This window comes from Sceloporus occidentalis, unplaced genomic scaffold (genome assembly GCF_023333645.1).
Source record: "Sceloporus occidentalis isolate IW3139 unplaced genomic scaffold, rSceOcc1.0.p SCAF_43, whole genome shotgun sequence".
In the NCBI taxonomy this organism is placed as follows: Eukaryota; Metazoa; Chordata; class Lepidosauria; order Squamata; family Phrynosomatidae; genus Sceloporus; species Sceloporus occidentalis.
In genome coordinates this window covers 4,477,819-4,549,907 of record NW_028317023.1, presented here as the reverse complement: position 1 = coordinate 4,549,907, position 72,089 = coordinate 4,477,819, and the positions used below count along the sequence as shown (strand labels likewise).

General features: G+C 41.9%; 5 protein-coding genes across 5 annotated transcripts; all 5 read left to right on the top strand.

The window, feature by feature from the left end:
* Positions 1-17,235: 17,235 nt before the first annotated feature.
* Positions 17,236-20,449, top strand: LOC149289745 (solute carrier family 46 member 2-like). Its single transcript, XM_089490261.1, has 3 exons — positions 17,236-18,262; positions 20,045-20,201; positions 20,362-20,449. The coding sequence occupies exons 1-3, from the start codon at positions 17,236-17,238 to the stop codon at positions 20,447-20,449; spliced, it is 1,272 nt and encodes a 423-aa protein (XP_089346387.1).
* A 6,312-nt stretch (positions 20,450-26,761) lies between these two features.
* LOC149289744 (solute carrier family 46 member 2-like) lies at positions 26,762-29,975 on the top strand. Its single transcript, XM_089490259.1, has 3 exons — positions 26,762-27,788; positions 29,571-29,727; positions 29,888-29,975. Exons 1-3 carry the CDS (start codon positions 26,762-26,764, stop codon positions 29,973-29,975), a joined length of 1,272 nt encoding a protein of 423 aa, XP_089346385.1.
* A 6,313-nt stretch (positions 29,976-36,288) lies between these two features.
* Positions 36,289-39,506, top strand: LOC149289743 (solute carrier family 46 member 2-like). Its single transcript, XM_089490258.1, has 3 exons — positions 36,289-37,315; positions 39,102-39,258; positions 39,419-39,506. Exons 1-3 carry the CDS (start codon positions 36,289-36,291, stop codon positions 39,504-39,506), a joined length of 1,272 nt encoding a protein of 423 aa, XP_089346384.1.
* Positions 39,507-45,818: 6,312 nt separating this feature from the next.
* Positions 45,819-49,032, top strand: LOC149289742 (solute carrier family 46 member 2-like). Its single transcript, XM_089490257.1, has 3 exons — positions 45,819-46,845; positions 48,628-48,784; positions 48,945-49,032. Exons 1-3 carry the CDS (start codon positions 45,819-45,821, stop codon positions 49,030-49,032), a joined length of 1,272 nt encoding a protein of 423 aa, XP_089346383.1.
* Positions 49,033-55,344: 6,312 nt separating this feature from the next.
* Positions 55,345-58,556, top strand: LOC149289741 (solute carrier family 46 member 2-like). The gene is made up of 3 exons (XM_089490256.1): positions 55,345-56,371; positions 58,152-58,308; positions 58,469-58,556. The coding sequence occupies exons 1-3, from the start codon at positions 55,345-55,347 to the stop codon at positions 58,554-58,556; spliced, it is 1,272 nt and encodes a 423-aa protein (XP_089346382.1).
* The last annotated feature ends 13,533 nt before the right edge of the window (positions 58,557-72,089 follow it).

The following is a 72,089-nucleotide window of genomic DNA, read 5'->3' as shown; positions in this document are numbered from 1 at the left end:
GCAAGAGGAAGAATTAACCTTTGAAAAAGCTATCAGAATTGCGAGAGCATATGAGATGTCAAGAAAAGACTTGCAGGTACTGGGAGGTCCACAACCACAAGTCAGTGCAATTGAAAAGCAATCTAGAAGTCACATAAGAGAAAAAGCTGACTGGAGAGGGAATAAAAGAGAAAACAGAGCTAGGAACACAGAAACAACCTGTGGATATTGTGGAAACACACACTACAAAGATATGTTATGCCCTGCAAGAGGCCAAATATGTAATAAATGCAGAAAAAAGGGGCACTTTGCTAAAATGTGTCATAATGGAATGAGCTATAGGAAGCCACAGACACGACCAGTGTATAATATAGATGATTTGGACAACCATTCAGATGATGACACAGACGGCTCACAGATATACCTTGCATCGGTGCAGAACACACAACACTCTGCAGATGAAGCAGTGGTCACCTTACATCTAGGGGATGCTAAGATCCCTGTCAAGTTTAAGATTGACACAGGAGCTCAGGTAAATTGCGTGCCAGGGCACATATATCGCAAATTCCTCAGTAAGGAATTACAACTCGAAACGCAAAGGCTACCAAAGCTAAGAGGTTATGGAGGAGAGGTCCTGGATGTTATTGGACATTGTCATACAAAATGTGCCTATAAAGGATCTGAAACTAACTTACAGGTGTTTGTAATAGAAACACAGGCTCCTGCTGTACTGGGTCTGCGGACGAGCCAAGAGATTGGACTTATCAAAATTATAATGACTGTTAACAACGGTGAAAACATACTTACAGCTCACGGCATTAAACATGATTTCAGTGATGTATTCAGAGGACTCGGATGTCTTCCAGGGATATGCAAAATCCGGATCAAAGAAGGGGCACACCCTGTTATACATGCACCAAGGAAAATACCTTTAACGCTTCAAAGCCAAGTAGAACAAGAACTCTCAAGGATGGAAAAATTGGGAGTGATCAAAAAGGTCACAGAACCTTCTGAATGGGTCAGCTCTATGGTGGTGGTGGAAAAGAAAAACACAGGAGCAATCCGTATATGCATTGACCCACGTGATTTGAACAAGGTCATAATGAGAGAACATTACAGACTACCCACTCTAGAGGACATAGCACACAAACTTGTTGGGGCATCAGTGTTCAGTGTACTAGATGCACAGTCTGGGTACTGGCAACTACGTTTAGATGAGAACAGCAGTCGCCTCACAACGTTTAACTCCCCGGTTGGACGATGGAGATTTACAAGAGTACCTTTTGGTGTAGCATCTGCTCAAGAAATGTTCCAGAAAAAATCACACGAGCTAATTTCAGGCCTGCAGGGTGTGGAAGTCATAATTGATGATTTATTGGTCTATGGCAAAGACCGTGCGGAACATGACAAGAAACTGATTGCTTTGCTTAAGAGATGTCGTGAGAAGAATATGAAGCTCAACCCGAACAAACTGCAGATTGGTGTTGAGGAGGTAAGCTACTTTGGGCATATCATCAGTAAAGATGGTTTAAAACCTGATCCCAACAAGATACAAGCAATCATTAAAATGCAAGCACCAACTTCCAGAAAAGAACTAGAAACAGCACTGGGCATTTTCAATTATCTGTCAAAGTTTTCGCAGGGTTTAGCCCAACAAACAGCACCTCTACGAACTCTACTGAAGAAAAATGCATGCTGGTCTTGGGATGCTAATATGCAAACAACGTTTGAGAAAATAAAGGCCACCATAAGCAAACAGCCCGGACCCATCTTGAAATATTTTGATGTAAACTGTGATACTGTTCTTCAAGTAGACGCATCACAATTTGGGTTGGGTGCAGTACTGACACAAAGAGGTCACCCAGTGGCCTATGCCTCGAGGGCACTTACGGCAGCTCAATCCAACTATGCCCAAATTGAAAAGGAAATGCTAGCCATTGTCAACGGATGTGAAAAATTTCATCAATATATCTATGGGCGTCCAGTATTAGTGGAAACGGACCACAAGCCTTTAGAACACATAATGCTGAAACCACTGAACTTAGTCCCTCCACGCCTACAGAGAATGGTAATGAAGCTGCAACCATATGACCTTACTGTCAAATACAGACCAGGGAAAGAAATCCCAATGGCAGACACGCTATCCAGAGTGTTTCCAGCAGGACATGACGCACGGGATGAACCTGATCTGGAGGAACAAGTGCACACAGTCTTAGTCAATGTAACCGTCTCAGATGTCAGATTGGAAAGTATTCAAAAGGAAACGTTACTGGACAAGCAACTAGAAAAACTTTGCCGGGTCATATGCAATGGTTGGCCGGAGAAGCGCAAAAAACTACCACCAGAATTACAGGAATTCTGGCCTGTGAGACATGAATTGTCAAATAACGAGGGCATTATCTTCATGGGTGAACGTATACTCATTCCTAGAAGTCAACGGAAAGTGGTTTTGGAACAAATTCACCAAGGACACTTAGGCATGGCTCTGTGCAAACGACGGGCACGGGAATTGGTTTATTGGCCTAACATAGACTCTGACATTGAGAGGTTTGTGAAGATTTGTGAAACCTGCAACAAATTTCAACGACGAAACACAAAAGAACCCCTCATCCCCTGGAGTATCCCTTCTCGTGCTTGGCAACGACTGGCTACTGATATTTTTCATACTGAAGGAAATGACTACCTGATTATTGTTGACTATTACAGTAAATACTTTGAAATAGTACAACTGAAGGATCTGAAGTCCTCCTCTGTAATTTCGGCTTTCAAATCAATACTAGCCAGGCATGGTGTATGTGAAGAACTTGTCTCTGACAATGGTCCACAATTCTCCAGCGCTGAATTTCAATCTTTTCTCCACGAATGGGGCATCAAGCACAGTCCCGTGAGTCCACATCTACCACAGGCTAACGGACTAGCTGAAAAATATGTAGGCATTGCCAAATCCATTCTAACGAAAGCACAATCGTCCGGGCAGGATGTTCATTTGGGTCTTCTGAACTATCGTGCAACACCTCTGGAGGGCTTATGTTCTCCTGCACAGTTACTTATGGGCAGAGCACTGAGAACTACAGTGCCCATTTCTCCAAAGAAACTTCAGCCACAGAACCTTGCACACGAGCATGTAGCTGCGCAACGAAACAAAATAATTTCCAAACAAAAGCAATATTATAACCAATCAGCCAAATCTCTGACACCACTTGCCACAGGACAAGCTGTAAGACACAGAGTAGATGGAAAAACTTGGGAACCTGCACGTATAGTACGAGTATTGGAAACCCCAAGGTCATATGTAATCGAGAATCGGCTGGGTCAGGAACTCAGACGAAACAGATGTCATCTACGTCCTGACTTTTCAAGTTCTGTTACATGTACCTCAAATGATGCTGCAGCTTCCAGCACACCCGCCTTAACAGACAAGCTTGACTCGTATTCTGAGGACAACACTGAACCATATAAAACTACCGACTCCCTGGGTTTAGCATGTTCTACGGCTCCAGAAAGAGAGAATGCTCTGAACACTCCTATGGAATCAAGGGACACCTACTCTAGTTACGGTCGCAGATTGAAACCTAAAATATGGGAGGACTTTGTTACACATTAAATGAGTAAATGTTTGAGGGGGAAGATGTGATGTAATGTTATGTTGATTTGTGACACTGTTAATGTTGTTAATTTCCAAACTCTAAAGTTCTACCTTAAATACTAATATATGGTCTACCTTAAGTCCTGTTATGCAACTAGTTGAGGGGGCAGCAGAGGGAGTGAGGAAGAGAGAGCATGGAATAAAGAAGTTTCTACCTGACCTGTCTGTCTTTATTGTACATACAACACACATGGGTTTAATAGTCGGAGGAAAAATAAATACATTTTTATCTATTCAAGGAGTAGCTTTGCTACTTATTGGTATTGTGTCATAAATATATATATATATATATATATATATATATATATATATATAAAAATAAAATAGATAGATTGTCTATATGGTGTATATATATATATATATATATATATGAATGTATATAATAAATAAATATGGAAAATGTGAGTTAAGTTAAAAAATTAAAACCTGTGAAATGTAGTGTATTCAAGGAATAAATATGGCAGCAAAAGAGACAAGGAATAACGTATAATATCTTAATGAAAAAAACAGAAAGGGGGTGAATATCCTATCCAAACATTAACAATCTCCATGAAGCAACAATGCTGACCCACTTCCTATCTTGGGACAAAAGATCTAATAATCTACCGAGATGGCTACAAATAGAGGGAGCAGATATCAGGAAAGGGGAATTATATTCATTATTTTGGGCCGATGTAACCCGACTAAAAGATATAATTAATCCGAACCCAATAATATATGATACGCTTACAACAATACTTAAATTTAAACGGAAAGTAAAGATAAATAGATCTCTCTTTTCTTGTACTCCTCTCGAGGCTATTCACTATTTTATTAGAGATATAGATCTGTCCAATTGGTACATCAGTGGTATTTCTTCCATTGGTAATATTTTAATCCAAGATTCTCTTATGCCCTTCTCCCAGATTAGAGAGATTTATTCCTTACCATCCTCGGAACTATTTACATATTTAAGAATTAAGAATTTTATTAATCGAATAGGAATACTGAAAAACTTGGCTATTGAGCATTGGTTGACATTACATTAAAAAAAGAAACAAATCTCGGGTACAAATACACTCTTACAAAGCTTTTCTGGGGATGAGAAGGACTCACCGTTCTTGAGATGGGAGAGAGACCTGGGCATGTAGTTTCGTTTGGATCAATGGCGTCAAGCTCTTATAATGACAAAAAAATATGTCCATTCAGTAAATTTAATAGAGACCTATATTAAGGTGACATATAGATGGTACCTAGTCCCATCTAGACTTAATAAAATTAACCAGTCAAACTCACCTCGATGCTGGCGCTGTTGCGCTAATATCGGCACCTTTTTCCACGTGTGGTGGGAGTGTTCACAATTATTAAATATTAAGAATAATATCTCACAGTTGTTGGGTTCACTTCTCCACTCACAAGATCAACTTAATCCACAGATGTTTTTGTTCCATATGGGCCTAGAGAAACTAGAGAACATAAATCAAAGGATCCTCATTATGCATATTTGTCTTGCTGCAAAGATATGTATCGCTAGAAATTGGAGAAACTTTGGAATAATTAACTGGGAGATAATTGCTAATCAAATTCATTACCAGTATATAATGGAAAGAGGCTATTATTCTAAACTTGGCAAGAATGATAAGTTTGAAAAAATCTGGCAACCGTGGAAAATATTTTGAGATGCTCATATAGAGAATGTAGACCCCTCTAATTAATGAATACCCTCCTAACATATAGCCCCTGGGCGACATAGTATAATGTTTATATATGGGAATAAATAGCTTCCCCGGAAGAGATCTCTCAGCTCCCCTCTACGTGTGCATGTTGTAGTATGATTGGTAGAGAAATACGGTATCGTCAGATATTCGAATGACATTAATTGTAATCTGTGTATTTATATTTATTTTTTGTTGATTATTTTTTTAATTTCTTTATATACAAAGGATGTTGGAAAAATTGTTCCTTTTGTTCCCTTTCTCTTAAGTTTGATAAACGTCGATGCACATACTGTATTGTAACTAAATTCAAGAATGTTATATGTTTTAAATTTGCCTTTTTTTTTTTTTTGACAAGGAAAATAAATAAATAAATGAATAAATAAATAAAATAAAGATAAGGAAAAAAAAGGAAGACTTCTTTTTTTATTAATTTACTTATTTATTTTAATTGCTTTTAGCGCTTTTATCCTACCCTTTTGAGTTGACCAATAGGCTCACTCGCACGGCCTTTTTAACTCCTGATGGCGAACCTACGGATTTCCACTCCCGTTAACCCCTGCAATGCTGTGTAGATTCTTCTCAAAGTTTTTTATTCTGCTCTTTGTTTTTAACATCCAGTTAATTTAAATAAACAAAAAAATTGACATGTATTTTTTATGCCCAGGCATACCCAGATTCCAGCATATACTGTCTGACTTAGCATGATAGGAGTGTGATTGCAAAAAGCAATCACCCTCCTATCATGCCAAGGTTCTAGCATGTACTGGTTGCAGGATCTGAAAGACAGATTGAAACTGTCCGAGAGCATTTTACTCTAATCTATTTGGAGAGACTTTTTCAGCACTCCTATTCACCCTCAATCTCCGATGTAAAAAGGGTTTGGAAGTCACTCCAAACCAAACTTTGAAAAACAGCAGAAATCAGAGACAGCACCATATCTCCAAGACAAGCCACTGTTGAGATAGTTTTTGTAGTTTTTTGATAATCTTGTTAAATCAAAAACTAGAAATGCTTTAAAAAAAATTCTATTAAATTGTTCATTATTTTTAATCTCCCTTTGGTGTTTTTAATTTTAGAAAAAGCTTTTTTTTAATTATTTCTTTTTGTCTATGTCTCCAAGACAAGCCACTGTTGGGATCTGGAATGGCTTTACGTGTGACTCCAGGTTGCCGAATTTATGGAATGCTAGCAACCTATTCAGTTTTGACTTTACAAACCATCTCCATGGAAAAATGACTTTCCATTTACACACGTACCTCTTTTTACATTAACAAAACTGTACTTCTGATGTTTTAGTTTATCTGCTTTAATCAAAAAACAGAAATGCTTTAAAAAATAAATAAAAACTATTTCTATAAAATTGATCATTATTTTTAATCACCCTTTAATTCTAGAAAAAAAAAATTATTATTTATTTTTGTCTATGTCTTACGGACACTTCGCTGATCAAGAAATATATACTCACAAACTTGCGTATGGCCATTATCCACTCAGGGATTCACCTTAAGTGAACTCTGTGGTAACTGTACTCTGTGGGATTGTCCAGGAGATTGTTATACAGAGATCAGTGTTAAAGGGAGATTACTAGAAAAATATGTTTCGCCTGCGAAATGTGAACCATATCGCTCAGATTGTATAGACTGGGAATGTGTATGCTATCAACATGCAGAGCAGCCCTTCAGGCAGGACCTGTAGAAGCAAACGTGAAAAAATATACCAATCCCCCTTGGGAAAGCCATAGATAAAAATAATAATACAAATTCTATACATTCCCTGGAATTGCAGTAGCCCAAAGAAACAGGGAACATATGGAATTTTTATTATTATTTTTATCTTTTGCTTTCCCACGTGGGATTGGTATATTCTTTCATGTTTGCATTATTTAGTTCCTCACTCCTTTTTCCCACGGTTATGGCATTTTCAAGAAGTTTTTACACTAATGCTAGAGAGCTAAGATCACAAAGGGTCAATACTTTATTCACAAATGGAGTAGAAGATAAGGCTCCTTTGCCTATTTCTTCAACAAGTTGGAGAGATTGGCAGAAAGGGAATTTAAGAAATGGTGGGGAAATCACTAAATCTAATCGTATTTGGTACCTGGGGGTCTTAGGATCCAAAAACGACCTGCATTTGGCTTGACCCTTGCACTGCCCATACCCAGGAGGTTCCCCATTTCCCAAACCCGAAATAAAAATCAGACACAAGCAGGATTGGATTTAGAAAAGGCCGAGACATTTATTTAACAAATGTCTGGACATATTCTGGGCAATTCCCACGGGGGGAGTCCTGGCAAGGGAGATTGCTAAAGCACATCGGTGAACGTATGCGCGATGTAAGTTAATCTTCCTTGCCGGCACCGGAAGTTGAATACACGTTATGCTTAGATGTCCCCCGCCGGCCCCGCAAGACCCCATGGAGTCTGCACCGGTAAGTCTGACAGGGGGGATATCTTAGAGATAGAGTGACAGCATATCTCGGGGGAGGGGGTAGAGGTGGCAGCATATCTCGGGGGGGCAGAATTTTTTTTCTTTAAAAAAGCACCTCTACTTTTAGGGTGCAGCCTATATTCGGGTGCGGCCTATATCCGAGCCAATACGGTATATATATATATATATACACATATATATATATATATTAATGTTGTTATTATTGTTCACATGTGAACACAGCACTGGAGACATAGAATCAGACATACAATCCTGCTTGTGTCATCTTTGCCTTTCCACAAATAAATTATACATCTATCATACACACAAACACTTTTACAGTCACTCACTAATTCACACTTTCATTCACATAATTAATTCACACAATCATTTATTCTCTCACTCATTCACACAAATTTATTCTCTCACTCATTCTCACTGTTCATTAATGCATTCTCAAAAACTCATTAATTATCTCCCTCATTCAGACAATTCATCCACACATTCATTCATTCTCTCACTCATTCTCACAATGTATCCACACATTCATTTATTCTCTCACTCATTCTCACTGTTTATTCCAATATACTTACTACCATCTTCCTTTCCCCCTTTTCTAGCCCCTTCTCACCATCTACCCCCTCTCCCTCGCTTCTCACTATCTACCCCCCTCCCCTCCCTTCTCACTCTCACTGAATGATTTCCTACCTTTCCTCACCTTTCTCCTTACAGCAGTCAGCTCCTTTTCTTCCTCTTCACTCTTCTTCTTCTGTCTCCTTCCGGTTCATAGGGCACAGACGGCGGTGGGCGCGACTTCAGTGTTGTGCGCCGGGATCTGACAACAAACCCCGGCGCACAGCAGCGGTTGCCGCGCGCATCGCAAGGGAGCGGTATCGGAGGTCTTTAACAGACCTCCGGCTCCCTTGAGTGATTTTAAGCCGGTTCAAGGGAGAGCCTTGATCTCCCCAACCGAGCCTGCTCCTCCAGTGGCAGACATTACTATCCGTCTCTGGAGAGGTGCCCGGTGCCGGCAAGTTGGCACCCCCCGATGAGCAGCACCTGGTGCGGACCACCCCCCCCCCCGCTAAGTACGCTACTGCCTCCGCCATCAGCAAAGAAAACGTATCCTGCAAAAGAAGCAGAAAAAGAGGGAAAGGGGAAAAGAAAACAGCAGCCAACATGGAAACACACAGCCAAAAAAACAAGTGGGAGGACAACAAGTAAACTGCTCCTGTGGTGTTTAGTAATTGCCCCCTGCACGTGTGCTTAGAGGGGCTTTATAGCCCTGTCCCCTTCCCCTACAGTCACGTTTTGACTTTACAATCTCTTTAGAAAAATGACTTCCCATTTACACATGTACCTCTTTTTCAATTAACAAAACTGTATTTATAATGTTTTAGTTTCCTTATGTATATTGTAGTTTTTAGATAATCTGATGAATCAGATCAAATCCTGGGTAACACCACAACATAATAAAAGCTAAGGTAAGACTCAATAAAAGCGTTTCGATGTAAACTGACAAATGTATTAGAGGAAGGAAGTGTCAGGACTCGGGTGATCGGGTAGGGTAGGAGCCCATGCGCAGGGGATACTTGGGGTTCAGTATGTAATTCATGATTATGCAAACAAAGACACCACAAGCAGAATTCCAGGTAATGCAGTGTATTTTATGTATATAATAGGACCAGCAAATAAGGGTAATACAGTCAAAGCAAGAAACCGGACGTATGGCAAAATAAATACCAGTAATAAGTCTTTTGGCAGGGAGCCCGCTTGGAAGGGCGCGACAGACAGAGAGCCCGCTTGGAAGGGCACGACAGACAGAGAGCCCGCTTGGAAGGACACAAAGCAGGGAGTCCACTTGGAAGGACACAAAGCAGGGAGTCCACTTGGAAGGACACAAAGCAGGGAGTCCACTTGATCAGGACACAAAGCAGGGAACCAGGAACAGTACAGGTGCAGAGCCACAGCAGAAAGGTCCACAGACTTCAATACAAAGGCCCTGACTGAAGGGCAGGGCAGGTTCATAAAGGCAGGGTAATCCAGATAACAAGGCCCAGCTGGATGTATGGACTAGGGCTCAACTCAGGTAACAAGGCACACCTGATCCCAGTAATTGAGTTCTGAGTGCTCCAGAGGGCGGAGGGTGGCCACTAGTGGTAGCAGAGTTCTATACAACAGGTATGAAAAAGTGATGGTTCAGGCAGTGAAAAAGTGGTTCCTGACAGGAAGAAATACTGTGATCTTAAATAAAAATAAATTTCATTTTCATAATATTGAGTATCCTAAAACATCTGTCTTTTCTTTTTTGCCAAAGATCCACAAAAGTTTACCAAATGCACCCGGTAGGCCCAATATAAGTGGAATTAATTCACTAACCAGTAACACCTCGCAGTATGTGGATTATTTCTTACAAAAATATGTCCCACTTGCCCCTTCGTATGTACAAGACACAAAACACATTTTAAGTATTTTAAAAGACATAAAACGGACATCTAATTACCTTTGGGCGACAATAGATGTCTCCTCTTTATACACCATGATTCCTCATGATAATGGTGTGGGGGCTATCAGAAAAGTTTTACAAAACAATAAACCCATTACAAAGTAAATTTATTCTTGATTGCATTAGTTTTATTTTGAAATAAAACTATTTTTGGTTCAATCTTGAATTTTATTTGTAGTTATGCGGTACAGCCATGGGCACCAGGTTTGCACCAAGTTATGCCAAAATATATGTGGGAAGCCAAGTCCATCTGGACCAACAATCCGTTTGGTGCAAATCTGGTGCTCTGGAAACGCTAGATAGATGACATTCTAATTATTTGGGAAGGATCCAAAGATGTTTTGGACCAATTGGTTACGTAAACTACCGAAGGGGTAAGTGGCGCCTATTGGAAGAAACTGCACAAATGATAATGACTTCTTTAATCAAAGTCAACAACTATTAAAAAAGTTTGAAGAAAGGCATCACCCATAAGAGTTACTCTTAAACTATTTGAACGGATTAAAAAGACTAATAGAGAAGATCTTCTAAAAAAACAGAGATCTAAAATTAAAATAGGGGTTTGATTTTTCCTTTTTTAATGAAATACAATGACAAATGCGTTTGAGATTAAGAAAGCGATAAATAAACATTGGCCTATTTTTAGACAAGATAATATATTGGGAAACTATCTCCCTGAAAATAATTTATAAAAATTATAAAATAATTTATAAAAAATCTCTGGCTCCAAGTATTTTAGACGAAATGAAGGAAGATCACTTGTTTTCTAAGAAAACCCCAGGTTTTCATCGGTGCGGCAGATGCAAAATATGTAGTCTACGAAAGAAGAAGAGCAAAGAATACAAAATAAGACATTTTATTCATTGTAAATCCCATTATGTTATTTATTTACTAGAATGCAAATGCGGTATTCAATATATGGCGGGACCTCAAGGGGACTCAAAGTGCACTTTTTCATTCTTTAACATGAAATTACAAATCTATAAGATCAGTTGTTCATGTATCATTGAAGATAATCAGTAGATACACATATATTTACACTGTATCTTCTCTTTCCAGATGGTTGAAAAAAGTTTCTGACATCAGATTGCTTCTCCCTTAATAAGACATCAGTATTTTATTGTTCCCCTATAAAATTAGTTCTTAGCCTTTAGAATTTTAGATTGATTATTGGGGTTTCATTGTATATATATTATTATATATTCAATCCGTTTCTTAGGTTCCATTTCATCAAACGTAATCAGGTGATACACTATTAGAATTATGCAAAGGTTAATAATTGTATTTAATCTTCTACATTCATATAATCTTTTACATTTATATGGTGTTCTGTGTACAGTAATCTGTGGGTTTGATTTGTTATAGGAAATTTTATTCACTAAAGATGAAGTTTATATACCTTATTTGCCGTTTGTCTCGCAGTTCCGGGCGCTGGGCAGGTTATTTCTGGTTTCATTTAGCCCTGCTACAGGCAAGCAGCAGGGTTAGGATCCAGATCCTCCTCTCTGGCAGCCGGTGGACGTCTGCGTGGTGCGCGTGGACAACCTCCGCTGCCAGCACTTCCGCGAGGGCTTCTATGCTGGAGCACCGGCGTGACATAACCTTCCGGTGCTCATTAGATAAAATACTGCTTTCCCATTCCACTCATGCATTTTTTTCTCGCAAAATACATTTTTCTTTAAAATAGCACCAAACTTTAAGGGTACGGCCTATAATCGAGCCAATATGGTATTTATTTATTTATATATGGATAAATAAGTTCAGAAATGTATTTCTATTAAAAATAGGCACTTTATTTATTTAAGCGGCACTTTATAAATAATTTCAGTTCTATTTATGAAATATTTTAGTCCCACTTAAACGCTCACTTATTTAGACATTACTAAAAAATAGACGTATCCTTTCATGTATGGGGTTAATCATTGCTAACACACTGTATGTCACGAGCTGAGAACACAGGTTGATAAGGAGCCCAGGTGCAGGGGATACGAGGGGCTCTGTCTGTACCCCACGATGCATTATGGTCTGGGGTTGTTACAGACAGGCGCAGGAAGAAACCACAGACAACAGATCTGGATTAAGAGTTGTATTGACTGCAATGGTACATCAATAAATACAAAGAAAGTCACTCAACTTGGCAGGAAGCCCACTTGCGGGGCACACGGCAGATAAGCCCTCTTGCGGGGCACACGGCAGATAAGCCCACTTGCGGGGCACACGGCAGATAAGCCCACTTGCGGGGCACACGGCAGATAAGCCCACTTGCGGGGCACACGGCAGATAAGCCCACTTGCAGGGCACACGGCTTGTAGCCCTCTTCCAGGGCACACGGCAGGTTGCCCACTTGCAGGGCACACGGCAGGTTGCCCACTTGCAGGGCACACGGCAGGTTGCCCACTTGCAGGGCACTCAACCAGGGTAGTCCGCTAGTGGGCAGTCATCCTGGGAGTCGCGATGCAGGGCACTCCTCTTGGGAGTCCACTTAGTGGGGCGCAGGCCGCAACTCAGGAACACGGCAGGTTCTGGAACACGGCAGGTTCTGGAACACGGCAGGTTCTGGAACACGGCAGGTTCTGGAACACGGCAGGTTCTGGAACAAGGCAGGTTCTGGAACAAGGCAGGTTCTGGAACAAGGCAGGTACTGGAACAAATCAGGAACCAAACAGGTAGTCCTCCAACTTCAATGTCAAGGCCCAGACTGCAGGGCTGGGCAGGTTTATCAAGGCTGACTTGATCAGGTAAGCCACTGCAGCTGGACCTGATAATTAGTCAGAGTGGTCTGAGTGGCAAGGGCGGCCACTAGTGGTCGGTAAATGAAAATGAACAACAAAGTTTGAACAAGTCCAGCTAGCGCATGGTGAAACGTGACATACCCCCACTGCAAGGAGCAGCCTCCGGATGCTCACAGAACCATGGAACAGTGGTCTCACCGTCTGCGGTGAGACTTCTTCTTCTTTGTCCTAGCACGTAGTGCTTTCTCATACGCTTCCAGGTCTTCACGACATATTACATTGCCGTTGGAAGTCACTACACGATCTGATGGCAGTGGTTCTGTTGTGCTGATTTGGGCTGGATAGACAGATGTGATAGTCCCGGTAAGTGCTTGTCTTGTCCCACATCTACTCCTGAATTCACCAGGGGTTAGGTATTCGCCCTGTGCACGGTTCTCCTCTGAGCGGTGTTGAATAGCACCAAGACAGGGCTGGGTTGCAGGTGGAAAAGAGGAACGCTTACTGGACCTTTGGTCACGGAGACGTTGTTCGTACTGTTTCAGTTCTGTTCTGTGTACGATCTTTCCATCTGATGCAAGGACGTTGCCAGGAGCTCCTAGGGAGTGTTGTGCGGTTTGGAGTGTCCTTTTCCTACTCCTGTGAGTGGTAGGAGTGGTGTTCCTTACCGCACAAACAGCTGGGGGGTTGAGATCCATGACATCCGCCTCAGATGACGCACTGTCCATATCAGACCACTCGGGGGCGTCAGACGAGGTATGGAGGTCATCTGACGTTACTATAGAGGGCGTAGGATCCTCAGGTGCCGAGGACTGGTTAACCCCTGCATTACCTGTCTGTGGTCGCGACAGGGAATGCTTCTGCTTTGTAACGTTGCTGACGTCATATGCAGGTTCCTGGACATGGGGTTTCTCAATGGGGGTTGCGGACGGCTTGACTGGTCTGTGCGGACAATATGTTATCCTGTGGCCAGTCCCTCCACAATAAAAGCACAGGTCGTCCTCTTGCCTTCTCTGTATTTCCTTTTTGGTGAGTGGCTCTCGCTTAAAGCTCTTAGCAGCCTTCTTTCTTTGTGTCTGTGTCTTGGTTTTTGTGTCCACGCAATCGGCTTCCACCACAGTCCTTACCGACTTGCATAGGTGGAGTACACATTCTGCCAACAATTCCAGCACTGCAGGTATCCCCGCGAACTCCTTGTGTGGGCCTTGACATTCTGTCACGAGCTGAGAACACAGGTTGATAAGGAGCCCAGGTGCAGGGGATACGAGGGGCTCTGTCTGTACCCCACGATGCATTATGGTCTGGGGTTGTTACAGACAGGCGCAGGAAGAAACCACAGACAACAGATCTGGATTAAGAGTTGTATTGACTGCAATGGTACATCAATAAATACAAAGAAAGTCACTCAACTTGGCAGGAAGCCCACTTGCGGGGCACACGGCAGATAAGCCCACTTGCGGGGCACACGGCAGATAAACCCACTTGCGGGGCACACGGCAGATAAACCCACTTGCGGGGCACACGGCAGATAAGCCCACTTGCGGGGCACACGGCAGATAAGCCCACTTGCGGGGCACACGGCAGATAAGCCCACTTGCGGGGCACACGGCAGATAAGCCCACTTGCGGGGCACACGGCAGATAAGCCCACTTGCGGGGCACACGGCAGATAAGCCCACTTGCGGGGCACACGGCAGATAAGCCCACTTGCGGGGCACACGGCAGATAAGCCCACTTGCGGGGCACACGACTTGAAGCCCTCTTCCGGGGCACACGGCAGATAAGCCCACTTGCGGGGCACACGGCAGATAAGCCCACTTGCGGGGCACACGGCAGATAAGCCCACTTGCGGGGCACACGGCAGATAAGCCCACTTGCGGGGCACACGGCAGATAAGCCCACTTGCGGGGCACACGGCTTGTAGCCCTCTTCCAGGGCACACGGCAGGTTGCCCACTTGCAGGGCACACGGCAGGTTGCCCACTTGCAGGGCACACGGCAGGTTGCCCACTTGCAGGGCACACGGCAGGTTGCCCACTTGCAGGGCACTCAACCAGGGTAGTCCGCTAGTGGGCAGTCATCCTGGGAGTCGCGATGCAGGGCACTCCTCTTGGGAGTCCACTTAGTGGGGCGCAGGCCGCAACTCTGGAACACGGCAGGTTCTGGAACACGGCAGGTTCTGGAACACGGCAGGTTCTGGAACACGGCAGGTTCTGGAACACGGCAGGTTCTGGAACACGGCAGGTTCTGGAACACGGCAGGTTCTGGAACACGGCAGGTTCTGGAACACGGCAGGTACTGGAACAAGGCAGGTACTGGAACACGGCAGGTACTGGAACAAGGCAGGTACTGGAACAAGGCAGGTACTGGAACAAGGCAGGTACTGGAACAAGGCAGGTACTGGAACAAGGCAGGTACTGGAACAAGGCAGGTACTGGAACAAATCAGGAACCAAACAGGTAGTCCTCCAACTTCAATGTCAAGGCCCAGACTGCAGGGCTGGGCAGGTTTATCAAGGCTGACTTGATCAGGTAAGCCACTGCAGCTGGACCTGATAATTAGTCAGAGTGGTCTGAGTGGCAAGGGCGGCCACTAGTGGTCGGTAAATGAAAATGAACAACAAAGTTTGAACAAGTCCAGCTAGCGCATGGTGAAACGTGACACTGTAGCACTTTGTTTAGCATATGTATGGAGATAATATCCTATTTTTATTTGTAATAAAGTGTTACTTTCTATTTTAATAGTGTCCCTTATTTAGTATACTTAACCCAAAGATGTGTGTGATCTTTTTAGAATATTAATAATAATTAATATATAATAATTAATATATCACTTAATCATTTCTCACATTCACTGTCAGATTTTGTCTCATGCATAATTACAATCCCCCCTGCTCTAATAATCCAATCTTAATCGTGTTGTAGGAGTTGGAAGACAGCCTGACCTCTGAATAACAAAGCCTTAGTAAATCTGACTGTTGACTGCACATGCGTACCAGAGGCTGCTCACATCTGTCAATCACTCCTCCTGAAGATTCCATTCATTGCAGGTAACCCCTGCAGTGCCAGAGTGCTCCAGTCATATAGAAACATAGAACTTGACAGCAGACTCTTAATCGGCCATTGATCATGATCATGATTCATGGCAACTTTATGCCTCCCTCATGCGTGTTTCCTACCTGATGCGTGTTTCAATTCCCTTACAGTATTAGCCTCTACCACTTCTGACGGGAGGCTGTTCAATTTCTCGACCAACTTCTCAGTAAATTGCATTTTAAGTCTGATCACTAGGATCCTCCTACACATTTAAGTAGCCATACAGACTAAAAAGGACTTACAAACCCCTCTAAAATTCCCACTTTGTATTTTATGCTTATTCACTGACCATCACTGTTTAGGAAATACTCCAAAAAGTGTCAAAAGAGCCAGTATTGTTGTAAGAAGACACCAGTGAGCCTGCCTTACGCAGAGAAAGCCAAGAAGTCACACATACAGCTGAGACACAGAACATGGAGCTTTGGTCAAAAGAACCATTTCTGACCTAACAATAGCATTCAGCTCTCAAAGCCTCCACATTCACTTTGATTTTTACTGATGTCCAAATCACAGTCAGATTGATAAGTAAGAGAATACAAAGAGCAATGATTTTATTGATTTGATGGAAAAGCACAATGTGACTGTGTGATGGATACATGAGAAACTATAATGCCAGGATAACCTCAGGACATGTGATGTCATTGATTGTGGATATGGAGTATTTTTTTATGTATTTGTGTTGATACATTTAGACCCACCGAATAGAGGATAACCCATTCTATTCAGGCACTAAGCCTTATTTGGATTCCTAGAATATATCTCCAGGTCATCCTGTCTGAAATACATTTAAAACAAAATCTATGAGGTACATCTTCTTCCATAGCCTTTTCTATAATTTTGACATGATTTATATTAAAACTGCATGAATCCATAACTAGTGAAACACTATGGAGAACTCACAGGCATTTCATTCATATTTTCCTTCCATGTAAAATATCTTCTACTACTTCTCCACCTCTGCTGCTCATGAAATGTTGTCTATGATGTCACAAAGACACTGATGACATAATAGCCCAGCACAGCGCTGAGGTTCATTCTCACTTTGTCTCTTGAGATAAGTGAACATATTTGGCTTTGCTTACTTTTCAAAGTGATTTTAGCATTGTTTCAAAACTATCACAATTGTATTTTTTGCCACTGGTGAAATTTACAAATAATGATGAATTTAAGAACCAGGATTGAGCCAGTGGTTGCTTTAGCTAAGGTAGCCAGCTCTTTCTATGACATTGGGCTTAATATTGCTGCAGAGAACCACAGTGACCAAAATACCTTGTCTAACAACTCCACTGAAAGCAACTCGGATTTCGACTTTGCTTATAAAACAGTTACAAGTTGCAGCTGTTTACTGGCTACGTTTATCCTGGAACATATTATTGAGAAAATCAACAGGAAAATCCCAATCTGTGTCCCATTGGTAGGAAGCCTAATCTCAGCAATACTCCTGCTGTTCGTCACAGTTTGGAACTGGCCTAAAGAGGTGATGTTTGGCGCTGCCATTTTGAATGGCCTGAGCGGCTGGTTCTCCATATTCTGGTCCGGTGTTATAACCTGGGTGTCACACGGCTCCTCAGACAGCAGCCGGTCTCTGCAGCTAACTCTGATTCACATGACGTATGGACTGACGGGTATCATCGCCACCTTTACAACTGCATGTGGACTCGACAGTTTAAAGTTCACGGCATTTTACCAAGGAGTCATCGCTGCCTGCTGTAGCATCACCTGCTACACAGTTTGCATCTTGTACATCATTTTTGTTTTGAGGATACCTGAGTCTGGAGTAGTACATGATGAAGAATCCAAAGAGAATTCCAAGATAGAAAGTAAAGATCAAAACATCTATCCCGAGGACGCAGAGGAAAGTGGAATGTTAGCACGCGAAGATGAAACGCAGGACACTGAACCAAACTTCACGCTGATTGCGGTTTTATTATGTAGCGCTACCATTTACCACTTTGCTTTCACTGGAGCACATACTGTCATCGAGCTGCTTGTAACACAGAAATTGTTGTTACACTGCATTCCAGCTGATGTCTGGGTATGCATAACCCATGTTACTAGCACCCTGGGAATTTTTATTTTGGCTCGCTGGGCAAATGACTTGGTTTTTATTTTATTGGGAATGTGCTCATTCTGCGCAGGAATTCTCATAATGGCCTTCGTGAAATGGACCTTCCTATATCACATTGGTAAGTTAAAAAAAATCAGTGACAATTCTTTAATGGATTCCAAATGTTAGAATATTGTTATATTATATATATATATATATATAATAATCAATAAGGCTGCGTATTTCTAGTCTTACTTTCCCGTGAAAATATAGTCTCTTTAATGGTTGTATGCTTCAGACACTTTATAGGAGTCACCTTTGGTGTAACACTATTGCTAGTGCAGTACAAGTATGATGAATTAACCTTTACACGATTAACACTTCATTCTCTTGTTCACTATTAAGGAATGATAGAGATTTTTCCAATAGTTGCATACATTTGTATAAGTGGAGTTTGTTAGCTGCAGCATCTTCAGACTTAATTAACAGTTGAGTTCACTTGTATATCAAACTGCTCCTCACCAAGAGCTGCTTTTACTTTTTTGGGTTCTGGATATATAGAGCATTTACTATGATACAATTTTCATATTTAAATTAAAAACTAAGTGTTATTCTATTAGGTTTCTGGGTGGGCCATTTAGTTATTTATGGGTGATTTAATGATAAGGGTGACCTCCTAAGTCTTTCCCATATTACATATAGACGTATTGTGTACAGAGTCTAATAAGAGGGACATTTATACCACTAAACGTTAGTGTTTATTGCCCCAAAGCTTGTATGGTGTATACCTTAGACGTTTACTGGACTTTAGATTTATTTTACCCTCATATTCAATTTCATTTTCATGTATTCCCTTTTTCTTCTTACTTCAATTTACTCCCAAAGCCTTGACTGCTTCCTGACTACCACAGATGACCCCGAAGCAGCACTGCTGGTTTAGGGAAAATGAAATGGGGCGAACAGAGCCCCCTTTCTCTTGTCTTTGGACACCCTCGGTGCTGGTAGTTCTTAAAGTTAGCTTTTGTTGCCCTGAGAATTCAGAATATTTTCTCTCACATAATGTTACATTCCAGACTGCTGAACCCTGTAATGAACCCCTCTACCAATATGACAATACGAAACGGCAGGTATTCAGATTTTAGAGGTTTACATCTCTTGAATTGCATCCATGAGAATAAATGAAAACATAAAACTGGTATTTGCATACTGATGTATTTAAATAAAGTATGAATTAAACAAGTGTATTTTTTTTCCAGCTCAAGCAGTGATGGTGTTTGCACTAATGCCGAAACCGACGATCATTTCAGTGCTTTCCAAACAAGTTCCGGCAACAACATTCCGTAAGATTATCAAACAGTTCTTATACTTTATCATTACCTGCAATGCCGGCGATACCAGAGGCTATAATACTTCAGCAGTATAAAGTCTTACTGTAGGATTTTCCCACCACCCATTTACCAATCCTGTACTCGTGGAAACATTCATTGTCTCCACTACCTAAAAGTGGCAAATACATATTAGCCAAGCCTCTGCAATTCAGTTCAGGATATCAGTGGGTTTGTTTCTATTCGTCGGGTGATCATCCCTAATAAGAACATAGTTAGATTATATTACATGTTAAATGATAGCATTTTCTTACACACTCTTACACATAGTGCAAGTAGTGTACTCTACCGGACAGAACGATTTCTAATCCTAAACTATATTTCAGCCATTTGTCCATAGATTACAATTGTAGATGAGTATCGTGTGGTTTTTTATGCTACATTAAGCCGATTTGAATTTTTTTATGTTTTTGTTCTTTTAAATTGTCTTGCAAGTACAAGTGCTGAAACGTATAACTTGATCGTACCATTTCCTTAAACTGCCTGTAATGTGGGTAATCGCCCTATTTAACGAGTGACTTCTTTTTCCTGTTTAGGTAAAATATTTGCTGGATCAGAAATTGCAATGGAAATTCTAGAGATCGCTTCATCAGCACTAATTACCAAGATGTATGAGCCTTTGGCTCACTGGCACACTCTATGCCTCTGTATTGTGTTCTCTGTCCTTGGTTTGCTTTGTATCCTTCTGATAAGGTAAGAGTAGAAAGAGTTTAATGTCTTAGCAGTGACGATGGGTTTGGGATTTTTCCCGGTAAAAGGGAAATCTGGTTGCCCATGTAAAACAATCTAAAAAATAATAAGACAAATGAAAGGTCTGCCATCTGATCTCATCATGGTTTTCTTTTTTGTTCAGCTTCTCCACCTGCAAGAACTGTCTGCAGTCTCAGTACCAAGCAAAAGAAGAGTCAGAGATATGTCCACTTGAGTTCTGCGACCCATAGAATGTTCCTAGAATGTTCCTGAACCCATTGGGCTTCATATTGTTGCTGAGAACCACAATGACCAAAATACCTTGTGGGACAGAATGAGCTGTCATACAGGGCCCCAAGGTACTCAGAGATGGCTCCAGCCTGGCTGTCAAACAAAGATAGCACAGGTAGGCCAAGTCAATCTGGACCAACAACCCGTTTGGTGCAAATCTGGTGCTCTGGAAACGCTAGATAGATGACATTCTAATTATTTGGGAAGGATCCAAAGATGTTTAGGCAAGTGGCGCCTATTGGAAGAAACTGCACAAATGATAATGACTTCTTTAATCAAAGTCAACAACTATTAAAAAAGTTTGAAGAAAGGCATCACCCATAAGAGTTACTCTTAAACTATTTGAACGGATTAAAAAGACTAATAGAGAAGATCTTCTAAAAAAACAGAGATCTAAAATTAAAATAGGGGTTTGATTTTTCCTTTTTTAATGAAATACAATGACAAATGCGTTTGAGATTAAGAAAGCGATAAATAAACATTGGCCTATTTTTAGACAAGATAATATATTGGGAAACTATCTCCCTGAAAATAATTTATAAAAATTATAAAATAATTTATAAAAAATCTGAAAGTTTGAAACTAACTCTGGCTCCAAGTATTTTAGACGAAATGAAGGAAGATCACTTGTTTTCTAAGAAAACCCCAGGTTTTCATCGGTGCGGCAGATGCAAAATATGTAGTCTACGAAAGAAGAAGAGCAAAGAATACAAAATAAGACATTTTATTCATTGTAAATCCCATTATGTTATTTATTTACTAGAATGCAAATGCGGTATTCAATATATGGCGGGACCTCAAGGGGACTCAAAGTGCACTTTTTTATTCTTTAACATGAAATTACAAATCTATAAGATCAGTTATTCATGTATCATTGAAGATAATCAGTAGATACACATATATTTACACTGTATCTTCTCTTTCCAGATGGTTGAAAAAAGTTTCTGACATCAGATTGCTTCTCCCTTAATAAGACATCAGTATTTTATTGTTCCCCTATAAAATTAGTTCTTAGCCTTTAGAATTTTAGATTGATTATTGGGGTTTCATTGTATATATATTATTATATATTCAATCCGTTTCTTAGGTTCCATTTCATCAAACGTAATCAGGTGATACACTATTAGAATTATGCAAAGGTTAATAATTGTCCCGGACGGCTTCTCAGCCGCTTATTATAAGAAATTTCTACCTCTCCTGGGCCCCCGCCTTGTCACCCACTTTAATGCTATAGCTAGAGGCGAACCCTTTGACCCCCGCGCGCTCGATGCCAGTATTGTGGTTATTCCGAAGCCGGACAAAAATCTGGACCTCTGCAGTAGCTATAGACCGATCTCACTGATCAATGTAGATGTCAAGCTGTTTGCAAAAATCCCCGCTAACCGCCTTCGCCCCCTCTTACCAGGTCTGATTCACCCGGATCAGGTTGGCTTTGTGCCGGGGAGGGAGGCAAGGGACAACACGATCAGGCTCATAGATATTGTTGCGCATGCACAGCATTTCCGGACCCCGATGATTCTTGCCTCAATGGATGCCGAAAAGGCCTTCGACCGGGTTTCCTGGTCCTTTTTATTTAAGGTCCTGGAGGGTATCGGTCTGGGCGCGCGGTTCCTGACCTGTATACGAGCGTTGTACGCCTCTCCCATGGCCCGAGTTACGGTCAATGGTCTCCAGTCAGAGGGGGTGACCCTTTCCAACGGGACACGCCAGGGCTGCCCTCTCTCCCCCCTCTTGTTCCTTCTGGCGGTCGAGCCGCTTGCAACGGCAGTCCGATCTGACCCGGCGATCAAAGGCATTGAGATAACGGGTCGCTCCCATGCGATCTCTCTGTTTTCTGACGATGTCCTTGTGACACTCTCGGACCCGTGCCGCTCTCTCCCTGCTTTGTTGTCCCTGCTTGAGCATTTCCATTATCTATCCAATTATAAAATTAACCTGTCCAAGTCTGAGGTGATGGGGTTCCATCTTCCATCGGACCTTTCCCATCATATCTGTTCCACGATGCCATTTCGCTGGAAGGATGACTATATCAAATACCTGGGCGTCCTCATTCCCTCGGACTTGTCTCAGATTAAGGCCCTGAACTTTGACCCCCTTTTGACTACCCTTCACGCCGACTTGACTAAGTGGGCCTTCCCCCATGTGTCCTGGTTTGGCAGGGTTAGTGTCCTGAAAATGAATGTTTTACCCCGTTTTCTTTATCTTTTCCAGACACTACCCGTCTTCCTACCCCGATCCTACTTTCGTAAGTGTCACAGTGCCTTTCTTCGGTATATCTGGAAGGGCAAGCCCCCTAGGCTTTCCTTTTCTTACTTGACCAGGCTAAAGACGTCGGGAGGAATGGGTCTCCCTAATTTGGAGTTGTACTGGCGGGCCGCCCACCTTCGACGTGTAGTGGAGTGGTCTGTTGGCTCCAACAGGCCTTGGCTTCAGGTTGAGGCCGCGGCCGTTTCCTGCCCCCTCGGTGTCCTTCCCTGGATCTCGGAACCGCAGAGGGGAGTTGTTCATACACCTCATCCCCTGATTATGTCCACACTAAGGGCGTTCAGGGGGGCGGTGCGTGCTGGAGGTGTCTTGCTGGAACCCTCTCCCCTATTTCCTATCTCGGGGCATCCTGACTTTGCTCCTGGGGGAGATGCCGCTCGGATGGCGTCTCTTACGCCTCCTAACGTATCCGTACTTCGGGTTTACCATGTCTCTCATGGCCCTACGTGTAAACCGCTGACGGAACTGACCGGTGAACCGAACAACCCCTTCCCGATTGTCTTCCTCTACCACCAGGTTAGACATTTCCTCAAATCCTCCGGCGCCCTCGCTGGTGGGACTCGTGCCCTTACCGAGTTTGAAAAGCTTTGTTTGGCTGACAGAGTACCTCCCCATCTCCTCTCTGCCTTGTACGCTATTCAGCTCGCCCCGGTGGTACTTACTAAACCGTATTACTTTAGCCTCTGGGAGGGAGACCTGGGGATCTCTTTTTCCCTGGAGGAGTGGGAGGGGATGCTTAGGATTGTGCACAAGGGGACCGTATCCAGCAGAGTGCAGGAAACGCTCTTTAAACTTGTCACCCGATGGTACAAGGTTCCCCTGGACCTGAATAGGTTTTTGCCCCAGATCCCTCCTACCTGCTGGCGCTGCAATTCTCTCCCTGGTTCCCTCTTCCATATATGGTGGTCGTGCCCGGCAATCCAACCATTTTGGGACGCGGTGTCTGCGGTTATCCGGGAGGTGGCTGACCAGTCTTTCATAGCTACCCCGGCATCCGTCCTTCTGCACCATACCGCTATCCCTTACAAGTCCTATAAAGGCTCCGTCAAATTCCGTTTAATAAATGCTGCCCTCACCACAATTCCCAGATCCTGGAAGTCCGCCAGTACTCCCTCTATGTCGGCCTGGTTCCGACGTGTTGAATTTCTCTATCAAATGGAGGTCCTCACAGGGGCCGCTAGGGGCCAGGAGCACTCGGTCGAACTCCAGTGGTTCCACTGGCGCACCTACGTTGCCTCCCTTGCTGATCGCCTGCCCTCCTTGGTGCCTTGAGCCCTTCACTGTTTTTTTTTGACTCCGCTTCGGATCTCTGATTTCAGTCCATTTAATTCTTTTTTTGTTTTTGATTTTCCTTTTGAGCACCACTAATGTTGTGTATGTTTTTACACGAAATGTTCTGTACCTAACTTACCTGCGGGGTGGGATTGCCGGTATTCCGGCCATGACTTCCTCCCCTACTTACGGTGTCCTTTTCCTCCAGGTACTTTTGTTGTTGTTGTCTCTAATGACGTTTTGCCTACAGTCACTGTTTGTCGCATACGGTTGATATGACGCACAGATCTCTTTGCCTTTTATAGACGATGTACCCCTATGTCCGTGCTGACAATTTATTGGCCTGTACCATGTGGGAGGCGCACCCTCCTGACTATGTACTATGTGTATCTTGTTTTTACGATGCTGCTGTTGTGATTTGTGTTCTTACATAATTCTTTTGCAATAAACGGTGAATTGATAAAAAAAAAAAAAAAAAAAATAATAATTGTATTTAATCTTCTACATTCATATAATCTTTTACATTTATATTGTGTTCTGTGTACAGTAATCTGTGGGTTTGATTTGTTATAGGAAATTTTATTCACTAAAGATGAAGTTTATATACCTTATTTGCCGTTTGTCTCGCAGTTCCGGGCGCTGGGCAGGTTATTTCTTGTTTCATTTAGCCCTGCTACAGGCAAGCAGCAGGGATAGGATCCAGATCCTCCTCTCTGGCAGCCGGTGGACGTCTGCGTGGTGCGCGTGGACAACCTCCGCTGCCGGCACTTCCGCGAGGGCTTCTATGCTGGAGCACCGGCGTGACATAACCTTCCGGTGCTCATTAGATAAAATACTGCTTTCCCATTCCACTCATGCATTTTTTTCTCGCAAAATACATTTTTCTTTAAAATAGCACCAAACTTTAAGGGTACGGCCTATAATCGAGCCAATATGGTATTTATTTATTTATATATGGATAAATAAGTTCAGAAATGTATTTATTTCTATTAAAAATAGGCACTTTATTTATTTAAGCGGCACTTTATAAATAATTTCAGTTCTATTTATGAAATATTTTAGTCCCACTTAAACGCTCACTTATTTAAACATTACTAAAAAATAGAAGTATCCTTTCATGTATGGGGTTAATCATTGCTAACACACTGTAGCACTTTGTTTGCATATGTATGGAGATAATATCCTATTTTTATTTGTAATAAAGTGTTACTTTCTATTTTAATAGTGTCCCTTATTTAGTATACTTAACCCAAAGATGTGTGTGATCTTTTTAGAATATTAATAATAATTAATATATAATAATTAATATATCACTTAATCATTTCTCACATTCACTGTCAGATTTTGTCTTATGCATAATTACAATCCCCCCTGCTCTAATAATCCAATCTTAATCGTGTTGTAGGAGTTGGAAGACAGCCTGACCTCTGAATAACAAAGCCTTAGTAAATCTGACTGTTGACTGCACATGCGTACCAGAGGCTGCTCACATCTGTCAATCACTCCTCCTGAAGATTCCATTCATTGCAGGTAACCCCTGCAGTGCCAGAGTGCTCCAGTCATATAGAAACATAGAACTTGACAGCAGACTCTTAATCGGCCATTGATCATGATTATGATTCATGGCAACTTTATGCCTCCCTCATGCGTGTTTCCTACCTGATGCGTGTTTCAATTCCCTTACAGTATTAGCCTCTACCACTTCTGACGGGAGGCTGTTCAATTTCTCGACCAACTTCTCAGTAAATTGCATTTTAAGTCTGATCACTAGGATCCTCCTACACATTTAAGTAGCCATACAGACTAAAAAGGACTTACAAACCCCTCTAAAATTCCCACTTTGTATTTTATGCTTATTCACTGACCATCACTGTTTAGGAAATACTCCAAAAAGTGTCAAAAGAGCCAGTATTGTTGTAAGAAGACACCAGTGAGCCTGCCTTATGCAGAGAAAGCCAAGAAGTCACACATACAGCTGAGACACAGAACATGGAGCTTTGGTCAAAAGAACCATTTCTGACCTAACAATAGCATTCAGCTCTCAAAGCCTCCACATTCACTTTGATTTTTACTGATGTCCAAATCACAGTCAGATTGATAAGTAAGAGAATACAAAGAGCAATGATTTTATTGATTTGATGGAAAAGCACAATGTGACTGTGTGATGGATACATGAGAAACTATAATGCCAGGATAACCTCAGGACATGTGATGTCATTGATTGTGGATATGGAGTATTTTTTTATGTATTTGTGTTGATACATTTAGACCCACCGAATAGAGGATAACCCATTCTATTCAGGCACTAAGCCTTATTTGGATTCCTAGAATATATCTCCAGGTCATCCTGTCTGAAATACATTTAAAACAAAATCTATGAGGTACATCTTCTTCCATAGCCTTTTCTATAATTTTGACATGATTTATATTAAAACTGCATGAATCCATAACTAGTGAAACACTATGGAGAACTCACAGGCATTTCATTCATATTTTCCTTCCATGTAAAATATCTTCTACTACTTCTCCACCTCTGCTGCTCATGAAATGTTGTCTATGATGTCACAAAGACACTGATGACATAATAGCCCAGCACAACGCTGAGGTTCATTCTCACTTTGTCTCTTGAGATAAGTGAACATATTTGGCTTTGCTTACTTTTCAAAGTGATTTTAGCATTGTTTCAAAACTATCACAATTGTATTTTTTGCCACTGGTGAAATTTACAAATAATGATGAATTTAAGAACCAGGATTGAGCCAGTGGTTGCTTTAGCTAAGGTAGCCAGCTCTTTCTATGACATTGGGCTTAATATTGCTGCAGAGAACCACAGTGACCAAAATACCTTGTCTAACAACTCCACTGAAAGCAACTCGGATTTCGACTTTGCTTATAAAACAGTTACAAGTTGCAGCTGTTTACTGGCTACGTTTATCCTGGAACATATTATTGAGAAAATCAACAGGAAAATCCCAATCTGTGTCCCATTGGTAGGAAGCCTAATCTCAGCAATACTCCTGCTGTTCGTCACAGTTTGGAACTGGCCTAAAGAGGTGATGTATGGCGCTGCCATTTTGAATGGCCTGAGCGGCTGGTTCTCCATATTCTGGTCCGGTGTTATAACCTGGGTGTCACACGGCTCCTCAGACAGCAGCCGGTCTCTGCAGCTAACTCTGATTCACATGACGTATGGACTGACGGGTATCATCGCCACCTTTACAACTGCATGTGGACTCGACAGTTTAAAGTTCACGGCATTTTACCAAGGAGTCATCGCTGCCTGCTGTAGCATCACCTGCTACACAGTTTGCATCTTGTACATCATTTTTGTTTTGAGGATACCTGAGTCTGGAGTAGTACATGATGAAGAATCCAAAGAGAATTCCAAGATAGAAAGTAAAGATCAAAACATCTATCCCGAGGACGCAGAGGAAAGTGGAATGTTAGCACGCGAAGATGAAACGCAGGACACTGAACCAAACTTCACGCTGATTGCGGTTTTATTATGTAGCGCTACCATTTACCACTTTGCTTTCACTGGAGCACATACTGTCATCGAGCTGCTTGTAACACAGAAATTGTTGTTACACTGCATTCCAGCTGATGTCTGGGTATGCATAACCCATGTTACTAGCACCCTGGGAATTTTTATTTTGGCTCGCTGGGCAAATGACTTGGTTTTTATTTTATTGGGAATGTGCTCATTCTGCGCAGGAATTCTCATAATGGCCTTCGTGAAATGGACCTTCCTATATCACATTGGTAAGTTAAAAAAAATCAGTGACAATTCTTTAATGGATTCCAAATGTTAGAATATTGTTATATTATATATATATATATATATAATAATCAATAAGGCTGCGTATTTCTAGTCTTACTTTCCCGTGAAAATATAGTCTCTTTAATGGTTGTATGCTTCAGACACTTTATAGGAGTCACCTTTGGTGTAACACTATTGCTAGTGCAGTACAAGTATGATGAATTAACCTTTACACGATTAACACTTCATTCTCTTGTTCACTATTAAGGAATGATAGAGATTTTTCCAATAGTTGCATACATTTGTATAAGTGGAGTTTGTTAGCTGCAGCATCTTCAGACTTAATTAACAGTTGAGTTCACTTGTATATCAAACTGCTCCTCACCAAGAGCTGCTTTTACTTTTTTGGGTTCTGGATATATAGAGCATTTACTATGATACAATTTTCATATTTAAATTAAAAACTAAGTGTTATTCTATTAGGTTTCTGGGTGGGCCATTTAGTTATTTATGGGTGATTTAATGATAAGGGTGACCTCCTAAGTCTTTCCCATATTACATATAGACGTATTGTGTACAGAGTCTAATAAGAGGGACATTTATACCACTAAACGTTAGTGTTTATTGCCCCAAAGCTTGTATGGTGTATACCTTAGACGTTTACTGGACTTTAGATTTATTTTACCCTCATATTCAATTTCATTTTCATGTATTCCCTTTTTCTTCTTACTTCAATTTACTCCCAAAGCCTTGACTGCTTCCTGACTACCACAGATGACCCCGAAGCAGCACTGCTGGTTTAGGGAAAATGAAATGGGGCGAACAGAGCCCCCTTTCTCTTGTCTTTGGACACCCTCGGTGCTGGTAGTTCTTAAAGTTAGCTTTTGTTGCCCTGAGAATTCAGAATATTTTCTCTCACATAATGTTACATTCCAGACTGCTGAACCCTGTAATGAACCCCTCTACCAATATGACAATACGAAACGGCAGGTATTCAGATTTTAGAGGTTTACATCTCTTGAATTGCATCCATGAGAATAAATGAAAACATAAAACTGGTATTTGCATACTGATGTATTTAAATAAAGTATGAATTAAACAAGTGTATTTTTTTTCCAGCTCAAGCAGTGATGGTGTTTGCACTAATGCCGAAACCGACGATCATTTCAGTGCTTTCCAAACAAGTTCCGGCAACAACATTCCGTAAGATTATCAAACAGTTCTTATACTTTATCATTACCTGCAATGCCGGCGATACCAGAGGCTATAATACTTCAGCAGTATAAAGTCTTACTGTAGGATTTTCCCACCACCCATTTACCAATCCTGTACTCGTGGAAACATTCATTGTCTCCACTACCTAAAAGTGGCAAATACATATTAGCCAAGCCTCTGCAATTCAGTTCAGGATATCAGTGGGTTTGTTTCTATTCGTCGGGTGATCATCCCTAATAAGAACATAGTTAGATTATATTACATGTTAAATGATAGCATTTTCTTACACACTCTTACACATAGTGCAAGTAGTGTACTCTACCGGACAGAACGATTTCTAATCCTAAACTATATTTCAGCCATTTGTCCATAGATTACAATTGTAGATGAGTATCGTGTGGTTTTTTATGCTACATTAAGCCGATTTGAATTTTTTTATGTTTTTGTTCTTTTAAATTGTCTTGCAAGTACAAGTGCTGAAACGTATAACTTGATCGTACCATTTCCTTAAACTGCCTGTAATGTGGGTAATCGCCCTATTTAACGAGTGACTTCTTTTTCCTGTTTAGGTAAAATATTTGCTGGATCAGAAATTGCAATGGAAATTCTAGAGATCGCTTCATCAGCACTAATTACCAAGATGTATGAGCCTTTGGCTCACTGGCACACTCTATGCCTCTGTATTGTGTTCTCTGTCCTTGGTTTGCTTTGTATCCTTCTGATAAGGTAAGAGTAGAAAGAGTTTAATGTCTTAGCAGTGACGATGGGTTTGGGATTTTTCCCGGTAAAAGGGAAATCTGGTTGCCCATGTAAAACAATCTAAAAAATAATAAGACAAATGAAAGGTCTGCCATCTGATCTCATCATGGTTTTCTTTTTTGTTCAGCTTCTCCACCTGCAAGAACTGTCTGCAGTCTCAGTACCAAGCAAAAGAAGAGTCAGAGATATGTCCACTTGAGTTCTGCGACCCATAGAATGTTCCTAGAATGTTCCTGAACCCATTGGGCTTCATATTGTTGCTGAGAACCACAATGACCAAAATACCTTGTGGGACAGAATGAGCTGTCATACAGGGCCCCAAGGTACTCAGAGATGGCTCCAGCCTGGCTGTCAAACAAAGATAGCACAGGTAGGCCAAGTCAATCTGGACCAACAACCCGTTTGGTGCAAATCTGGTGCTCTGGAAACGCTAGATAGATGACATTCTAATTATTTGGGAAGGATCCAAAGATGTTTAGGCAAGTGGCGCCTATTGGAAGAAACTGCACAAATGATAATGACTTCTTTAATCAAAGTCAACAACTATTAAAAAAGTTTGAAGAAAGGCATCACCCATAAGAGTTACTCTTAAACTATTTGAACGGATTAAAAAGACTAATAGAGAAGATCTTCTAAAAAAACAGAGATCTAAAATTAAAATAGGGGTTTGATTTTTCCTTTTTTAATGAAATACAATGACAAATGCGTTTGAGATTAAGAAAGCGATAAATAAACATTGGCCTATTTTTAGACAAGATAATATATTGGGAAACTATCTCCCTGAAAATAATTTATAAAAATTATAAAATAATTTATAAAAAATCTGAAAGTTTGAAACTAACTCTGGCTCCAAGTATTTTAGACGAAATGAAGGAAGATCACTTGTTTTCTAAGAAAACCCCAGGTTTTCATCGGTGCGGCAGATGCAAAATATGTAGTCTACGAAAGAAGAAGAGCAAAGAATACAAAATAAGACATTTTATTCATTGTAAATCCCATTATGTTATTTATTTACTAGAATGCAAATGCGGTATTCAATATATGGCGGGACCTCAAGGGGACTCAAAGTGCACTTTTTTATTCTTTAACATGAAATTACAAATCTATAAGATCAGTTATTCATGTATCATTGAAGATAATCAGTAGATACACATATATTTACACTGTATCTTCTCTTTCCAGATGGTTGAAAAAAGTTTCTGACATCAGATTGCTTCTCCCTTAATAAGACATCAGTATTTTATTGTTCCCCTATAAAATTAGTTCTTAGCCTTTAGAATTTTAGATTGATTATTGGGGTTTCATTGTATATATATTATTATATATTCAATCCGTTTCTTAGGTTCCATTTCATCAAACGTAATCAGGTGATACACTATTAGAATTATGCAAAGGTTAATAATTGTCCCGGACGGCTTCTCAGCCGCTTATTATAAGAAATTTCTACCTCTCCTGGGCCCCCGCCTTGTCACCCACTTTAATGCTATAGCTAGAGGCGAACCCTTTGACCCCCGCGCGCTCGATGCCAGTATTGTGGTTATTCCGAAGCCGGACAAAAATCTGGACCTCTGCAGTAGCTATAGACCGATCTCACTGATCAATGTAGATGTCAAGCTGTTTGCAAAAATCCCCGCTAACCGCCTTCGCCCCCTCTTACCAGGTCTGATTCACCCGGATCAGGTTGGCTTTGTGCCGGGGAGGGAGGCAAGGGACAACACGATCAGGCTCATAGATATTGTTGCGCATGCACAGCATTTCCGGACCCCGATGATTCTTGCCTCAATGGATGCCGAAAAGGCCTTCGACCGGGTTTCCTGGTCCTTTTTATTTAAGGTCCTGGAGGGTATCGGTCTGGGCGCGCGGTTCCTGACCTGTATACGAGCGTTGTACGCCTCTCCCATGGCCCGAGTTACGGTCAATGGTCTCCAGTCAGAGGGGGTGACCCTTTCCAACGGGACACGCCAGGGCTGCCCTCTCTCCCCCCTCTTGTTCCTTCTGGCGGTCGAGCCGCTTGCAACGGCAGTCCGATCTGACCCGGCGATCAAAGGCATTGAGATAACGGGTCGCTCCCATGCGATCTCTCTGTTTTCTGACGATGTCCTTGTGACACTCTCGGACCCGTGCCGCTCTCTCCCTGCTTTGTTGTCCCTGCTTGAGCATTTCCATTATCTATCCAATTATAAAATTAACCTGTCCAAGTCTGAGGTGATGGGGTTCCATCTTCCATCGGACCTTTCCCATCATATCTGTTCCACGATGCCATTTCGCTGGAAGGATGACTATATCAAATACCTGGGCGTCCTCATTCCCTCGGACTTGTCTCAGATTAAGGCCCTGAACTTTGACCCCCTTTTGACTACCCTTCACGCCGACCTGACTAAGTGGGCCTTCCCCCATGTGTCCTGGTTTGGCAGGGTTAGTGTCCTGAAAATGAATGTTTTACCCCGTTTTCTTTATCTTTTCCAGACACTACCCGTCTTCCTACCCCGATCCTACTTTCGTAAGTGTCACAGTGCCTTTCTTCGGTATATCTGGAAGGGCAAGCCCCCTAGGCTTTCCTTTTCTTACTTGACCAGGCTAAAGACGTCGGGAGGAATGGGTCTCCCTAATTTGGAGTTGTACTGGCGGGCCGCCCACCTTCGACGTGTAGTGGAGTGGTCTGTTGGCTCCAACAGGCCTTGGCTTCAGGTTGAGGCCGCGGCCGTTTCCTGCCCCCTCGGTGTCCTTCCCTGGATCTCGGAACCGCAGAGGGGAGTTGTTCATACACCTCATCCCCTGATTACGTCCACACTAAGGGCGTTCAGGGGGGCGGTGCGTGCTGGAGGTGTCTTGCTGGAACCCTCTCCCCTATTTCCTATCTCGGGGCATCCTGACTTTGCTCCTGGGGGAGATGCCGCTCGGATGGCGTCTCTTACGCCTCCTAACGTATCCGTACTTCGGGTTTACCATGTCTCTCATGGCCCTACGTGTAAACCGCTGACGGAACTGACCGGTGAACCGAACAACCCCTTCCCGATTGTCTTCCTCTACCACCAGGTTAGACATTTCCTCAAATCCTCCGGCGCCCTCGCTGGTGGGACTCGTGCCCTTACCGAGTTTGAAAAGCTTTGTTTGGCTGACAGAGTACCTCCCCATCTCCTCTCTGCCTTGTACGCTATTCAGCTCGCCCCGGTGGTACTTACTAAACCGTATTACTTTAGCCTCTGGGAGGGAGACCTGGGGATCTCTTTTTCCCTGGAGGAGTGGGAGAGGATGCTTAGGATTGTGCACAAGGGGACCGTATCCAGCAGAGTGCAGGAAACGCTCTTTAAACTTGTCACCCGATGGTACAAGGTTCCCCTGGACCTGAATAGGTTTTTGCCCCAGATCCCTCCTACCTGCTGGCGCTGCAATTCTCTCCCTGGTTCCCTCTTCCATATATGGTGGTCGTGCCCGGCAATCCAACCATTTTGGGACGCGGTGTCTGCGGTTATCCGGGAGGTGGCTGACCAGTCTTTCATAGCTACCCCGGCATCCGTCCTTCTGCACCATACCGCTATCCCTTACAAGTCCTATAAAGGCTCCGTCAAATTCCGTTTAATAAATGCTGCCCTCACCACAATTCCCAGATCCTGGAAGTCCGCCAGTACTCCCTCTATGTCGGCCTGGTTCCGACGTGTTGAATTTCTCTATCAAATGGAGGTCCTCACAGGGGCCGCTAGGGGCCAGGAGCACTCGGTCGAACTCCGGTGGTTCCACTGGCGCACCTACGTTGCCTCCCTTGCTGATCGCCTGCCCTCCTTGGTGCCTTGAGCCCTTCACTGTTTTTTTTTGACTCCGCTTCGGATCTCTGATTTCAGTCCATTTAATTCTTTTTTTGTTTTTGATTTTCCTTTTGAGCACCACTAATGTTGTGTATGTTTTTACACGAAATGTTCTGTACCTAACTTACCTGCGGGGTGGGATTGCCGGTATTCCGGCCATGACTTCCTCCCCTACTTACGGTGTCCTTTTCCTCCAGGTACTTTTGTTGTTGTTGTCTCTAATGACGTTTTGCCTACAGTCACTGTTTGTCGCATACGGTTGATATGACGCACAGATCTCTTTGCCTTTTATAGACGATGTACCCCTATGTCCGTGCTGACAATTTATTGGCCTGTACCATGTGGGAGGCGCATCCTCCTCACTATGTACTATGTGTATCTTGTTTTTACGATGCTGCTGTTGTGATTTGTGTTCTTACATAATTCTTTTGCAATAAACGGTGAATTGATAAAAAAAAAAATAAAAAAAAAAATAATTGTATTTAATCTTCTACATTCATATAATCTTTTACATTTATATTGTGTTCTGTGTACAGTAATCTGTGGGTTTGATTTGTTATAGGAAATTTTATTCACTAAAGATGAAGTTTATATACCTTATTTGCCGTTTGTCTCGCAGTTCCGGGCGCTGGGCAGGTTATTTCTTGTTTCATTTAGCCCTGCTACAGGCAAGCAGCAGGGATAGGATCCAGATCCTCCTCTCTGGCAGCCGGTGGACGTCTGCGTGGTGCGCGTGGACAACCTCCGCTGCCGGCACTTCCGCGAGGGCTTCTATGCTGGAGCACCGGCGTGACATAACCTTCCGGTGCTCATTAGATAAAATACTGCTTTCCCATTCCACTCATGCATTTTTTTTCTCGCAAAATACATTTTTCTTTAAAATAGCACCAAACTTTAAGGGTACGGCCTATAATCGAGCCAATATGGTATTTATTTATTTATATATGGATAAATAAGTTCAGAAATGTATTTATTTCTATTAAAAATAGGCACTTTATTTATTTAAGCGGCACTTTATAAATAATTTCAGTTCTATTTATGAAATATTTTAGTCCCACTTAAACGCTCACTTATTTAAACATTACTAAAAAATAGAAGTATCCTTTCATGTATAGGGTTAATCATTGCTAACACACTGTAGCACTTTGTTTGCATATGTATGGAGATAATATCCTATTTTTATTTGTAATAAAGTGTTACTTTCTATTTTAATAGTGTCCCTTATTTAGTATACTTAACCCAAAGATGTGTGTGATCTTTTTAGAATATTAATAATAATTAATATATAATAATTAATATATCACTTAATCATTTCTCACATTCACTTTCAGATTTTGTCTTATGCATAATTACAATCCCCCCTGCTCTAATAATCCAATCTTAATCGTGTTGTAGGAGTTGGAAGACAGCCTGACCTCTGAATAACAAAGCCTTAGTAAATCTGACTGTTGACTGCACATGTGTACCAGAGGCTGCTCACATCTGTCAATCACTCCTCCTGAAGATTCCATTCATTGCAGGTAACCCCTGCAGTGCCAGAGTGCTCCAGTCATATAGAAACATAGAACTTGACAGCAGACTCTTAATCGGCCATTGATCATGATTATGATTCATGGCAACTTTATGCCTCCCTCGTGCGTGTTTCCTACCTGATGCGTGTTTCAATTCCCTTACAGTATTAGCCTCTACCACTTCTGACGGGAGGCTGTTCAATTTCTCGACCAACTTCTCAGTAAATTGTATTTTAAGTCTGATCACTACGATCCTCCTACACATTTAAGTAGCCATACAGACTAAAAAGGACTTACAAACCCCTCTAAAATTCCCACTTTGTATTTTATGCTTATTCACTGACCATCACTGTTTAGGAAATACTCCAAAAAGTGTCAAAAGAGCCAGTATTGTTGTAAGAAGACACCAGTGAGCCTGCCTTATGCAGAGAAAGCCAAGAAGTCACACATACAGCTGAGACACAGAACATGGAGCTTTGGTCAAAAGAACCATTTCTGACCTAACAATAGCATTCAGCTCTCAAAGCCTCCACATTCACTTTGATTTTTACTGATGTCCAAATCACAGTCAGATTGATAAGTAAGAGAATACAAAGAGCAATGATTTTATTGATTTGATGGAAAAGCACAATGTGACTGTGTGATGGATACATGAGAAACTATAATGCCAGGATAACCTCAGGACATGTGATGTCATTGATTGTGGATATGGAGTATTTTTTTATGTATTTGTGTTGATACATTTAGACCCACCGAATAGAGGATAACCCATTCTATTCAGGCACTAAGCCTTATTTGGATTCCTAGAATATATCTCCAGGTCATCCTGTCTGAAATACATTTAAAACAAAATCTATGAGGTACATCTTCTTCCATAGCCTTTTCTATAATTTTGACATGATTTATATTAAAACTGCATGAATCCATAACTAGTGAAACACTATGGAGAACTCACAGGCATTTCATTCATATTTTCCTTCCATGTAAAATATCTTCTACTACTTCTCCACCTCTGCTGCTCATGAAATGTTGTCTATGATGTCACAAAGACACTGATGACATAATAGCCCAGCACAGCGCTGAGGTTCATTCTCACTTTGTCTCTTGAGATAAGTGAACATATTTGGCTTTGCTTACTTTTCAAAGTGATTTTAGCATTGTTTCAAAACTATCACAATTGTATTTTTTGCCACTGGTGAAATTTACAAATAATGATGAATTTAAGAACCAGGATTGAGCCAGTGGTTGCTTTAGCTAAGGTAGCCAGCTCTTTCTATGACATTGGGCTTAATATTGCTGCAGAGAACCACAGTGACCAAAATACCTTGTCTAACAACTCCACTGAAAGCAACTCGGATTTCGACTTTGCTTACAAAACAGTTACAAGTTGCAGCTGTTTACTGGCTACGTTTATCCTGGAACATATTATTGAGAAAATCAACAGGAAAATCCCAATCTGTGTCCCATTGGTAGGAAGCCTAATCTCAGCAATACTCCTGCTGTTCGTCACAGTTTGGAACTGGCCTAAAGAGGTGATGTATGGCGCTGCCATTTTGAATGGCCTGAGCGGCTGGTTCTCCATATTCTGGTCCGGTGTTATAACCTGGGTGTCACACGGCTCCTCAGACAGCAGCCGGTCTCTGCAGCTAACTCTGATTCACATGACGTATGGACTGACGGGTATCATCGCCACCTTTACAACTGCATGTGGACTCGACAGTTTAAAGTTCACGGCATTTTACCAAGGAGTCATCGCTGCCTGCTGTAGCATCACCTGCTACACATTTTGCATCTTGTACATCATTTTTGTTTTGAGGATACCTGAGTCTGGAGTAGTACATGATGAAGAATCCAAAGAGAATTCCAAGATAGAAAGTAAAGATCAAAACATCTATCCCGAGGACGCAGAGGAAAGTGGAATGTTAGCACGCGAAGATGAAACGCAGGACACTGAACCAAACTTCATGCTGATTGCGGTTTTATTATGTAGCGCTACCATTTACCACTTTGCTTTCACTGGAGCACATACTGTCATCGAGCTGCTTGTAACACAGAAATTGTTGTTACACTGCATTCCAGCTGATGTCTGGGTATGCATAACCCATGTTACTAGCACCCTGGGAATTTTTATTTTGGCTCGCTGGGCAAATGACTTGGTTTTTATTTTATTGGGAATGTGCTCATTCTGCGCAGGAATTCTCATAATGGCCTTCGTGAAATGGACCTTCCTATATCACATTGGTAAGTTAAAAAAAATCAGTGACAATTCTTTAATGGATTCCAAATGTTAGAATATTGTTATATTATATATATATATATATATATATAATAATCAATAAGGCTGCGTATTTCTAGTCTTACTTTCCCGTGAAAATATAGTCTCTTTAATGGTTGTATGCTTCAGACACTTTATAGGAGTCACCTTTGGTGTAACACTATTGCTAGTGCAGTACAAGTATGATGAATTAACCTTTACACGATTAACACTTCATTCTCTTGTTCACTATTAAGGAATGATAGAGATTTTTCCAATAGTTGCATACATTTGTATAAGTGGAGTTTGTTAGCTGCAGCATCTTCAGACTTAATTAACAGTTGAGTTCACTTGTATATCAAACTGCTCCTCACCAAGAGCTGCTTTTACTTTTTTGGGTTCTGGATATATAGAGCATTTACTATGATACAATTTTCATATTTAAATTAAAAACTAAGTGTTATTCTATTAGGTTTCTGGGTGGGCCATTTAGTTATTTATGGGTGATTTAATGATAAGGGTGACCTCCTAAGTCTTTCCCATATTACATATAGACGTATTGTGTACAGAGTCTAATAAGAGGGACATTTATACCACTAAACGTTAGTGTTAATTGCCCCAAAGCTTGTATGGTGTATACCTTAGACGTTTACTGGACTTTAGATTTATTTTACCCTCATATTCAATTTCATTTTCATGTATTCCCTTTTTCTTCTTACTTCAATTTACTCCCAAAGCCTTGACTGCTTCCTGACTACCACAGATGACCCCGAAGCAGCACTGCTGGTTTAGGGAAAATGAAATGGGGCGAACAGAGCCCCCTTTCTCTTGTCTTTGGACACCCTCGGTGCTGGTAGTTCTTAAAGTTAGCTTTTGTTGCCCTGAGAATTCAGAATATTTTCTCTCACATAATGTTACATTCCAGACTGCTGAACCCTGTAATGAACCCCTCTACCAATATGACAATACGAAACGGCAGGTATTCAGATTTTAGAGGTTTACATCTCTTGAATTGCATCCATGAGAATAAATGAAAACATAAAACTGGTATTTGCATACTGATGTATTTAAATAAAGTATGAATTAAACAAGTGTATTTTTTTTCCAGCTCAAGCAGTGATGGTGTTTGCACTAATGCCGAAACCGACGATCATTTCAGTGCTTTCCAAACAAGTTCCGGCAACAACATTCCGTAAGATTATCAAACAGTTCTTATACTTTATCATTACCTGCAATGCCGGCGATACCAGAGGCTATAATACTTCAGCAGTATAAAGTCTTACTGTAGGATTTTCCCACCACCCATTTACCAATCCTGTACTCGTGGAAACATTCATTGTCTCCACTACCTAAAAGTGGCAAATACATATTAGCCAAGCCTCTGCAATTCAGTTCAGGATATTAGTGGGTTTGTTTCTATTCGTCGGGTGATCATCCCTAATAAGAACATAGTTAGATTATATTACATGTTAAATGATAGCATTTTCTTACACACTCTTACACATAGTGCAAGTAGTGTACTCTACCGGACAGAACGATTTCTAATCCTAAACTATATTTCAGCCATTTGTCCATAGATTACAATTGTAGATGAGTATCGTGTGGTTTTTTATGCTACATTAAGCCGATTTGAATTTTTTTATGTTTTTGTTCTTTTAAATTGTCTTGCACGTACAAGTGCTGAAACGTATAACTTGATCGTACCATTTCCTTAAACTGCCTGTAATGTGGGTAATCGCCCTATTTAACGAGTGACTTCTTTTTCCTGTTTAGGTAAAATATTTGCTGGATCAGAAATTGCAATGGAAATTCTAGAGATCGCTTCATCAGCACTAATTACCAAGATGTATGAGCCTTTGGCTCACTGGCACACTCTATGCCTCTGTATTGTGTTCTCTGTCCTTGGTTTGCTTTGTATCCTTCTGATAAGGTAAGAGTAGAAAGAGTTTAATGTCTTAGCAGTGACGATGGGTTTGGGATTTTTCCCGGTAAAAGGGAAATCTGGTTGCCCATGTAAAACAATCTAAAAAATAATAAGACAAATGAAAGGTCTGCCATCTGATCTCATCATGGTTTTCTTTTTTGTTCAGCTTCTCCACCTGCAAGAACTGTCTGCAGTCTCAGTACCAAGCAAAAGAAGAGTCAGAGATATGTCCACTTGAGTTCTGCGACCCATAGAATGTTCCTAGAATGTTCCTGAACCCATTGGGCTTCATATTGTTGCTGAGAACCACAATGACCAAAATACCTTGTGGGACAGAATGAGCTGTCATACAGGGCCCCAAGGTACTCAGAGATGGCTCCAGCCTGGCTGTCAAACAAAGATAGCACAGGTAGGCCAAGTCAATCTGGACCAACAACCCGTTTGGTGCAAATCTGGTGCTCTGGAAACGCTAGATAGATGACATTCTAATTATTTGGGAAGGATCCAAAGATGTTTAGGCAAGTGGCGCCTATTGGAAGAAACTGCACAAATGATAATGACTTCTTTAATCAAAGTCAACAACTATTAAAAAAGTTTGAAGAAAGGCATCACCCATAAGAGTTACTCTTAAACTATTTGAATGGATTAAAAAGACTAATAGAGAAGATCTTCTAAAAAAACAGAGATCTAAAATTAAAATAGGGGTTTGATTTTTCCTTTTTTAATGAAATACAATGACAAATGCATTTGAGATTAAGAAAGCGATAAATAAACATTGGCCTATTTTTAGACAAGATAATATATTGGGAAACTATCTCCCTGAAAATAATTTATAAAAATTATAAAATAATTTATAAAAAATCTGAAAGTTTGAAACTAACTCTGGCTCCAAGTATTTTAGACGAAATGAAGGAAGATCACTTGTTTTCTAAGAAAACCCCAGGTTTTCATCGGTGCGGCAGATGCAAAATATGTAGTCTACGAAAGAAGAAGAGCAAAGAATACAAAATAAGACATTTTATTCATTGTAAATCCCATTATGTTATTTATTTACTAGAATGCAAATGCGGTATTCAATATATGGCGGGACCTCAAGGGGACTCAAAGTGCACTTTTTTATTCTTTAACATGAAATTACAAATCTATAAGATCAGTTATTCATGTATCATTGAAGATAATCAGTAGATACACATATATTTACACTGTATCTTCTCTTTCCAGATGGTTGAAAAAAGTTTCTGACATCAGATTGCTTCTCCCTTAATAAGACATCAGTATTTTATTGTTCCCCTATAAAATTAGTTCTTAGCCTTTAGAATTTTAGATTGATTATTGGGGTTTCATTGTATATATATTATTATATATTCAATCCGTTTCTTAGGTTCCATTTCATCAAACGTAATCAGGTGATACACTATTAGAATTATGCAAAGGTTAATAATTGTCCCGGACGGCTTCTCAGCCGCTTATTATAAGAAATTTCTACCTCTCCTGGGCCCCCACCTTGTCACCCACTTTAATGCTATAGCTAGAGGCGAACCCTTTGACCCCCGCGCGCTCGATGCCAGTATTGTGGTTATTCCGAAGCCGGACAAAAATCTGGACCTCTGCAGTAGCTATAGACCGATCTCACTGATCAATGTAGATGTCAAGCTGTTTGCAAAAATCCCCGCTAACCGCCTTCGCCCCCTCTTACCAGGTCTGATTCACCCGGATCAGGTTGGCTTTGTGCCGGGGAGGGAGGCAAGGGACAACACGATCAGGCTCATAGATATTGTTGCGCATGCACAGCATTTCCGGACCCCGATGATTCTTGCCTCAATGGATGCCGAAAAGGCCTTCGACCGGGTTTCCTGGTCCTTTTTATTTAAGGTCCTGGAGGGTATCGGTCTGGGCGCGCGGTTCCTGACCTGTATACGAGCGTTGTACGCCTCTCCCATGGCCCGAGTTACGGTCAATGGTCTCCAGTCAGAGGGGGTGACCCTTTCCAACGGGACACGCCAGGGCTGCCCTCTCTCCCCCCTCTTGTTCCTTCTGGCGGTCGAGCCGCTTGCAACGGCAGTCCGATCTGACCCGGCGATCAAAGGCATTGAGATAACGGGTCGCTCCCATGCGATCTCTCTGTTTTCTGACGATGTCCTTGTGACACTCTCGGACCCGTGCCGCTCTCTCCCTGCTTTGTTGTCCCTGCTTGAGCATTTCCATTATCTATCCAATTATAAAATTAACCTGTCCAAGTCTGAGGTGATGGGGTTCCATCTTCCATCGGACCTTTCCCATCATATCTGTTCCACAATGCCATTTCGCTGGAAGGATGACTATATCAAATACCTGGGCGTCCTCATTCCCTCGGACTTGTCTCAGATTAAGGCCCTGAACTTTGACCCCCTTTTGACTACCCTTCACGCCGACTTGACTAAGTGGGCCTTCCCCCATGTGTCCTGGTTTGGCAGGGTTAGTGTCCTGAAAATGAATGTTTTACCCCGTTTTCTTTATCTTTTCCAGACACTACCCGTCTTCCTACCCCGATCCTACTTTCGTAAGTGTCACAGTGCCTTTCTTCGGTATATCTGGAAGGGCAAGCCCCCTAGGCTTTCCTTTTCTTACTTGACCAGGCTAAAGACGTCGGGAGGAATGGGTCTCCCTAATTTGGAGTTGTACTGGCGGGCCGCCCACCTTCGACGTGTAGTGGAGTGGTCTGTTGGCTCCAACAGGCCTTGGCTTCAGGTTGAGGCCGCGGCCGTTTCCTGCCCCCTCGGTGTCCTTCCCTGGATCTCGGAACCGCAGAGGGGAGTTGTTCATACACCTCATCCCCTGATTATGTCCACACTAAGGGCGTTCAGGGGGGCGGTGCGTGCTGGAGGTGTCTTGCTGGAACCCTCTCCCCTATTTCCTATCTCGGGGCATCCTGACTTTGCTCCTGGGGGAGATGCCGCTCGGATGGCGTCTCTTACGCCTCCTAACGTATCCGTACTTCGGGTTTACCATGTCTCTCATGGCCCTACGTGTAAACCGCTGACGGAACTGACCGGTGAACCGAACAACCCCTTCCCGATTGTCTTCCTCTACCACCAGGTTAGACATTTCCTCAAATCCTCCGGCGCCCTCGCTGGTGGGACTCGTGCCCTTACCGAGTTTGAAAAGCTTTGTTTGGCTGACAGAGTACCTCCCCATCTCCTCTCTGCCTTGTACGCTATTCAGCTCGCCCCGGTGGTACTTACTAAACCGTATTACTTTAGCCTCTGGGAGGGAGACCTGGGGATCTCTTTTTCCCTGGAGGAGTGGGAGAGGATGCTTAGGATTGTGCACAAGGGGACCGTATCCAGCAGAGTGCAGGAAACGCTCTTTAAACTTGTCACCCGATGGTACAAGGTTCCCCTGGACCTGAATAGGTTTTTGCCCCAGATCCCTCCTACCTGCTGGCGCTGCAATTCTCTCCCTGGTTCCCTCTTCCATATATGGTGGTCGTGCCCGGCAATCCAACCATTTTGGGACGCGGTGTCTGCGGTTATCCGGGAGGTGGCTGACCAGTCTTTCATAGCTACCCCGGCATCCGTCCTTCTGCACCATACCGCTGTCCCTTACAAGTCCTATAAAGGCTCCGTCAAATTCCGTTTAATAAATGCTGCCCTCACCACAATTCCCAGATCCTGGAAGTCCGCCAGTACTCCCTCTATGTCGGCCTGGTTCCGACGTGTTGAATTTCTCTATCAAATGGAGGTCCTCACAGGGGCTGCTAGGGGCCAGGAGCACTCGGTCGAACTCCAGTGGTTCCACTGGCGCACCTACGTTGCCTCCCTTGCTGATCGCCTGCCCTCCTTGGTGCCTTGAGCCCTTCACTGTTTTTTTTTGACTCCGCTTCGGATCTCTGATTTCAGTCCATTTAATTCTTTTTTTGTTTTTGATTTTCCTTTTGAGCACCACTAATGTTGTGTATGTTTTTACACGAAATGTTCTGTACCTAACTTACCTGCGGGGTGGGATTGCCGGTATTCCGGCCATGACTTCCTCCCCTACTTACGGTGTCCTTTTCCTCCAGGTACTTTTGTTGTTGTTGTCTCTAATGACGTTTTGCCTACAGTCACTGTTTGTCGCATACGGTTGATATGACGCACAGATCTCTTTGCCTTTTATAGACGATGTACCCCTATGTCCGTGCTGACAATTTATTGGCCTGTACCATGTGGGAGGCGCACCCTCCTGACTATGTACTATGTGTATCTTGTTTTTACGATGCTGCTGTTGTGATTTGTGTTCTTACATAATTCTTTTGCAATAAACGGTGAATTGATAAAAAAAAAAAAAAAAAAAATAATAATTGTATTTAATCTTCTACATTCATATAATCTTTTACATTTATATTGTGTTCTGTGTACAGTAATCTGTGGGTTTGATTTGTTATAGGAAATTTTATTCACTAAAGATGAAGTTTATATACCTTATTTGCCGTTTGTCTCGCAGTTCCGGGCGCTGGGCAGGTTATTTCTTGTTTCATTTAGCCCTGCTACAGGCAAGCAGCAGGGATAGGATCCAGATCCTCCTCTCTGGCAGCCGGTGGACGTCTGCGTGGTGCGCGTGGACAACCTCCGCTGCCGGCACTTCCGCGAGGGCTTCTATGCTGGAGCACCGGCGTGACATAACCTTCCGGTGCTCATTAGATAAAATACTGCTTTCCCATTCCACTCATGCATTTTTTTCTCGCAAAATACATTTTTCTTTAAAATAGCACCAAACTTTAAGGGTACGGCCTATAATCGAGCCAATATGGTATTTATTTATTTATATATGGATAAATAAGTTCAGAAATGTATTTATTTCTATTAAAAATAGGCACTTTATTTATTTAAGCGGCACTTTATAAATAATTTCAGTTCTATTTATGAAATATTTTAGTCCCACTTAAACGCTCACTTATTTAAACATTACTAAAAAATAGAAGTATCCTTTCATGTATGGGGTTAATCATTGCTAACACACTGTAGCACTTTGTTTGCATATGTATGGAGATAATATCCTATTTTTATTTGTAATAAAGTGTTACTTTCTATTTTAATAGTGTCCCTTATTTAGTATACTTAACCCAAAGATGTGTGTGATCTTTTTAGAATATTAATAATAATTAATATATAATAATTAATATATCACTTAATCATTTCTCACATTCACTGTCAGATTTTGTCTTATGCATAATTACAATCCCCCCTGCTCTAATAATCCAATCTTAATCGTGTTGTAGGAGTTGGAAGACAGCCTGACCTCTGAATAACAAAGCCTTAGTAAATCTGACTGTTGACTGCACATGCGTACCAGAGGCTGCTCACATCTGTCAATCACTCCTCCTGAAGATTCCATTCATTGCAGGTAACCCCTGCAGTGCCAGAGTGCTCCAGTCATATAGAAACATAGAACTTGACAGCAGACTCTTAATCGGCCATTGATCATGATTATGATTCATGGCAACTTTATGCCTCCCTCATGCGTGTTTCCTACCTGATGCGTGTTTCAATTCCCTTACAGTATTAGCCTCTACCACTTCTGACGGGAGGCTGTTCAATTTCTCGACCAACTTCTCAGTAAATTGCATTTTAAGTCTGATCACTAGGATCCTCCTACACATTTAAGTAGCCATACAGACTAAAAAGGACTTACAAACCCCTCTAAAATTCCCACTTTGTATTTTATGCTTATTCACTGACCATCACTGTTTAGGAAATACTCCAAAAAGTGTCAAAAGAGCCAGTATTGTTGTAAGAAGACACCAGTGAGCCTGCCTTACGCAGAGAAAGCCAAGAAGTCACACATACAGCTGAGACACAGAACATGGAGCTTTGGTCAAAAGAACCATTTCTGACCTAACAATAGCATTCAGCTCTCAAAGCCTCCACATTCACTTTGATTTTTACTGATGTCCAAATCACAGTCAGATTGATAAGTAAGAGAATACAAAGAGCAATGATTTTATTGATTTGATGGAAAAGCACAATGTGACTGTGTGATGGATACATGAGAAACTATAATGCCAGGATAACCTCAGGACATGTGATGTCATTGATTGTGGATATGGAGTATTTTTTTATGTATTTGTGTTGATACATTTAGACCCACCGAATAGAGGATAACCCATTCTATTCAGGCACTAAGCCTTATTTGGATTCCTAGAATATATCTCCAGGTCATCCTGTCTGAAATACATTTAAAACAAAATCTATGAGGTACATCTTCTTCCATAGCCTTTTCTATAATTTTGACATGATTTATATTAAAACTGCATGAATCCATAACTAGTGAAACACTATGGAGAACTCACAGGCATTTCATTCATATTTTCCTTCCATGTAAAATATCTTCTACTACTTCTCCACCTCTGCTGCTCATGAAATGTTGTCTATGATGTCACAAAGACACTGATGACATAATAGCCCAGCACAACGCTGAGGTTCATTCTCACTTTGTCTCTTGAGATAAGTGAACATATTTGGCTTTGCTTACTTTTCAAAGTGATTTTAGCATTGTTTCAAAACTATCACAATTGTATTTTTTGCCACTGGTGAAATTTACAAATAATGATGAATTTAAGAACCAGGATTGAGCCAGTGGTTGCTTTAGCTAAGGTAGCCAGCTCTTTCTATGACATTGGGCTTAATATTGCTGCAGAGAACCACAGTGACCAAAATACCTTGTCTAACAACTCCACTGAAAGCAACTCGGATTTCGACTTTGCTTATAAAACAGTTACAAGTTGCAGCTGTTTACTGGCTACGTTTATCCTGGAACATATTATTGAGAAAATCAACAGGAAAATCCCAATCTGTGTCCCATTGGTAGGAAGCCTAATCTCAGCAATACTCCTGCTGTTCGTCACAGTTTGGAACTGGCCTAAAGAGGTGATGTTTGGCGCTGCCATTTTGAATGGCCTGACCGGCTGGTTCTCCATATTCTGGTCCGGTGTTATAACCTGGGTGTCACACGGCTCCTCAGACAGCAGCCGGTCTCTGCAGCTAACTCTGATTCACATGACGTATGGACTGACGGGTATCATCGCCACCTTTACAACTGCATGTGGACTCGACAGTTTAAAGTTCACGGCATTTTACCAAGGAGTCATCGCTGCCTGCTGTAGCATCACCTGCTACACATTTTGCATCTTGTACATCATTTTTGTTTTGAGGATACCTGAGTCTGGAGTAGTACATGATGAAGAATCCAAAGAGAATTCCAAGATAGAAAGTAAAGATCAAAACATCTATCCCGAGGACGCAGAGGAAAGTGGAATGTTAGCACGCGAAGATGAAACGCAGGACACTGAACCAAACTTCATGCTGATTGCGGTTTTATTATGTAGCGCTACCATTTACCACTTTGCTTTCACTGGAGCACATACTGTCATCGAGCTGCTTGTAACACAGAAATTGTTGTTACACTGCATTCCAGCTGATGTCTGGGTATGCATAACCCATGTTACTAGCACCCTGGGAATTTTTATTTTGGCTCGCTGGGCAAATGACTTGGTTTTTATTTTATTGGGAATGTGCTCATTCTGCGCAGGAATTCTCATAATGGCCTTCGTGAAATGGACCTTCCTATATCACATTGGTAAGTTAAAAAAAATCAGTGACAATTCTTTAATGGATTCCAAATGTTAGAATATTGTTATATTATATATATATATATATATAATAATCAATAAGGCTGCGTATTTCTAGTCTTACTTTCCCGTGAAAATATAGTCTCTTTAATGGTTGTATGCTTCAGACACTTTATAGGAGTCACCTTTGGTGTAACACTATTGCTAGTGCAGTACAAGTATGATGAATTAACCTTTACACGATTAACACTTCATTCTCTTGTTCACTATTAAGGAATGATAGAGATTTTTCCAATAGTTGCATACATTTGTATAAGTGGAGTTTGTTAGATGCAGCATCTTCAGACTTAATTAACAGTTGAGTTCACTTGTATATCAAACTGCTCCTCACCAAGAGCTGCTTTAACTTTTTTGGGTTCTGGATATATAGAGCATTTACTATGATACAATTTTCATATTTAAATTAAAAACTAAGTGTTATTCTATTAGGTTTCTGGGTGGGCCATTTAGTTATTTATGGGTGATTTAATGATAAGGGTGACCTCCTAAGTCTTTCCCATATTACATATAGACGTATTGTGTACAGAGTCTAATAAGAGGGACATTTATACCACTAAACGTTAGTGTTAATTGCCCCAAAGCTTGTATGGTGTATACCTTAGACGTTTACTGGACTTTAGATTTATTTTACCCTCATATTCAATTTCATTTTCATGTATTCCCTTTTTCTTCTTACTTCAATTTACTCCCAAAGCCTTGACTGCTTCCTGACTACCACAGATGACCCCGAAGCAGCACTGCTGGTTTAGGGAAAATGAAATGGGGCGAACAGAGCCCCCTTTCTCTTGTCTTTGGACACCCTCGGTGCTGGTAGTTCTTAAAGTCAGCTTTTGTTGCCCTGAGAATTCAGAATATTTTCTCTCACATAATGTTACATTCCAGACTGCTGAACCCTGTAATGAACCCCTCTACCAATATGACAATACGAAACGGCAGGTATTCAGATTTTAGAGGTTTACATCTCTTGAATTGCATCCATGAGAATAAATGAAAACATAAAACTGGTATTTGCATACTGATGTATTTAAATAAAGTATGAATTAAACAAGTGTATTTTTTTTCCAGCTCAAGCAGTGATGGTGTTTGCACTAATGCCGAAACCGACGATCATTTCAGTGCTTTCCAAACAAGTTCCGGCAACAACATTCCGTAAGATTATCAAACAGTTCTTATACTTTATCATTACCTGCAATGCCGGCGATACCAGAGGCTATAATACTTCAGCAGTATAAAGTCTTACTGTAGGATTTTCCCACCACCCATTTACCAATCCTGTACTCGTGGAAACATTCATTGTCTCCACTACCTAAAAGTGGCAAATACATATTAGCCAAGCCTCTGCAATTCAGTTCAGGATATCAGTGGGTTTGTTTCTATTCGTCGGGTGATCATCCCTAATAAGAACATAGTTAGATTATATTACATGTTAAATGATAGCATTTTCTTACACACTCTTACACATAGTGCAAGTAGTGTACTCTACCGGACAGAACGATTTCTAATCCTAAACTATATTTCAGCCATTTGTCCATAGATTACAATTGTAGATGAGTATCGTGTGGTTTTTTATGCTACATTAAGCCGATTTGAATTTTTTTATGTTTTTGTTCTTTTAAATTGTCTTGCAAGTACAAGTGCTGAAACGTATAACTTGATCGTACCATTTCCTTAAACTGCCTGTAATGTGGGTAATCGCCCTATTTAACGAGTGACTTCTTTTTCCTGTTTAGGTAAAATATTTGCTGGATCAGAAATTGCAATGGAAATTCTAGAGATCGCTTCATCAGCACTAATTACCAAGATGTATGAGCCTTTGGCTCACTGGCACACTCTATGCCTCTGTATTGTGTTCTCTGTCCTTGGTTTGCTTTGTATCCTTCTGATAAGGTAAGAGTAGAAAGAGTTTAATGTCTTAGCAGTGACGATGGGTTTGGGATTTTTCCCGGTAAAAGGGAAATCTGGTTGCCCATGTAAAACAATCTAAAAAATAATAAGACAAATGAAAGGTCTGCCATCTGATCTCATCATGGTTTTCTTTTTTGTTCAGCTTCTCCACCTGCAAGAACTGTCTGCAGTCTCAGTACCAAGCAAAAGAAGAGTCAGAGATATGTCCACTTGAGTTCTGCGACCCATAGAATGTTCCTAGAATGTTCCTGAACCCATTGGGCTTCATATTGTTGCTGAGAACCACAATGACCAAAATACCTTGTGGGACAGAATGAGCTGTCATACAGGGCCCCAAGGTACTCAGAGATGGCTCCAGCCTGGCTGTCAAACAAAGATAGCACAGGTAGGCCAAGTCAATCTGGACCAACAACCCGTTTGGTGCAAATCTGGTGCTCTGGAAACGCTAGATAGATGACATTCTAATTATTTGGGAAGGATCCAAAGATGTTTAGGCAAGTGGCGCCTATTGGAAGAAACTGCACAAATGATAATGACTTCTTTAATCAAAGTCAACAACTATTAAAAAAGTTTGAAGAAAGGCATCACCCATAAGAGTTACTCTTAAACTATTTGAACGGATTAAAAAGACTAATAGAGAAGATCTTCTAAAAAAACAGAGATCTAAAATTAAAATAGGGGTTTGATTTTTCCTTTTTTAATGAAATACAATGACAAATGCGTTTGAGATTAAGAAAGCGATAAATAAACATTGGCCTATTTTTAGACAAGATAATATATTGGGAAACTATCTCCCTGAAAATAATTTATAAAAATTATAAAATAATTTATAAAAAATCTGAAAGTTTGAAACTAACTCTGGCTCCAAGTATTTTAGACGAAATGAAGGAAGATCACTTGTTTTCTAAGAAAACCCCAGGTTTTCATCGGTGCGGCAGATGCAAAATATGTAGTCTACGAAAGAAGAAGAGCAAAGAATACAAAATAAGACATTTTATTCATTGTAAATCCCATTATGTTATTTATTTACTAGAATGCAAATGCGGTATTCAATATATGGCGGGACCTCAAGGGGACTCAAAGTGCACTTTTTTATTCTTTAACATGAAATTACAAATCTATAAGATCAGTTATTCATGTATCATTGAAGATAATCACTAGATACACATATATTTACACTGTATCTTCTCTTTCCAGATGGTTGAAAAAAGTTTCTGACATCAGATTGCTTCTCCCTTAATAAGACATCAGTATTTTATTGTTCCCCTATAAAATTAGTTCTTAGCCTTTAGAATTTTAGATTGATTATTGGGGTTTCATTGTATATATATTATTATATATTCAATCCGTTTCTTAGGTTCCATTTCATCAAACGTAATCAGGTGATACACTATTAGAATTATGCAAAGGTTAATAATTGTCCCGGACGGCTTCTCAGCCGCTTATTATAAGAAATTTCTACCTCTCCTGGGCCCCCGCCTTGTCACCCACTTTAATGCTATAGCTAGAGGCGAACCCTTTGACCCCCGCGCGCTCGATGCCAGTATTGTGGTTATTCCGAAGCCGGACAAAAATCTGGACCTCTGCAGTAGCTATAGACCGATCTCACTGATCAATGTAGATGTCAAGCTGTTTGCAAAAATCCCCGCTAACCGCCTTCGCCCCCTCTTACCAGGTCTGATTCACCCGGATCAGGTTGGCTTTGTGCCGGGGAGGGAGGCAAGGGACAACACGATCAGGCTCATAGATATTGTTGCGCATGCACAGCATTTCCGGACCCCGATGATTCTTGCCTCAATGGATGCCGAAAAGGCCTTCGACCGGGTTTCCTGGTCCTTTTTATTTAAGGTCCTGGAGGGTATCGGTCTGGGCGCGCGGTTCCTGACCTGTATACGTGCGTTGTACGCCTCTCCCATGGCCCGAGTTACGGTCAATGGTCTCCAGTCAGAGGGGGTGACCCTTTCCAACGGGACACGCCAGGGCTGCCCTCTCTCCCCCCTCTTGTTCCTTCTGGCGGTCGAGCCGCTTGCAACGGCAGTCCGATCTGACCCGGCGATCAAAGGCATTGAGATAACGGGTCGCTCCCATGCGATCTCTCTGTTTTCTGACGATGTCCTTGTGACACTCTCGGACCCGTGCCGCTCTCTCCCTGCTTTGTTGTCCCTGCTTGAGCATTTCCATTATCTATCCAATTATAAAATTAACCTGTCCAAGTCTGAGGTGATGGGGTTCCATCTTCCATCGGACCTTTCCCATCATATCTGTTCCACGATGCCATTTCGCTGGAAGGATGACTATATCAAATACCTGGGCGTCCTCATTCCCTCGGACTTGTCTCAGATTAAGGCCCTGAACTTTGACCCCCTTTTGACTACCCTTCACGCCGACCTGACTAAGTGGGCCTTCCCCCATGTGTCCTGGTTTGGCAGGGTTAGTGTCCTGAAAATGAATGTTTTACCCCGTTTTCTTTATCTTTTCCAGACACTACCCGTCTTCCTACCCCGATCCTACTTTCGTAAGTGTCACAGTGCCTTTCTTCGGTATATCTGGAAGGGCAAGCCCCCTAGGCTTTCCTTTTCTTACTTGACCAGGCTAAAGACGTCGGGAGGAATGGGTCTCCCTAATTTGGAGTTGTACTGGCGGGCCGCCCACCTTCGACGTGTAGTGGAGTGGTCTGTTGGCTCCAACAGGCCTTGGCTTCAGGTTGAGGCCGCGGCCGTTTCCTGCCCCCTCGGTGTCCTTCCCTGGATCTCGGAACCGCAGAGGGGAGTTGTTCATACACCTCATCCCCTGATTACGTCCACACTAAGGGCGTTCAGGGGGGCGGTGCGTGCTGGAGGTGTCTTGCTGGAACCCTCTCCCCTATTTCCTATCTCGGGGCATCCTGACTTTGCTCCTGGGGGAGATGCCGCTCGGATGGCGTCTCTTACGCCTCCTAACGTATCCGTACTTCGGGTTTACCATGTCTCTCATGGCCCTACGTGTAAACCGCTGACGGAACTGACCGGTGAACCGAACAACCCCTTCCCGATTGTCTTCCTCTACCACCAGGTTAGACATTTCCTCAAATCCTCCGGCGCCCTCGCTGGTGGGACTCGTGCCCTTACCGAGTTTGAAAAGCTTTGTTTGGCTGACAGAGTACCTCCCCATCTCCTCTCTGCCTTGTACGCTATTCAGCTCGCCCCGGTGGTACTTACTAAACCGTATTACTTTAGCCTCTGGGAGGGAGACCTGGGGATCTCTTTTTCCCTGGAGGAGTGGGAGAGGATGCTTAGGATTGTGCACAAGGGGACCGTATCCAGCAGAGTGCAGGAAACGCTCTTTAAACTTGTCACCCGATGGTACAAGGTTCCCCTGGACCTGAATAGGTTTTTGCCCCAGATCCCTCCTACCTGCTGGCGCTGCAATTCTCTCCCTGGTTCCCTCTTCCATATATGGTGGTCGTGCCCGGCAATCCAACCATTTTGGGACGCGGTGTCTGCGGTTATCCGGGAGGTGGCTGACCAGTCTTTCATAGCTACCCCGGCATCCGTCCTTCTGCACCATACCGCTATCCCTTACAAGTCCTATAAAGGCTCCGTCAAATTCCGTTTAATAAATGCTGCCCTCACCACAATTCCCAGATCCTGGAAGTCCGCCAGTACTCCCTCTATGTCGGCCTGGTTCCGACGTGTTGAATTTCTCTATCAAATGGAGGTCCTCACAGGGGCCGCTAGGGGCCAGGAGCACTCGGTCGAACTCCAGTGGTTCCACTGGCGCACCTACGTTGCCTCCCTTGCTGATCGCCTGCCCTCCTTGGTGCCTTGAGCCCTTCACTGTTTTTTTTTGACTCCGCTTCGGATCTCTGATTTCAGTCCATTTAATTCTTTTTTTGTTTTTGATTTTCCTTTTGAGCACCACTAATGTTGTGTATGTTTTTACACGAAATGTTCTGTACCTAACTTACCTGCGGGGTGGGATTGCCGGTATTCCGGCCATGACTTCCTCCCCTACTTACGGTGTCCTTTTCCTCCAGGTACTTTTGTTGTTGTTGTCTCTAATGACGTTTTGCCTACAGTCACTGTTTGTCGCATACGGTTGATATGACGCACAGATCTCTTTGCCTTTTATAGACGATGTACCCCTATGTCCGTGCTGACAATTTATTGGCCTGTACCATGTGGGAGGCGCATCCTCCTCACTATGTACTATGTGTATCTTGTTTTTACGATGCTGCTGTTGTGATTTGTGTTCTTACATAATTCTTTTGCAATAAACGGTGAATTGATAAAAAAAAAAATAAAAAAAAAAATAATTGTATTTAATCTTCTACATTCATATAATCTTTTACATTTATATTGTGTTCTGTGTACAGTAATCTGTGGGTTTGATTTGTTATAGGAAATTTTATTCACTAAAGATGAAGTTTATATACCTTATTTGCCGTTTGTCTCGCAGTTCCGGGCGCTGGGCAGGTTATTTCTTGTTTCATTTAGCCCTGCTACAGGCAAGCAGCAGGGATAGGATCCAGATCCTCCTCTCTGGCAGCCGGTGGACGTCTGCGTGGTGCGCGTGGACAACCTCCGCTGCCGGCACTTCCGCGAGGGCTTCTATGCTGGAGCACCGGCGTGACATAACCTTCCGGTGCTCATTAGATAAAATACTGCTTTCCCATTCCACTCATGCATTTTTTTCTCGCAAAATACATTTTTCTTTAAAATAGCACCAAACTTTAAGGGTACGGCCTATAATCGAGCCAATATGGTATTTATTTATTTATATATGGATAAATAAGTTCAGAAATGTATTTATTTCTATTAAAAATAGGCACTTTATTTATTTAAGCGGCACTTTATAAATAATTTCAGTTCTATTTATGAAATATTTTAGTCCCACTTAAACGCTCACTTATTTAAACATTACTAAAAAATAGAAGTATCCTTTCATGTATGGGGTTAATCATTGCTAACACACTGTAGCACTTTGTTTGCATATGTATGGAGATAATATCCTATTTTTATTTGTAATAAAGTGTTACTTTCTATTTTAATAGTGTCCCTTATTTAGTATACTTAACCCAAAGATGTGTGTGATCTTTTTAGAATATTAATAATAATTAATATATAATAATTAATATATCACTTAATCATTTCTCACATTCACTTTCAGATTTTGTCTTATGCATAATTACAATCCCCCCTGCTCTAATAATCCAATCTTAATCGTGTTGTAGGAGTTGGAAGACAGCCTGACCTCTGAATAACAAAGCCTTAGTAAATCTGACTGTTGACTGCACATGTGTACCAGAGGCTGCTCACATCTGTCAATCACTCCTCCTGAAGATTCCATTCATTGCAGGTAACCCCTGCAGTGCCAGAGTGCTCCAGTCATATAGAAACATAGAACTTGACAGCAGACTCTTAATCGGCCATTGATCATGATTATGATTCATGGCAACTTTATGCCTCCCTCGTGCGTGTTTCCTACCTGATGCGTGTTTCAATTCCCTTACAGTATTAGCCTCTACCACTTCTGACGGGAGGCTGTTCAATTTCTCGACCAACTTCTCAGTAAATTGTATTTTAAGTCTGATCACTACGATCCTCCTACACATTTAAGTAGCCATACAGACTAAAAAGGACTTACAAACCCCTCTAAAATTCCCACTTTGTATTTTATGCTTATTCACTGACCATCACTGTTTAGGAAATACTCCAAAAAGTGTCAAAAGAGCCAGTATTGTTGTAAGAAGACACCAGTGAGCCTGCCTTATGCAGAGAAAGCCAAGAAGTCACACATACAGCTGAGACACAGAACATGGAGCTTTGGTCAAAAGAACCATTTCTGACCTAACAATAGCATTCAGCTCTCAAAGCCTCCACATTCACTTTGATTTTTACTGATGTCCAAATCACAGTCAGATTGATAAGTAAGAGAATACAAAGAGCAATGATTTTATTGATTTGATGGAAAAGCACAATGTGACTGTGTGATGGATACATGAGAAACTATAATGCCAGGATAACCTCAGGACATGTGATGTCATTGATTGTGGATATGGAGTATTTTTTTATGTATTTGTGTTGATACATTTAGACCCACCGAATAGAGGATAACCCATTCTATTCAGGCACTAAGCCTTATTTGGATTCCTAGAATATATCTCCAGGTCATCCTGTCTGAAATACATTTAAAACAAAATCTATGAGGTACATCTTCTTCCATAGCCTTTTCTATAATTTTGACATGATTTATATTAAAACTGCATGAATCCATAACTAGTGAAACACTATGGAGAACTCACAGGCATTTCATTCATATTTTCCTTCCATGTAAAATATCTTCTACTACTTCTCCACCTCTGCTGCTCATGAAATGTTGTCTATGATGTCACAAAGACACTGATGACATAATAGCCCAGCACAGCGCTGAGGTTCATTCTCACTTTGTCTCTTGAGATAAGTGAACATATTTGGCTTTGCTTACTTTTCAAAGTGATTTTAGCATTGTTTCAAAACTATCACAATTGTATTTTTTGCCACTGGTGAAATTTACAAATAATGATGAATTTAAGAACCAGGATTGAGCCCGTGGTTGCTTTAGCTAAGGTAGCCAGCTCTTTCTATGACATTGGGCTTAATATTGCTGCAGAGAACCACAGTGACCAAAATACCTTGTCTAACAACTCCACTGAAAGCAACTCGGATTTCGACTTTGCTTACAAAACAGTTACAAGTTGCAGCTGTTTACTGGCTACGTTTATCCTGGAACATATTATTGAGAAAATCAACAGGAAAATCCCAATCTGCGTCCCATTGGTAGGAAGCCTAATCTCAGCAATACTCCTGCTGTTCGTCACAGTTTGGAACTGGCCTAAAGAGGTGATGTATGGCGCTGCCATTTTGAATGGCCTGAGTGGCTGGTTCTCCATATTCTGGTCCGGTGTTATAACCTGGGTGTCACACGGCTCCTCAGACAGCAGCCGGTCTCTGCAGCTAACTCTGATTCACATGACGTATGGACTGACGGGTATCATCGCCACCTTTACAACTGCATGTGGACTCGACAGTTTAAAGTTCACGGCATTTTACCAAGGAGTCATCGCTGCCTGCTGTAGCATCACCTGCTACACATTTTGCATCTTGTACATCATTTTTGTTTTGAGGATACCTGAGTCTGGAGTAGTACATGATGAAGAATCCAAAGAGAATTCCAAGATAGAAAGTAAAGATCAAAACATCTATCCCGAGGACGCAGAGGAAAGTGGAATGTTAGCACGCGAAGATGAAACGCAGGACACTGAACCAAACTTCATGCTGATTGCGGTTTTATTATGTAGCGCTACCATTTACCACTTTGCTTTCACTGGAGCACATACTGTCATCGAGCTGCTTGTAACACAGAAATTGTTGTTACACTGCATTCCAGCTGATGTCTGGGTATGCATAACCCATGTTACTAGCACCCTGGGAATTTTTATTTTGGCTCGCTGGGCAAATGACTTGGTTTTTATTTTATTGGGAATGTGCTCATTCTGCGCAGGAATTCTCATAATGGCCTTCGTGAAATGGACCTTCCTATATCACATTGGTAAGTTAAAAAAAATCAGTGACAATTCTTTAATGGATTCCAAATGTTAGAATATTGTTATATTATATATATATATATATAATAATCAATAAGGCTGCGTATTTCTAGTCTTACTTTCCCGTGAAAATATAGTCTCTTTAATGGTTGTATGCTTCAGACACTTTATAGGAGTCACCTTTGGTGTAACACTATTGCTAGTGCAGTACAAGTATGATGAATTAACCTTTACACGATTAACACTTCATTCTCTTGTTCACTATTAAGGAATGATAGAGATTTTTCCAATAGTTGCATACATTTGTATAAGTGGAGTTTGTTAGCTGCAGCATCTTCAGACTTAATTAACAGTTGAGTTCACTTGTATATCAAACTGCTCCTCACCAAGAGCTGCTTTTACTTTTTTGGGTTCTGGATATATAGAGCATTTACTATGATACAATTTTCATATTTAAATTAAAAACTAAGTGTTATTCTATTAGGTTTCTGGGTGGGCCATTTAGTTATTTATGGGTGATTTAATGATAAGGGTGACCTCCTAAGTCTTTCCCATATTACATATAGACGTATTGTGTACAGAGTCTAATAAGAGGGACATTTATACCACTAAACGTTAGTGTTAATTGCCCCAAAGCTTGTATGGTGTATACCTTAGACGTTTACTGGACTTTAGATTTATTTTACCCTCATATTCAATTTCATTTTCATGTATTCCCTTTTTCTTCTTACTTCAATTTACTCCCAAAGCCTTGACTGCTTCCTGACTACCACAGATGACCCCGAAGCAGCACTGCTGGTTTAGGGAAAATGAAATGGGGCGAACAGAGCCCCCTTTCTCTTGTCTTTGGACACCCTCGGTGCTGGTAGTTCTTAAAGTTAGCTTTTGTTGCCCTGAGAATTCAGAATATTTTCTCTCACATAATGTTACATTCCAGACTGCTGAACCCTGTAATGAACCCCTCTACCAATATGACAATACGAAACGGCAGGTATTCAGATTTTAGAGGTTTACATCTCTTGAATTGCATCCATGAGAATAAATGAAAAGATAAAACTGGTATTTGCATACTGATGTATTTAAATAAAGTATGAATTAAACAAGTGTATTTTTTTTCCAGCTCAAGCAGTGATGGTGTTTGCACTAATGCCGAAACCGACGATCATTTCAGTGCTTTCCAAACAAGTTCCGGCAACAACATTCCGTAAGATTATCAAACAGTTCTTATACTTTATCATTACCTGCAATGCCGGCGATACCAGAGGCTATAATACTTCAGCAGTATAAAGTCTTACTGTAGGATTTTCCCACCACCCATTTACCAATCCTGTACTCGTGGAAACATTCATTGTCTCCACTACCTAAAAGTGGCAAATACATATTAGCCAAGCCTCTGCAATTCAGTTCAGGATATCAGTGGGTTTGTTTCTATTCGTCGGGTGATCATCCCTAATAAGAACATAGTTAGATTATATTACATGTTAAATGATAGCATTTTCTTACACACTCTTACACATAGTGCAAGTAGTGTACTCTACCGGACAGAACGATTTCTAATCCTAAACTATATTTCAGCCATTTGTCCATAGATTACAATTGTAGATGAGTATCGTGTGGTTTTTTATGCTACATTAAGCCGATTTGAATTTTTTTATGTTTTTGTTCTTTTAAATTGTCTTGCACGTACAAGTGCTGAAACGTATAACTTGATCGTACCATTTCCTTAAACTGCCTGTAATGTGGGTAATCGCCCTATTTAACGAGTGACTTCTTTTTCCTGTTTAGGTAAAATATTTGCTGGATCAGAAATTGCAATGGAAATTCTAGAGATCGCTTCATCAGCACTAATTACCAAGATGTATGAGCCTTTGGCTCACTGGCACACTCTATGCCTCTGTATTGTGTTCTCTGTCCTTGGTTTGCTTTGTATCCTTCTGATAAGGTAAGAGTAGAAAGAGTTTAATGTCTTAGCAGTGACGATGGGTTTGGGATTTTTCCCGGTAAAAGGGAAATCTGGTTGCCCATGTAAAACAATCTAAAAAATAATAAGACAAATGAAAGGTCTGCCATCTGATCTCATCATGGTTTTCTTTTTTGTTCAGCTTCTCCACCTGCAAGAACTGTCTGCAGTCTCAGTACCAAGCAAAAGAAGAGTCAGAGATATGTCCACTTGAGTTCTGCGACCCATAGAATGTTCCTAGAATGTTCCTGAACCCATTGGGCTTCATATTGTTGCTGAGAACCACAATGACCAAAATACCTTGTGGGACAGAATGAGCTGTCATACAGGGCCCCAAGGTACTCAGAGATGGCTCCAGCCTGGCTGTCAAACAAAGATAGCACAGGTAGGCCAAGTCAATCTGGACCAACAACCCGTTTGGTGCAAATCTGGTGCTCTGGAAACGCTAGATAGATGACATTCTAATTATTTGGGAAGGATCCAAAGATGTTTAGGCAAGTGGCGCCTATTGGAAGAAACTGCACAAATGATAATGACTTCTTTAATCAAAGTCAACAACTATTAAAAAAGTTTGAAGAAAGGCATCACCCATAAGAGTTACTCTTAAACTATTTGAATGGATTAAAAAGACTAATAGAGAAGATCTTCTAAAAAAACAGAGATCTAAAATTAAAATAGGGGTTTGATTTTTCCTTTTTTAATGAAATACAATGACAAATGCATTTGAGATTAAGAAAGCGATAAATAAACATTGGCCTATTTTTAGACAAGATAATATATTGGGAAACTATCTCCCTGAAAATAATTTATAAAAATTATAAAATAATTTATAAAAAATCTGAAAGTTAGAAACTAACTCTGGCTCCAAGTATTTTAGACGAAATGAAGGAAGATCACTTGTTTTCTAAGAAAACCCCAGGTTTTCATCGGTGCGGCAGATGCAAAATATGTAGTCTACGAAAGAAGAAGAGCAAAGAATACAAAATAAGACATTTTATTCATTGTAAATCCCATTATGTTATTTATTTACTAGAATGCAAATGCGGTATTCAATATATGGCGGGACCTCAAGGGGACTCAAAGTGCACTTTTTTATTCTTTAACATGAAATTACAAATCTATAAGATCAGTTATTCATGTATCATTGAAGATAATCAGTAGATACACATATATTTACACTGTATCTTCTCTTTCCAGATGGTTGAAAAAAGGTTCTGACATCAGATTGCTTCTCCCTTAATAAGACATCAGTATTTTATTGTTCCCCTATAAAATTAGTTCTTAGCCTTTAGAATTTTAGATTGATTATTGGGGTTTCATTGTATATATATTATTATATATTCAATCCGTTTCTTAGGTTCCATTTCATCAAACGTAATCAGGTGATACACTATTAGAATTATGCAAAGGTCAATAATTGTCCCGGACGGCTTCTCAGCCGCTTATTATAAGAAATTTCTACCTCTCCTGGGCCCCCGCCTTGTCACCCACTTTAATGCTATAGCTAGAGGCGAACCCTTTGACCCCCGCGCGCTCGATGCCAGTATTGTGGTTATTCCGAAGCCGGACAAAAATCTGGACCTCTGCAGTAGCTATAGACCGATCTCACTGATCAATGTAGATGTCAAGCTGTTTGCAAAAATCCTCGCTAACCGCCTTCGCCCCCTCTTACCAGGTCTGATTCACCCGGATCAGGTTGGCTTTGTGCCGGGGAGGGAGGCAAGGGACAACACGATCAGGCTCATAGATATTGTTGCGCATGCACAGCATTTCCGGACCCCGATGATTCTTGCCTCAATGGATGCCGAAAAGGCCTTCGACCGGGTTTCCTGGTCCTTTTTATTTAAGGTCCTGGAGGGTATCGGTCTGGGCGCGCGGTTCCTGACCTGTATACGTGCGTTGTACGCCTCTCCCATGGCCCGAGTTACGGTCAATGGTCTCCAGTCAGAGGGGGTGACCCTTTCCAACGGGACACGCCAGGGCTGCCCTCTCTCCCCCCTCTTGTTCCTTCTGGCGGTCGAGCCGCTTGCAACGGCAGTCCGATCTGACCCGGCGATCAAAGGCATTGAGATAACGGGTCGCTCCCATACGATCTCTCTGTTTTCTGACGATGTCCTTGTGACACTCTCGGACCCGTGCCGCTCTCTCCCTGCTTTGTTGTCCCTGCTTGAGCATTTCCATTATCTATCCAATTATAAAATTAACCTGTCCAAGTCTGAGGTGATGGGGTTCCATCTTCCATCGGACCTTTCCCATCATATCTGTTCCACGATGCCATTTCGCTGGAAGGATGACTATATCAAATACCTGGGCGTCCTCATTCCCTCGGACTTGTCTCAGATTAAGGCCCTGAACTTTGACCCCCTTTTGACTACCCTTCACGCCGACCTGACTAAGTGGGCCTTCCCCCATGTGTCCTGGTTTGGCAGGGTTAGTGTCCTGAAAATGAATGTTTTACCCCGTTTTCTTTATCTTTTCCAGACACTACCCGTCTTCCTACCCCGATCCTACTTTCGTAAGTGTCACAGTGCCTTTCTTCGGTATATCTGGAAGGGCAAGCCCCCTAGGCTTTCCTTTTCTTACTTGACCAGGCTAAAGACGTCGGGAGGAATGGGTCTCCCTAATTTGGAGTTGTACTGGCGGGCCGCCCACCTTCGACGTGTAGTGGAGTGGTCTGTTGGCTCCAACAGGCCTTGGCTTCAGGTTGAGGCCGCGGCCGTTTCCTGCCCCCTCGGTGTCCTTCCCTGGATCTCGGAACCGCAGAGGGGAGTTGTTCATACATCTCATCCCCTGATTACGTCCACACTAAGGGCGTTCAGGGGGGCGGTGCATGCTGGAGGTGTCTTGCTGGAACCCTCTCCCCTATTTCCTATCTCGGGGCATCCTGACTTTGCTCCTGGGGGAGATGCCGCTCGGATGGCGTCTCTTACGCCTCCTAATGTATCCGTACTTCGGGTTTACCATGTCTCTCATGGCCCTACGTGTAAACCGCTGACGGAACTGACCGGTGAACCGAACAACCCCTTCCCGATTGTCTTCCTCTACCACCAGGTTAGACATTTCCTCAAATCCTCCGGCGCCCTCGCTGGTGGGACTCGTGCCCTTACCGAGTTTGAAAAGCTTTGTTTGGCTGACAGAGTACCTCCCCATCTCCTCTCTGCCTTGTACGCTATTCAGCTCGCCCCGGTGGTACTTACTAAACCGTATTACTTTAGCCTCTGGGAGGGAGACCTGGGGATCTATTTTTCCCTGGAGGAGTGGGAGAGGATGCTTAGGATTGTGCACAAGGGGACCGTATCCAGCAGAGTGCAGGAAACGCTCTTTAAACTTGTCACCCGATGGTACAAGGTTCCCCTGGACCTGAATAGGTTTTTGCCCCAGATCCCTCCTACCTGCTGGCGCTGCAATTCTCTCCCTGGTGCCCTCTTCCATATATGGTGGTCGTGCCCGGCAATCCAACCATTTTGGGACGCGGTGTCTGCGGTTATCCGGGAGGTGGCTGACCAGTCTTTCATAGCTACCCCGGCATCCGTCCTTCTGCACCATACCGCTATCCCTTACAAGTCCTATAAAGGCTCCGTCAAATTCCGTTTAATAAATGCTGCCCTCACCACAATTCCCAGATCCTGGAAGTCCGCCAGTACTCCCTCTATGTCGGCCTGGTTCCGACGTGTTGAATTTCTCTATCAAATGGAGGTCCTCACAGGGGCCGCTAGGGGCCAAGAGCACTCGGTCGAACTCCAGTGGTTCCACTGGTGCACCTACGTTGCCTCCCTTGCTGATCGCCTGCCCTCCTTGGTGCCTTGAGCCCTTCACTGTTTTTTTTTGACTCCGCTTCGGATCTCTGATTTCAGTCCATTTAATTCTTTTTTTGTTTTTGATTTTCCTTTTGAGCACCACTAATGTTGTGTATGTTTTTACATGAAATGTTCTGTACCTAACTTACCTGCGGGGTGGGATTGCCGGTATTCCGGCCATGACTTCCTCCCCTACTTACGGTGTCCTTTTCCTCCAGGTACTTTTGTTGTTGTTGTCTCTAATGACGTTTTGCCTACAGTCACTGTTTGTCGCATACGGTTGATATGACGCACAGATCTCTTTGCCTTTTATAGACGATGTACCCCTATGTCCGTGCTGACAATTTATTGGCCTGTACCATGTGGGAGGCGCACCCTCCTGACTATGTACTATGTGTATCTTGTTTTTACGATGCTGCTGTTGTGATTTGTGTTCTTACATAATTCTTTTGCAATAAACGGTGAATTGATAAAAAAAAAAAAATAATAATAATTGTATTTAATCTTCTACATTCATATAATCTTTTACATTTATATTGTGTTCTGTGTACAGTAATCTGTGGGTTTGATTTGTTATAGGAAATTTTATTCACTAAAGATGAAGTTTATATACCTTATTTGCCGTTTGTCTCGCAGTTCCGGGCGCTGGGCAGGTTATTTCTGGTTTCATTTAGCCCTGCTACAGGCAAGCAGCAGGGATAGGATCCAGATCCTCCTCTCTGGCAGCCGGTGGACGTCTGCGTGGTGCGCGTGGACAACCTCCGCTGCTGGCACTTCCGCGAGGGCTTCTATGCTGGAGCACCGGCGTGACATAACCTTCCGGTGCTCATTAGATAAAATACTGCTTTCCCATTCCACTCATGCATTTTTTTCTCGCAAAATACATTTTTCTTTAAAATAGCACCAAACTTTAAGGGTACGGCCTATAATCGAGCCAATATGGTATTTATTTATTTATATATGGATAAATAAGTTCAGAAATGTATTTATTTCTATTAAAAATAGGCACTTTATTTATTTAAGCGGCACTTTATAAATAATTTCAGTTCTATTTATGAAATATTTTAGTCCCACTTAAACGCTCACTTATTTAAACATTACTAAAAAATAGAAGTATCCTTTCATGTATGGGGTTAATCATTGCTAACACACTGTAGCACTTTGTTTGCATATGTATGGAGATAATATCCTATTTTTATTTGTAATAAAGTGTTACTTTCTATTTTAATAGTGTCCCTTATTTAGTATACTTAACCCAAAGATGTGTGTGATCTTTTTAGAATATTAATTATAATTAATATATAATAATTAATATATCACTTAATCATTTCTCACATTCACTGTCAGATTTTGTCTTATGCATAATTACAATCCCCCCTGCTCTAATAATCCAATCTTAATCATGTTGTAGGAGTTGGAAGACAGCCTGACCTCTGAATAACAAAGCCTTAGTAAATCTGACTGTTGACTGCACATGCGTACCAGAGGCTGCTCACATCTGTCAATCGCTCCTCCTGAAGATTCCATTCATTGCAGGTAACCCCTGCAGTGCCAGAGTGCTCCAGTCATATAGAAACATAGAACTTGACAGCAGACTCTTAATCGGCCATTGATCATGATCATGATTCATGGCAACTTTATGCCTCCCTCATGCGTGTTTCCTACCTGATGCGTGTTTCAATTCCCTTACAGTATTAGCCTCTACCACTTCTGACGGGAGGCTGTTCAATTTCTCGACCAACTTCTCAGTAAATTGCATTTTAAGTCTGATCACTAGGATCCTCCTACACATTTAAGTAGCCATACAGACTAAAAAGGACTTACAAACCCCTCTAAAATTCCCAAGAGGGATAAACACTTTGTATTTTATGCTTATTCACTGACCATCACTGTTTAGGAAATACTCCAAAAAGTGTCAAAAGAGCCAGTATTGTTGTAAGAAGACACCAGTGAGCCTGCCTTACGCAGAGAAAGCCAAGAAGTCACACATACAGCTGAGACACAGAACATGGAGCTTTGGTCAAAAGAACCATTTCTGACCTAACAATAGCATTCAGCTCTCAAAGCCTCCACATTCACTTTGATTTTTACTGATGTCCAAATCACAGTCAGATTGATAAGTAAGAGAATACAAAGAGCAATGATTTTATTGATTTGATGGAAAAGCACAATGTGACTGTGTGATGGATACATGAGAAACTATAATGCCAGGATAACCTCAGGACATGTGATGTCATTGATTGTGGATATGGAGTATTTTTTTATGTATTTGTGTTGATACATTTAGACCCACCGAATAGAGGATAACCCATTCTATTCAGGCACTAAGCCTTATTTGGATTCCTAGAATATATCTCCAGGTCATCCTGTTTGAAATACATTTAAAACAAAATCTATGAGGTACATCTTCTTCCATAGCCTTTTCTATAATTTTGACATGATTTATATTAAAACTGCATGAATCCATAACTAGTGAAACACTATGGAGAACTCACAGGCATTTCATTCATATTTTCCTTCCATGTAAAATATCTTCTACTACTTCTCCACCTCTGCTGCTCATGAAATGTTGTCTATGATGTCACAAAGACACTGATGACATAATAGCCCAGCACAGCGCTGAGGTTCATTCTCACTTTGTCAATTTGATAAGTGAACATATTTGGCTTTGCTTACTTTTCAAAGTGGTTTTAGCATTGTTTCAAAACTATCACAATTGTATTTTTTGCCACTGGTGAAATTTACAAATAATGATGAATTTAAGAACCAGGATTGAGCCAGTGGTTGCTTTAGCTAAGGTAGCCAGCTCTTTCTATGACATTGGGCTTAATATTGCTGCAGACAACCACAGTGACCAAAATACCTTGTCTAACAACTCCACTGAAAGCAACTCGGATTTCGACATTGCTTACAAAACAGTTACAAGTTGCAGCTGTTTACTGGCTACGTTTATCCTGGAACAAATTATTGAGAAAATCAATAGGAAAATCCCAATCTGTGTCCCATTGGTAGGAAGCCTAATCTCATCAATACTCCTGCTGTTCGTCACTGGCCAATAAAGGTGATGTTTGGCGCTGCCATTTTGAATGGCCTGAGTGGCTGGTTCTCCGTATTCTGGTCCGGTGTTATAACCTGGGTGTCACACGGCTCCTCAGACAGCAGCAGGTCTCTGCAGCTAACTCTGATTCACATGACGTATGGACTGGACCTTTACAACTGCATGTGGACTCAGCAGTTTAAACTTTACAGACTTTTACCAAGGAGTCATCGCTGCCTGCTGTAGCATCACCTGCTACACATTTTGTGTCTTGCACATCATTTTTGTTTTGAGGACACCTGAGTCTGGAGTAGTACATGATGAAGAATCCAAAGAGAATTCCATGATAGAAAGTAAAGATCAAAACATCTATCCCATCTATCTGTCTCCTTTCAGCCCCCATGTCATTGCTGTCCCCATTCACCTCCCTAGTGTCACCTCTGTCCCCAATCAGGCCTTCCCAGTGTCACCTCTGTCCCCATTCAGGGTACTTGTCATGAAAGGCACACAACACTGGGCTGCTTTCAACACTTCTTTATTGCAGAGCTTAACTCCAGGGTAGACATCCCCTGCATCCAACTTGAGCTCTCTCCCCCCAGAGCACTCCCCCTCTCCCAGCTCCACCTCCTGTGATGTCACTCAGGCTCTCATCACATCTCCCCCCTTTTAATGCAAAACATTTTGTTTGTTTTTCAACCAACAATAAACACATGAACAAAGAGTAACGAACTACAGGAACATATGACAATCTATCTAGGACATCGGGGTAGACTACCCTAGTCCACAGTAGCTTTGGGATTATTCTGCCCATTCTTCAAGCCACTGTTCTAACTACAGTGTTAATCTCTGTATCGCTCTGGAAGCTTCACAACTCTACCACTTGAAGTCATTTTACAAGGACTTTCCCCAAGTCCTGGTGAAAGTGGTTGTGACTCCAATGGTGGCACCGATGTATCCCCACTAGAATCTCGTTGTGAGGCAGGTATGTTTCTGAAGACCGAGGTCTACACTGGCTGTGGTTCCCGATTCTCGACATCTAACTCCTCGGGAACAGGCTGAAGATGTCTTCTGTTACGGCGGGCAACAGTCCCTCCTTCTGTGCGGACCACATAAGACCTTGGCTCAAGGGAACGCCCTACTACAGTTGCCGGCGTATTCCACCTCTTTTCTTCATCCAGCTTGACTCTTACACTCTGGCCTGTGTGCAGCTCCGGCAATGGACGTGCAGAGTGTCTTCTGTCATAGAAGAATCTGTAGCTCCGCTTTGCCTCCTCATCCCTCCTCCGAACGTCCTCTGGAAGGACGGGGTGGGCAGGTTGGAGTTCACGCACAGAAGGCAACGTGGTACGAATCTGTCGCCCCAACATCAGCTGTGCAGGGCTACATCCTGTGGCATGAATTGGGGTTGCCCTGTATGCTAAGAGGGCCAAATATGGTTCTTGTTGCTTCAAAACGAACTTGGCAGTTTGAACTGCTCTTTCAGCCATCCCGTTGGCTTGCGGGTAGTGTGGACTGGAAGTTGAGTGAACAAAATCATACTCTCTACTGAAGGATTTAAATTCCATGGAAGCAAACTGCATCCCATTGTCACTCACTAGCTCCAAAGGTATTCCCCACCTGGCGAACATACTTTTGAGGCGGGTGATTACAGCCACACTGGTGGCCTCCCCTAATGGTGCAATTTCGATGTACCTAGAATAATAATCTACAACAACCAGATATTTTTTTCCATTAAGTTCACACAAATCTGCAGCTATCTTCTGCCAGGGACCCTCAGGCAGCGGTGTAGATATTAGAGGCTCTCTCCTCTGTGTAGGCCGACGTTCACGGCAAAAGGCACATTTTGATACATATTCTGCAATGTCAGTACTTATTCCCGGCCACCACACCGCTGTGGCTGCTCTTTCCCTACATTTGGAAATCCCTAAATGGCCATCATGAATTCGCCCTAACATTTCTTGACGCATACTGGCAGGTATGACAATACGGTCCTGAAAGAGCACTAAACCATCCAGTTCGGTGAGATGCGCTCTCTCCAACTGGAAAGCATTCAGTGCCATCCACACTGTGCGACTCTCTGGCCAGCCACCCTTTATGTAACTTATAACTTCCTGGAGATCAGTATCCAGACGTGTCTCCCTCTTGATCTGTTCCAACCTCCCAGAAGAGATGGACTTAGATGACAATATTGAATCCACATATGCCTTAACATCCGATTCTGTTGATGATTCTTCAGCAGCAGCCAGCGGGAGCCTGGAGAGTGTATCTGCCACCACCAGTTGCTTCCCCGGCACATGCACTGCCCGAACATTGAATCTTAGTAGTCTCATTAGTAGTCTTTGACATCTCAGGGGAGCTTTGTCAATGTCATAAGTATTTATCAATGGAACCAGTGGTTTGTGATCGGTTTCCAGACTAAATCCTTCCAAGCCCACCAAATAGCGTTGGAAGCGCTCACAGGCCCAAACTCCCGCCAGACATTCCTTTTCAATTTGGGCATATCTTGTCTCTGCTGCTGTTAGTGTACGAGAGCAATAGGCAATGGGCTGTAACTTGCCCTCGTTCAGTTGCAGAAGGGCTGCTCCTAGGCCATAACTGCTAGCATCTGCGCTAACCACTGTCTTTCTAGAGGGGTCATAGAACCCCAGCACAGGGGCTGATCCCAACATTGACTTGACCAGAGCAAGGGCCTCCTCCTGTGAAGGTCCCCAGGTCCAAGCAACATCCTTCTTCAACAATTCATTAATAGGATGCAACACTGAGGATAATTCTGGTAGAAACTTGCCCAAATAATTCACAAGGCCAAGTATTTGTCTTAGTTCAGTTACATCAGAAGGGCTTTTCATCTTCTCGATAGCGAGGACTTTACTGGCATCTGGCTTAATACCGTCTCCGCTAATAATGTGACCAAAATAACACAGTTCTGTTTTCCCAAAGTGACATTTGTCTTTATTCAGCTTCAGCCCAGACTCTCTTACCGTCTGTAGTACACGATGCAGCCGCTGATCATGCTCTTCTTGAGTGGACCCATACACAAGGATGTCATCCATGACCACCACTGTGCCCTCATGGTCTCTCAGGAGGGAGCTCATCTCCCTTTGGAAAATCTCTGGTGCTGATGATATACCGAAGGGGAGTCTGCGGAAACAAAACCGACCTACTGGTGTGATAAAGGTAGTCAGCTTGCGACTCCCTGGGTCAAGGGGTATCTGCCAGAATCCGCTGGAAGCATCGAGCGTGGAAAAGAACTTTCTATATCTTCCAAAGTCGGCATCACGTATCTTTCCCTCTTCACAGCCTCATTTAGCCGTTTTAAATCCACACAAATACGAACTTTCCCGTTTTTCTTAGCAACAGGCACTATAGGAGCACACCAGTCAGTCGCTTCTGTGACCTCCTCAATAACACCCATACTTTTCATTCTCATAAGTTCTGCTTCAACCTGTGGCAGAAGTGGGAATGGAATTCTACGAGGTGTAGCGACACTGTATGGGACTGCGTCAGACTTAAGCTGTATTCGGACTGGCTCACAGTTCAACAGGCCAAGATCTCCAAAGATGTCTTCTGTGACCTCTTGCACCCTCGCAACAAGGCCCAGACTGCAGGCTGCATTCCGGCTCAAAAGGTTATTAACACATTGACCTCTGATTACGTACACCCACAGGGTAAATCTTCTTTTCTTGTATTCACTGCGGGCAAGAAATCGCCCGACACAATCAATGCAGCCTCCAGGGCTATAAACTTTTGTCACAACCTTCTCAAGCTGTGGTCTTTGTGGCAGTTGCTTGAACATTGCCAGAGAAATAACGGTAATGTCCGCTCCCGTATCAATCTTGAAGGCAATCCTTGCACCCATCACTGTAAGTGTAATTCGCCAATCATCGTCAAAGCGAGACTGTTCAATCACTGACCCTACAAAGGACACCTCCTGTGTCTCCTGGTCACTGTCCAGGTGCATTTCCTTAACACACTCTGATTTGCAAACTATCTCAAAATGGCCAACACGGTTGCACTTCCTACATCTCTTGTCTTTAGCAGGACATAGCATTCTTGTTCCATGAGTTCGATTACAGCGCATACAACGAGTTTGATGTACCCCACTGCTTCTGAGCCTGTCTGCTGCCTGCGGTCTGCTACCCACACCCTGTCTGTCATTTGTAACTCTCCTGGACTGCAGCACTTCTTCTACCATGCTTTCAGATCTCATATCAGCACTCTGCTTCTTTACCAGTTCATTTTGGCGGGCCATCCGTATAGCCTCATCAAGTGTCAATTCAGCCTCCAGCTGCAACTTTAAGGAGACTTCTGAGTCTGCAAGTCCTATGACAATTCTGTCTCTAATCTGCTCCTCCTTGGCAGCTCCAAACTCACAGAACTCTGCCAATTCATAAAGGCTGCGCACAAATGATTCCACAGATTCACCCACATGCTGAGTACGCTTGTGAAAACATGCCCTCTCATGAATCACATTCCTCCTGGGCACAAAATGGGCGCTGAGCTTATTCATGACTATCTCAAAGTCATATTCTTCCCCCTCTCGGAATGTAAAAGTATTATACACTGGCTCCACATCTTTCCCCATAGCATATAAAAGGGAATTAACTTGTACTTCACCACTCTCCTTGTCCAGCTTGGATGCAATCCTGAAGCGTGCAAACCTCTGTCTCCAGGTAGGCCATGCTGCAGGCTGGGAGAAGTCAAATGGCTCAGGTGGAGTGAACTTAGCCATCCTCACTAAACAACAGGTGCGCAGGTGAGTACTTCTGACACCATGTCATGAAAGGCACACAACACTGGGCTGCTTTCAACACTTCTTTATTGCAGAGCTTAACTCCAGGGTAGACATCCCCTGCATCCAACTTGAGCTCTCTCCCCCCAGAGCACTCCCCCTCTCCCAGCTCCACCTCCTGTGATGTCACTCAGGCTCTCATCACAGTACTCATATTAGCCTTTACAATTTCCCTGCTGCTGTGTACTATACTTCCCATAATCCTTAGCCAGTATCATGGGGGACATTTAACTGGCTGAGCATCAGGGGGACATTAGGTTTTGCCTTTTTTTTACCATCCTTTGTTGCTATAAAACTTACTTATGTTAACCCACATTTGAATCATATTTGTATTTTTATAATCAATATGCGTTAGAAAATCAGGAAAAGATGGGCATGTATGGTGGGCTGATTCGGTGGCGCAATGGGCCACTTGACTTGACTTGCCCCCCAGGCCTTAGGCTGTCAGCCCTCCCCTGGTATATAATACAATTGTTTAAAGTCTTAAAATCAAATCTACTTGCTCATGCATGACAGACCAGAAGAAGCAAGGAAACATCATGCTTCTCCTTTAAATAAATAGAGCGGCAGATCATGTTTACTAGAGCAGAATGGAGATATGTATATTTAAAATGAGTAGAGGAGCGTAACCCCTGAGAGAATGTATTATACCATTTAACTTAGAAGACATAAGCAGATGGAAGCCGATTTACCATAAAACTGTTAATAAGTCTCATAAAGACAAATTATAGAAGAAACTAATTATTATTAGAATATATATTGATGTTTGATCATTCTTAGGTGTTTCTTCATTGGGTACCCGTTTTCCAACTACAGCCTCTGGACATTGTTTTAATGCTTTTTCTGAACACATTTTTGGTGTCTAATGTCCATCACAATCCTCTATTTTTAAATATATATAGGAACTAGACCAGGAACATACTGTACTGTCAACTTTCAAATTAGCCACCCAAAACGTTTTGGCCAAAATGTATATGCCATTTAATCTTTCAATCATGCTTAATACATGTTGTCCAGATCTGTCCGATACATCATACATCATAACAAATACCCAAGTTGATTATATTCAGGTTTAAACCAGTGTCAATCTGGGTGTGAATTTAAGGTTCGGCAATGATCCTTTCTTATTATAAAAATCTCTTTGAATATGTGAACAAAATGTATGGATTATACCCCTTTAAATATAAAAGTAATTTTAATTGGATGAATATAATTTTACAGTGTCTTCTTTATATATTATTCTGTAAGTCTTTTTTTTATTCCTATGTGCAAGGAAGCCAGGTAATTAAGTAATAAACTAGTTAAGAAAAATCATATCAGCTAGGAATGTTATCACCTGTTCTATGGGTTTGATCTTTTTCAGCTTGACAAATAATGTTACCAGGCTTGTGCCTGGTGAATACATTTTTTGTGAGATTTTATCTCTCTCAGCTGAAAGTGTTTAACAAACCAAAAGTCATTAGATTATAAACAGTTCACTTATTTTAGTTTATACACAGTCCACTAACTTCAAATATTTAGCTGTTTGGCAAGAGGTTGGATTTAGAGCGGTATCTTTAATGCACTTTTTACTGTCCCTATTCAGTCTAATGGGAATATTTTTAAAACTGTTTTTTTTATTTTTTTTAAATTACATTTAATCAATTAGGTGACGTAGCTTAGATGGTCTTCTGTGGAATGCCAGTGTATCCTATGACTGCTCCAATAGGATTCCTTAAAGTATACCCCAACCAAATGTAAAGGGGTAAAAATAGGCATGGTTACAAGGACAATGTCTTTCTACGCTCTTTCTACGCTCTTTCACCTTCATCTCACCAAGAATACTGAGCCTACAGTAGCTGTTACCACCATTTCCAGCAACCAGTACTGTATGTATTGAAACTTTGTTATCGAATAAACCTGCTTAATAAGACATAGAAGCTGTGGTCTTGATTGCTCTTTGGTCACTGGAGAAGTTTAGATATTCAAGACAAAGAATATTCTAACAACAATATATCAGCCAAGAGTCGACAACTGCCAAAAAAAAAAAAATAGTGATTGTAACTTGTACAGATGTTGGGATTCTAATGATATAATTTTACTTTTTTAAAACTCAGCAACAGACATCACGTTGATACTAATCATCTGTTGTCATATGATA

Bases quoted from the DNA above. Each gene is read 5' to 3' on its own strand.
- LOC149289745 (XM_089490261.1), top strand. From the start codon at position 17,236: ATGAATTTAAGAACCAGGATTGAGCCAGTGGTTGCTTTAGCTAAGGTA. The intron at 18,263-20,044 runs GTAAGTTAAAAA...TTTCCTGTTTAG, and splicing joins GACCTTCCTATATCACATTG to GTAAAATATTTGCTGGATCA. The intron at 20,202-20,361 runs GTAAGAGTAGAA...TTTTTTGTTCAG, and splicing joins CTTTGTATCCTTCTGATAAG to CTTCTCCACCTGCAAGAACT.
- LOC149289741 (XM_089490256.1), top strand. From the start codon at position 55,345: ATGAATTTAAGAACCAGGATTGAGCCCGTGGTTGCTTTAGCTAAGGTA. The intron at 56,372-58,151 runs GTAAGTTAAAAA...TTTCCTGTTTAG, and splicing joins GACCTTCCTATATCACATTG to GTAAAATATTTGCTGGATCA. The intron at 58,309-58,468 runs GTAAGAGTAGAA...TTTTTTGTTCAG, and splicing joins CTTTGTATCCTTCTGATAAG to CTTCTCCACCTGCAAGAACT.
- LOC149289742 (XM_089490257.1), top strand. From the start codon at position 45,819: ATGAATTTAAGAACCAGGATTGAGCCAGTGGTTGCTTTAGCTAAGGTA. The intron at 46,846-48,627 runs GTAAGTTAAAAA...TTTCCTGTTTAG, and splicing joins GACCTTCCTATATCACATTG to GTAAAATATTTGCTGGATCA. The intron at 48,785-48,944 runs GTAAGAGTAGAA...TTTTTTGTTCAG, and splicing joins CTTTGTATCCTTCTGATAAG to CTTCTCCACCTGCAAGAACT.
- LOC149289743 (XM_089490258.1), top strand. From the start codon at position 36,289: ATGAATTTAAGAACCAGGATTGAGCCAGTGGTTGCTTTAGCTAAGGTA. The intron at 37,316-39,101 runs GTAAGTTAAAAA...TTTCCTGTTTAG, and splicing joins GACCTTCCTATATCACATTG to GTAAAATATTTGCTGGATCA. The intron at 39,259-39,418 runs GTAAGAGTAGAA...TTTTTTGTTCAG, and splicing joins CTTTGTATCCTTCTGATAAG to CTTCTCCACCTGCAAGAACT.
- LOC149289744 (XM_089490259.1), top strand. From the start codon at position 26,762: ATGAATTTAAGAACCAGGATTGAGCCAGTGGTTGCTTTAGCTAAGGTA. The intron at 27,789-29,570 runs GTAAGTTAAAAA...TTTCCTGTTTAG, and splicing joins GACCTTCCTATATCACATTG to GTAAAATATTTGCTGGATCA. The intron at 29,728-29,887 runs GTAAGAGTAGAA...TTTTTTGTTCAG, and splicing joins CTTTGTATCCTTCTGATAAG to CTTCTCCACCTGCAAGAACT.